We start from the raw sequence: 56,630 nt of genomic DNA, 5'->3' as shown, positions 1-56,630 counted from the left end.
GCACTGGTGTTTTGTGTGCATTTTGTATTATTTATTTTTATTATTGTTGTTTTATGTTTCAACAGTTTTATACTATAAAAAATAAATATATATGTCATGTCATGCACTTTTGTTTGTTTAAAAACTTTATTTGTTTAAAAAAATTATTTAAAAAAATCATTTGCGTCACGTGACTCACGTCAGCTAATAGCGTTTCAGCTCGGGGCTGGGGCTTAGAAGGGGCATGTAATTGGTTGGATCTACTCTGCTGAATGAGTCTGAACGAGAGAGAGATCTCCCGTCCGTGAACGAATTGAACGAAATGGTTGCTATACCCAGTTCGTGTACCAGGTCGGCCATTCTGTCAATCTAGTTCATCAATCAGCAGAAAGTGAATGCAAAGCGCAGGTATCCGTACTGTGCACGTGCAATTCATAACTTACAGAACATAACTCTTCGTTTAACTCGTTCTGACCAAACAAATAAAATGTTAACTAGCCTGCCTAGTATGCAAACAAATTAAAAAACACTTGTGATTTGGTCATCCGAAAAGAGTGTAATTTAAAAGATAAAAAGACTTTGATCGCTTATTTAGACTTATTTTTCCCATTTAATGAGTAGGGCACCATTTTTAATAAAGTCAAATCAGCTTTTATTTTGTAACAAGTAAATACGTTGTTAACACATTTTGCCGTACCTGCTGCTGATGTATATGGAAAAAAAACCTGAACGAATAAGTGAACGAATCATTTTGGTGAACAAACTATAAATGAACGAGTCTCTGGAAAGAATCAAAATTTTCACCACTACCAGCTATCCACTCCCTCTATTGAGAATTATGACCCCACCCCTGCTATCCAGCTCAGGTATCAGGCTAGCATCCGGCCTAGAAGGCCAGAGTTCATGGAGGGAAAGAAGAATGCTCAGGAAAGCACCTCTGAAACTTCAGAGTCTGATTCTGATGAGCAGGAGTAAATTGGAGTGGGGAGGATGGGTGGAAGAATGTTAGGTTTTTGTTTAATCTGCCCTACTCATTCAATGAAATTTAAATCAGTTCATGGTTTGTGTGTCTATAAGAGAGAGAAAATGAGAGAAAATGTCAGTATTTTATTGAGATTTGAGATTAAATAAACTACTTAAGTAACGTATCTCTTGTAGTATTAATTTTCACATGCAGTTACACATTGTCGGTTAAAAACAAGAAAGTGGCTGGTAAAAACATTGAGTGGCTGGTAGATTTTGAAATCCACCAGCCACAGTGGCACTCAAGGTCCATATTCCCTGCTGAACCAGTCAGTGCCTATCCTCAGGCTGTACCTGGATAGGAGATGTGACACGAGGCCAGAATTTCGTCTTAACAGGCAAACACTGATCTACATCATCAACACACTCCATGAGGATCGTGATCATGGTTGGGCTCAGGATATAGAAATTCTAGTCTTCCTATTCTGGCTCGCAAGTGCAACATCTTACCGGGCATTTGATATGCCCCGTTCAACAGTTCACATGATTGTACACAAAGTCTCAAAACTGCTCCTCAAAATCAAATGCAAAACAATTCACTTCCCATCTTTAGAGCAGCGGTTCCCAACCTTTTTCCTTTGGGAACAAGACTAATCATAATGTCAGCATAAACACATAATGCTAATGTCCACCTTGGGCTTGCATGCCTTTGACTAGTGATGGAATGTCAGGTGTAATGCCAGTGATAGCCAGTCTAAAATCGCTGTGAACGTCCAGTCTGTTGCGTGACTTTGTTTTTATAGTCACAAGGGCACTGAAGGCTGTCTCAGAGAGGTAGGTGGTACTAAAAGGAAGAATGATCTTTGTACTGGCATAGTTTGCAAGTTTAGGTGCGACAACAGGTCCCCTGGCTATCCAAAGCCTTTTGTATCCGTTCTCCTGGAAGTACTTTTTTGACAGTGAATCAGTTTGTAGTTCAGCGAGCTCATCTTCACAGCCAAGATATTACACATCTTCAAGCCTGGATGTGAACGAATCCATAACCCACGACTCCTTGGATAATGTGTCAACATCCGCAAAGCGGGACTTTAATTCCTCCCATAGTGAAGTCATGTGACGGCAAAACTCGGCGCGCAAAGACGCACTCACGGTACCCCCAGAATGTTGAAGCAGCAGTGGAAAGTGTTGTAAATGCCCCTGTGACAGTTTTCCAGCCCTGTACTCCAGCTTGCGCATAAAAACATAGATTGCTTCTTTGCACTCCAGGATGTTTGACTCAGAGCCCTGCAGTCTCTTGTTGGTCTCATTATAAAGAGTGAATATGTCGGCAAGGTATGCAGTTTTGATCCAGAACACATCAGTCAGCTTTGATTTGGCAGAAATTCCAAGATTTTGTCCTGCAGTTCTAGAAATCGCACAAGCACTTTGCCACGTGAAAGCCAGCGCACCTCCGTGTGTAGCAGTAGAGTTTGGTGCGCTTCATCCTCACACAGTTGTGCAAATAATCTCTGGTTGGTAGGGCGAGCTTTAATGAAGTTTACGACTTTTACAACTGTTGCCAGTGTGTCACCAAGGTCTTTGGACAGTTTTTACTGGCGAGTGCCTGGCGATGTATCATACAGTGGAAAATTACACAGCATGGAGCCTTTTCCATCAAACGGCTGTTAAATCCCTTATTTCTACCCATCATCGCGGCAGCTCCATCCATGCAGCAAGCGACGATATTTGTGTAGGGCAGATTGTACGATGTCAGGTATGAATCAACAGCCGTAAAATTATCCTGACCTGTAGTTGTTGTGGGTAAATTAGTAGACATAAGTATGTCCCGTTTCAACTCATCTCCGTCCACATACTGTACATACACGATAAGCGCAGACTCTCCCGTTACTGTGGTCGTTTCATCCAACTGTATTGGAAATTGGACTTCTCTAAGCTTTTGTGCAACTGCATTTTAACAATTCTGTCTTTAACTGTGTTGTTAGAAAGTCGGACAGATTTATCCTTTTCAGCTGCTTGCGGGCCACATAGTCCCTCCACTATTTTAATGCAGGCGGGTTTGATTAACTCCTCTCCAATATTATGCGGCTTTTTTGCCTTGGCAATCAACAGTGAACACTCAAAGGAAACTGTAGTGGCCTTCTGTAAATCACTACCTGCTCTTTCGAATACTTTTCTGATGTCTGTCGATCTTTTTGACAGAGCCATCTCTTTTTTCTCTCTCTAAGAATTCCTTATCTTTGCCGATTTCTCTGGATGCTTCGTTTCCTGGTGTCTTTTCATCTTGCTTGGTGGTTTCATGCTGTCGTTTGCCAGTTTTCCACCACAAAAGATACATTCTGGTCGAGACTTGTCTTGGCCTGCAATAAAACCAAAATTTATGTAGGTTTTGTCATAGTGTCTTAACTTTTTCTTCGCTTCTGATGAAGAATCGCCGCATTTACGTTTCTCTGCCATTTTCTTTTGATTTTGCCGTTACTACGACAACAAGCACATTGGGCAAGTGACGGTGAGCGCGCAAAATTTAAATAATTATTTTATATAAGAGATCATTTTTGACTGCCTTATCTTGGCATTGTAAGCATAAATATTTTTTTAACTTTAAAAAAAAAAAATGTATATAAAATTATTAGTGAAACATTTTATGCATCTCTGTACACTCTGGCACGCCCCTGAGGAGGGTGCGGGCCCCAGGTTGGGAACCAATGCTTTAGAGGAGCTAGAGGAAATCGGCACAGGCTTTGCAAATCTGGCTGGCAGCGCTGTCTTTAGTACAGTTGCTGGTAGCATTGATGGTTGTCACATAAGAATTAAACCTCCATCTGCTGATTCTATGTGCTACTTGAACAGAAAATTATTTTATTCAATACAGTTACAAACACTCTGTGATCACCAAGGTAAGTACCTGGACATTTTTGTGGGTTATCCCGGATCAGACCATGATTCCCGAGTGCTCAGAAACAGCACTATCTATTCAAGGGCACTGTACCCACCAGAGGGATACCACATTTTAGGAGATGGGGGTTACCGCTGTCTTAGCCACCCAATCTCTCTCATCACTCCATATAGAGAGCCACTACAAAATCAAAGTCAGCGTCGCTTCAACTTGCACCATGCAAAAGCTCAATCCATCATTGAGAGATCCTTTGGCATTTTGAAAACACGATGGCGGTCACTTTTCTTCAAGGCCCTTAAAGTCAAGCCAGAATTTGCTCCGGAGGTCATCACTTGTTGTACTATTCTGCACAACATCTGCATCACAAATGGTGATATCATAGAGCCAGAGGAAGGACAACTGAATGGCGATGATCCTGATGACCTGCAAGTGAGAGAGCCACAGAGTGGAGAACACACCAGAGACCGCTTGGCTGCAGCCGTTTCTGCTCCAGATGATGATGATGATGATCTGCCTCCAGCACTAAGACATCATGATTAGTTATAAAACATGTTACAACCACATTTATATAATAGTTAGATATGTTTAGTTAGCATGCAATTAAATAAAAAACTAAACAAGTGTAATTATTTGAGGTTAGTTATGTATTAGTAATTTTTTTCCAATTTACATTTCAGCTAATTTAAAACATGTATTGCAGTTCATTGTTATAAGTACTTGCCTTTACTTTAAAATCTTAATGTGTTCAGATGTACAATACATGATATTGTTAATTTTCTCTAACAGTTTATATTATTAGTAGTATTAAAACAAATTTAAACAATAAAAACAACAACATTCAAACTCAAAATTATTTATTTAAAAGAAAGGTTACATTTTATTTGACATATTTAAAAGAAAGGTAAGGTTTCGTTTTATTTGACATATTTAAAAGAAAGGTTACATTTTATTTCTTCTGTTCTTTCAGCTTCCCTCTTCAAAAACTCCAGTACTGGATCTTTTCTCTGCCTCTTTGATGGCCCTGCCTCGACACTCTCTCTCCTATCCTGCTGCTCTGGCTTCTTAAGGACTGAACCAACAGAACTCACTGCAGGAAGAATGGAGTCTTCCTCTGATGAGGCAATGAGGATGGGGGGCTGGATGGATGTCCTCCCATCTTTTGCCTCATCCATGAGGTCAAACCACTTCCATGTTCCTGCAGTGGACTCTCCTGATTCAGTCTCAATACCGGTTGTTGGCTTTCTTAGCTCCTAAAAATGATTTATAACCCAACAGATGAGTAAGAGTTTTGTTATAATACTAGGCAAAAAAAAAAAATCTATCTGCTTCAGTCATACACATTTTTATGATCATCTGCCATATTTGTGACCATCAGCGGGGCAAAGTAATGACAGTCAGTACAAACATGTGAACAGAGATGCTTTACATTACATCTTTACAGATCTCAAGCTAGCACAGACCTGACCAAATATAACATTCATAAACAATTATGTATATTTAATCCACAATACATCTCTGTATGGTTGAGCTCTCCATAAATTGGCACTATACATTAAAGGGTAACTAAACACCAAAACAACTTTTTTTAGTTAATGATCTGTAAGAATGGAGCTTCATAAATGCTGTTCATTGATTCGAGTACATTTTTTGACAATTGAGTATAAAGTGTTTTGATTTTCAAATATATGGTGTAAAAACGTCTGAGTGCTGCCCTCTTCAGGTTAAACGGAAAGCTCCTGCAGTAGGGGTACTTGCTGACGTAGCGAACTCTCAGACGCACTCTGTCACACCCTTGGTGCGAGCTCACCACGCCCTTGGCAGCCCCTGGTATAAAAGCATCTGGTTCCGTCAAAACTACTGTAGCGAGTCAGGAGTTGGATTTATGAGTATTGAAAACGATCAGGATAGCATATAATAGCATCTAGTTAGTTAATCCTCTGGGGTCGACAAACGAGCCGGTGCATTTTGCTGGATTTTTTCATATAGCGGCATAATATCAATATGAATATATGCCAGCGTGCGCTATTGAGATCAACTCGACGACATAACTCATCAGATGCCGGTCGCGATGCGGGAGTTAAGACCGCAGTTTGAGCCAGCAGCTCGAATGGATTTGGCCCTGTGTCTACATACAATTCACCCTCATCCACTTCAGGTGAAGGTGAAGGTGAGGGAGAAAAGTCCTCGACTTCAAATGGCCGCTCTGTTGCAAAGGCAGCTACTTGAGTCACTCCAGTCTCGCTCTATTTTAGAGTCTGACAGCAGCTGTCACTCACAGCGGGTCTCAGGTGCACGCCCCCTAGCCCCGCTGGGGTCTGCCCATTTTTTCAGCATTTTTCAAATATTGCTAGTGGGTGGAGTCAGGCTCTGACCAGGGGTTTAGTTACCCTTTAATTGGTGTGAAACGTCTGTAAAAGTTACATTTGGTCTCTAGCTTGAGATCTAGCTAGTTTTTTTTTCAGATACCACAAAGGGAGTAAAGTTACAAGCAAATATGTAAATAAATATTATCTTACCTTGTATTTGATTATCAGGCTGTTCTTTTAAAAATGATAAGTCTTATGTCCTCATCTGTCCCTAAAGCAGTTCTTAATTTTCTAAGACCTAACTTTAGGTGAATATTGTACGTACAGTTTACTAACGTTGTTGTTGTTGACTCACTCCGGTGTTGCCATCCGCCATCTTTTTTTCTTTTTCTTGCTCTATCGCCTTATCGTGTTGGACTTGGGAAATGGCGCTCCAACGAGTACATCGGATGTACACTCAAAATCAGAGAGGATTGTGGGTATAAGTAGTGAACGAATGACGTTCACGCAGAATTTGAAAACCATTACAAAATGGCCGACACCCTAGTGCACTATATAGTGGATAGGGAGCGATTTCAGACACAGCTCTTGTCTTTGCAGACAACGGTGTTGGGCATGAAGTGGAGTGGAGAAGATTACAAATTGAGATTTAAAAAAATAATAATTATCTTGTTTTATAACAGTTTACATTATAGTTTTTTTCAATAATAATAATAATAATAACAATAATAATGTTATGTTTTTTTTTAAGTATTAAATGTAAATACTGTTCCTGAATAAAAATTCTGATTGGCTAACAGCGTTTTTGTTAATGTTTAAGTTATTAAAAAATTAATCTAAAAATATGGATTGCGTGCTGATTTATTATACAATATGGATGATTTATTTAATGATGCCTGAAAGTGTGAATGTGTAAAAAATAAATGATGAAAGGGACGTTAGGGGAACCTTAAAAAGACGATCTATTTCCATAACGAAAACTTTCATGGTTAATCAAAAACTTACACGTTACAACGTAGGCTGGTCTGGGAACCAAAATGTGTTAGCTGTGTAGAACAAGGTTTTGATCCATTGAAATATTAATCCAGTATTCATTAAATTATTAATCACCGTTGTCCGTTATTTTAAATTATGACTCAAAACTGTCCGATGCGCAGCGGTGCGGTGCTATTGATAACCCCAAACAAACAGCTGAATAGGATTTATTAGTATTACTTGAGGTTAATACGTCACTTTTGTTTTATTATTTATGTGTATCATCTATTAAAAACTATTAAAAAAGCGATTACAGCGCTTGCGCGAGCCGGTCAGAGCCTCCGCCTAATCTGACAGGATGGATGAACAGTCGTACTATGACAACCGCTTCGCTTGTGAATTATTAATTAGGTAACTTCATCCTCGATCAATAGGCCTTTCTGATTGGCTGAAAGGCGGGCGTTGATAGGCGGGCGCTGGGCAGCTGACGAATAAACGAAGCTTAAAACTAACTTATGAATTTTAATTAGATAACGTACCCAAGAAACGTCAGCGCGACCTAATTAATATTCACGAAGAAACCGTCGCAATAGTAGGAATGGTATATTCCTCACAGAACGGCAGCACAATCATGAAGCGGGATGGTGGCAGCCGGTGGCTCTGTTCTGTCTTTGTCTGGCCCTGGTTACTGTCTTTCACCGAGGACTAGTTTATCACGAGAAAGACATGCGTTATGAGAGGAAAAGCGCGAACTGTGTGATCGTGCAAGCGTTCATGTATTAATATTAATTATATCCGTGTATTTTCTTGAAGGAGGAGCGGGATACATGACAGACACACAATCCCTTCAGGACATGTGAGTGTACTTACATTAGACAGCCATCTTGCGCTTTTAACATCTATTCTTGCTTTTATTTATTGCATCTACGCCAAATCCAACGTATCATGTCATTGTGTGTTAATGAGGCTTTGATGCAGTATTCATAAGGAATTTATATCTTGACACGGTGTTGAGGATCACACTTGCAGTGCTCGAATTACAATGTCTTACTCCTCAGGGTTTGTTGAAAGCATTAAATATCATAACATTACCTCTCCTTGCACACGCTAAAGATAGCAGGTGTGGGTAATATTGAGTTGTTTCTGCATCCGGCACTTCTGGTCCATCTCGCTCTGAAAGCTTAATATAACCTTAATGACAGTGTGTATGCAGCATACTTGCCTCTATAGGGTACTAGCAGTGTCTGCTGTGGAGCTCCTGAGGGAATTAGTTCAGCCCCTCTCCTCGTCCTGTCTTAAAACAATGGGCCTTATGTAGTAAACAGTATGTGGGGGTTGAATGGCTTCAGGTCAGGCGGAGCTGGATACCTGATCCATGTGCTGTTGACAGTGGAGTCATTGTGCACCTACCATATCCAGTATTAATAGTGTCATCTACTCTATCTCAGAAGACTAGTACAGTTGAAGACAAAATTATTAGCCCCCTATGAAATATTTTATTTTTATTCAAATGATTCCCAAATGCTTATTAACAGAGCAAAGGTTTTTTTTTTCACAGCATTTTTAAAGATAATAGTTCTTTTAGGAGTGTTTATAATACAAATAGAAACAAAATTATAACCAGAAATAAAAAAGTCTACAGGTCAAAATTATTAGCTGTCTTATGTGACCCGGACAGCACTATAGAGTTGGTCCACATCTGGTACAAGTGGATTCCATACGGCCCAGATGTGGGCCAGATCTGGGTCGAAACTATTTTGCTGTCTAGGATAATAGCCAATAGTGTGCTTTTACTTGATAACTGCCTTTAGTCGTTCGTGTCAGTCCTGAGGAGTCGCAGCCCGTTCCTCCTTGGCAAATCTCTCAAGTTCCTCCAGATTTGTTTGTCTCCTAGCATAGACTCTGGTCTTCAGGGTGTCCCACAGATTTGGTTCCTCCGGTCTGCATTTTCACCAGACATATGTTCTTCTCCCACACAAAACCAAATTCCACGAAATTCTGTGTTAACAATAGATTCGGCGTTAATTTGCCAATTCCGCAATTCTGTCTGCGATTTCGTGATTGCGGAAATCAAATCATCGCGGAATAACCCTAATTACGTAATACTTGAAGTCGTGGACCTCCAAGACGAGCATTTGTGCTTAAAAAGTATATAAATGTTTTTTTTTAGGAAATAACAGATTGTTTGGCTAGATAAGACCCTTATTTCTTGGCTGGGATCGTGTAAAGCCCTTTGAAGCTGCATTGAAACTGCAATTTGAACCTTGCAATCTGTTGATGTAGGCCTAACAGACCGAATCGGAATGCAGGTTTTAGTGCCACTTAAATGCCTGAGCTGTTGAGGTGGCGGCAAAGGACTGTCTTTGAGTGAGCCATTAAACTGTTCATTCAACTAACTGCGTTCAAAAACTCAGATCCATTCAAAGATAGTAATGAAATTAGGGCTGAAGTCAACCAAAGAAATCCTTAGTCGACCAAAGTCTTGTCCTGCACGATGTTTTGATTGAATATGTTTTAAACAATTGTCATAGATCATTTATAAAACAACAACGAAACAACATCAGTAATAAAACTATAATAATAATACAATTCTTTGAAAATTAAGTGATTTTTTTTTAACTGCAAAATGAGGAGCTCTGTCCTAGGTCTATAGTGACAGTCACAATCGCGCACCTGACCACACGCTACAAAAAATATAACTGCTAAAACTGCCATAAAATTTAAAATCCTAACAAAAGCTCTCGTTTACAGGCTGTATATATTCTTCTTTACTTTCAAAGATATGGGTTAACTTTTGTCCAGCCGATTTAGGCGTTTTAAAACAAACGCACAAAAACCCAAAATAGCCTAAAAAACAATCCTAATAATAATAGGCCATATAGTAGGAAGGCTATTAGGTTTATTTTCATTTTGTTACATTATTTAGGGTATTTTCAAATGCGTCTAGTGTAAATAAAAACAAAAACATAAGAAAACAATCTATTGAGTCAGCATAATAAAGCCGTTAAAGGGCCTGCTCACATATTGCGCTTTTGCGCGCTCAAGTTCGTTATTTCAAATTTAGGTGCGCTCATAATGGAGGCAATGCGGTCGTGGTGCGATGCGCTCTTTTTTTTCCAAGTACAGTCTTGTCTTCTTTTTTTGTAAAATTTAGCCAGACAAAATATTTAGATTTCTTGGACATTTTGTCGACTAAAGCCAAAATAAGTAGCGTTCTAACTGAATGAATACAGCTAAACTACCTATTATCCCTTACTGAACGCAAAGCAGCAGCTCAGCCAGCGGTTCCCGAGTGTTCTATGTGGTGCGCTAAACTGTGGCACTGTTACAAAATAGCCTAAATTAAAGCATTTAAAGTTGGGGAGAAAACATAGCTAATTATATTTAGAATACAGTATTAGGGGTGTCACGATTCTCCAAATCCTCGATTCGATTACATTTTCGATTTTAAGGTCACGATTCGATTCTTGATTTTTATCAATCGGCCAATCAGGATGCCAATCTTGCCAGTCAACCAATCCCGTCCACACTACTGCGTTTTCGTTTAAAAACTGAGACATTTTGCTACGTTTGCACCTCCAGTCCACACTAAAACGGGAAAAACGAAGACCTAAAACGGAGAAGTTTAGAAACGCTGCAGCTGCGTTTTGCGTTTTGAATCTCCTGAGGGCGTTTTAGTGTGGACGAGACAAAACCATACAAAACGGAGAACTTCAGAAACGCTGACGCAGAGGCTGATGCTTTGCTCTTTGATTGGGTGTTATCAGTCATGACGTATCCTTCCCTGATTCGTCATTCACTGTTTACAGCGGCACGATCATGCTCAGTGTTGGTGAATGGTCACGTGATCCGTGTTTTCAGTCGTTTTAATGTGGACGGAGATCGTTTCTAATACGCAGATAAAACGCTGGTGTGGACGGAGATCGTATTAGTTTTAATTCTCCGTTTTTAAACGATAACGCAGTAGTGTGGACGGGGCCAAACATTTATCTGATGGCTGGGCTGGATTCATTGAAATCTTACAAAATTAAAATTAAAATTTCCAATTCAGGCCAACTCTAAAGGGCATTTCACACTGCCCCGACAGACATGACCAATGCTGACAGTGACCAGATTATAGTATGTCATTTCTCAAACATCCCAAGTGTCTGTGTAATGTGAATTGGCTTTTAAGTTCTCAAATACTTTATTGAATAATTGTTGCTCCTATCAATCTAAAGTCATCCCAGTATGTGTCACGGCACGGGTGCAGGCTGAAGAAACACGGAATCCGGGGTATCGGTAAAGATGAGTTTAATATATATATCAAACAGGCAGGAAGACAGGAACAAAGGCGCCACACAGGCTAACACCAAACATCGACCGACAATGACTGAGTAAAACTGAGGAAACTAAATACACAGAAGAATCAAACATAATGGGGTGAAAACAGGTGAAACAGATGATCAAGACGAGGAATAGGTGGCTGATGAGGGAGTGAACACGGGATAGGGTGACGAGAGGATCCTGTGAAGTGCTGAAGACGCAGACAGGATGGTGCAGACGCAGACTGTGACAGAACTCCCCCCTCCCGGGAGGCGTGACCTCACGCCGCAGAACAGAGGAATGAGGGGGGGCGAACTGGGGGCTGAGCGGGCATGGCCAGGGCGGAGCAGGCTGAGGGCGTGGCCAGGGCGGAGCAGGCTGAGGGCGAGACCAGGGCGGAGCAGGCAGAGGGTGAGACCAGGGCGGAGCAGGCTGAGGGCGAGACCAGGGCGGAGCAGGCTGAGGGCGTGACCAGGGCGGAGCAGGCTGAGGGCGAGACCAGGGCGGAGCAGGCTGAGGGCGAGACCAGGGCGGAGCAGGCTGAGGGCGAGACCAGGGCGGAGCCGGTGGAGGGAGGACCCCTGGTGGAGCCGATGGAAATGGGGCAAGTGAGGATGACGAAGGAGCGAAGAGAATCCGGAGGGACGAGGGAGCCTGGCCGAGCTGGTGGACTAAGGGGGGCCATGGAGGAGCTGAGGGAGGTACGAGCCACGGGGGAGCCAATGGGACCGGGGGCCGAGGAAGTGTCCATGTGGAGGAGGTGGGAGGCGAAAACCGGGGATCCCACGACCAGGCTGGGTCAGGGGAGCTGGCAGATGGAAGGGCAGACGGATGCATGACGGGAGGAGGTGGGAGAGGGAGGCTGGGTGGGATCCTGGTCTCGGGCTCTGGCTGGACGGTCTCTGGCGCTGGCTGGACGGTCTCGGGCTCTGGCTGGACGGTCTCGGCTCTGGCTCTGGCTGGACGGTCTCTGGCTCTGGCTGGACGGTCTCGGGCTCTGGCTCTGGCTGGACGGTCTCGGGCTCTGGCTCTGGCTGGACGGTCTCGGGCGCTGGCTGGACGGTCTCTCGCGCTGGCTGGACGGTCTCTCGCGCTGGCTGGACGGTCTCTCGCGCTGGCTGGACGGTCTCTGGCGTTGGAGTGGGGCTGGTGCCATCGTCCACGGTGAAAGAAGATCCACATGACACCAGCACCCACTCCACATAGGCCACGAAGTCCCCTCGAGGCCCGTCTCCGGGCAGGCGCGCCTGGGTTTCAGCATTTAGGCCTGCCCGGAAGAACACACAGAGGCCGGTTATCATAGTGAACATGAGGTACCAAGTCCAAATACCCTCTCCTCGAGGGATTGATCCTCCTGCTCCAGGAGGAGAAGTTGCACTGCTGCAAAATCCATGATTAGGTGGTCGGTCGATCTGTCACGGCGCGGGTGCAGGCTGAAGAAACACGGAATCCGGGGTATCGGTAAAGATGAGTTTAATATATATATCAAACAGGCAGGAAGACAGGAACAAAGGCGCCACACGGGGTAACACCAAACATCGACCGACAATGACTGAGTAAAACTGAGGAAACTAAATACACAGAAGAATCAAACATAATGGGGTGAAAACAGGTGAAACAGATGATCAAGACGAGGAACAGGTGGCTGATGAGGGAGTGAACACGGGATAGGGTGACGAGAGGATCCTGGGAAGTGTAGTGCTGAAGACGCAGACAGGATGGTGCAGACGCAGACTGTGACAGTATGACAATGTGTAGTGACATTGTCCAGGGAGTTTCCTGGATGTTTTAAGGGCACCATACTAGGAAACATGTTTCGGTCAAAGTTCGAATGCAATAGAGTGGCGCAGGTGATGTCAGAACCCAGAAGTCAAATTCACCGCTGGTTCCTTCCAGATTTTCAAAGTGAGTCATTTATGAGTAAAATAAAGCCTGTGGTAAACCTAACTTGATGATACTTTGATGTGTTGCACAACAAGCTGTCTTATCTAGTTATTTAAAATGGATGCTTTGTAAAAAATTAACATAACCTTTTGAAAATTCACGTTTTCGCTATAAGTGTGTTATTTACGTTGTAGAAAAAAAAAGTATAGTCAAGTTATGTTTACCACAGGCTTTATTTTACTCATAAATTAAAAAAACCATCATAGGAAATGGAACCGCCATCTGACTGGATGGAACAGTTCTGACGTCATAACTGCATCAAATTAATTTAGTATTTGCATTGCATTGTCATTCCCAGAAGCAATCACTGTCTGCTTATTAGCCAGTCCATGCAGGTATGAAAGTATGAATGCAAATGTAAGCAATGCACTGCCCTTGTTGTTTGCAGTAGCTTGTGTTTAACCGTACTTCTGCTGTATTGGACTGACCGTATTGTGTCACCAGGACTTCGACTCCTGCCAGGTTTACATACAAGTGTTTTAAAAGGGAAAGAAAAGTTCCAATATGAGCAATTTTTGAGAAAAGCCACAGCAAATTCAGTCATTTTGGTCTGCAAAATCAGAAAAAAGTCCCACTACTAAATCCTTATCGGACTAATCGGTGTATTACCTTAGAGTGCTTCTTGTGTTTGTGTATATGAGGCTGTTTTAATTTCAAGAACTTTTCTCATCCCATTCTTCTAACCAATCAGGGACCAATACAAAAATGCCACTGTTCCCAATCACAACATTAAAACGAAGCCCTAGTTTGGCACATTCGCGGTACATTGGCACAGTTGATTGGTGTGAAGCAATTTGAAATGGTAAAAAGTCACATTCATAATGTTTGTGTTTGTATGATCGGTTGCTGCTTTCACATCTAAAGGTGCGTTCCATTCGACCGTAAGTGGACTGCGAAGTGGACTTCACAGGGTATTTCGCCATCTTAAGTGAGATTCCAATTCAAAGGGAACGAATATGTTCAGTTCGAAGGGCACTGCAAACGGCATAGGGAATAAGGGAACATCGATACATCACTTCACAGGAAGTCAGTGAAGTCCACTTCAACTGATATACCATGTTCAGGGAGTAGGGAGTAGTGAACACTGCATAGGGACCCTGTCGAATGGAACGCACCTTAAGTACTCATGGACATACTTGTACATGGAGCGAAAAATGATCCACTCGTAAGGTTATAAACACTCGTGCTCCAGATAGCTAGTGATTTTTTTTTTTCACTGGTGAAAGTAAGAGCTAGTGTAGATAAGCTGGAGCACTTCCAGCAGCAGTAGGACTCAATATTTAATGAAGAGCAGCTCTAGCCTATCACATATCTGTTCAGTTTATTACAGGGTCAAAGACGAAAAGGGGGTTTCAAGCATTAAAAAAAATAAAAGTGTAAAAGAGCTTTAACCCTCTGGGGTACAAGGTGTATTTGGGGTGCTTAAGATGTTCTGACATGAGAGTCTGACATGCCCTGACATTCGTGCTTTTCTCAGTTGCTTATAAACATTAATGGCACTGGTGATATTACACTATATTAGCACAAACAGGGCTACCATAATATGTGAGCAACATGTATGTAAATGTTTGTATTTTTGAGAGAATATTGTTTATCTGTGGTTATTGAGAAAACTAAAAATGAAAGTAGGCTACATTGTCAATTTTCCTTCATGAATTAATTTCAGACATAATGAGAATAACGTTACACTGGGTATTTTAACGTGACATGTTATAATAAGAATATCTATGGCAAGAGCTCTTTCAGTCGCTGCTTTCTTTTTTGATGATTTTTATTTTTTCCTTTGCAATCCGCTGTAAAAGTATGAAAAAGGACAACATATACGGCACATTTGTGGTCTGTTCTCTCAAATTTAAGTGACGATATTCCATTAATAATTCACAGGAATGCATGAAGAATCTAGTTTTTCCCTTTCCAGGTTTGTTTTCACAGGTAAATGCAATTGATCATCTGTCAAAATTTTTGCAGATCCGTGTGAATGGGGATCGTTTTGACAATGGCATCGTCTGTACGTGGAAAACTTAAAGGAAAAACTTCTCCGTTTTAAGCGTATTGTCATGTGTGTGACGTACAATAACAGAAGCTTATGCTATTAAACTAGTAACCTGACTCGCGCAGAGGGAGAAATAAACGAAGAGTTGAAATAAAGTCGTTATTTTTGTTGTTTTTTTGCGCACAAAAGTGTTCTCGTCGTTTGATAAACTTAAGATTGAGCCCCTGTAGTCACTTGGACTATTTTAAGAATGTCTTTAATGACTTTTCGAGGACAGCAAGTCATTCCCTCAAGAAGCCTATGGACTGTATGCAGGAGTGATCTTAATATCTTAAATATCTTAATTTGTGTTCCGAAGATGAACGAAGGTCTTACGGGGTTGGAACAACATGAGGGTGAGTAAATACTGACATTTTTGGGTGAACTAACCCTTTAAATGGATAGTTGACCGACCCCAAAATAAAAGTTCTGTCATTATTTATTCACTGTAATGTTGTTCCAAACCTGTATTAATTTATACAGTGAAGACTATATTTGACTTTGATTGAACATTTACTCTCGCTTTGCGGAAAAGATGGGATATATATATCGATCGGATGGGGTTGGGGTGCTCCGTATATTTTCCTGCTTTTTTGTCCTTAGCCAATCACATACCTGAATTTGACTTTTACTAACTTTTTTTTGTATAATAAATAACCACATCATCATATTCTCTTGTACTATCAAACATTAAATTAGTAACACGTCTGTGTTGAGTCTGAGTAGAGGTCTTCTTGGGTCCTAAAAACTGTACCCGACCCGAATCGACCCAAATCACTACTTACCCGAACCCGACGTGCATAAATTTTATTTTTAAGAAAAACCCGACCCGATAAAATTAGACCCGAGTCCGACCCAACCTGACGCCATCCTTTAGAACCCGACCGGACCCGAACGTAAACGGCATTTACAGTGTGCCACAGCCTGCAGCCCTGCGTTTCTCAGAAATGCACTTAACATAGACGCGCAAGTGTAAGCGTGCTGAGTGCTAAAATGTCAATGTAACCCATTCCGTTTTACAAAATTTGCCATCATGTTATTTACCGGACCATACGATGATTAGAACCACCACAGGGTAAAATTTACCGATGGCTGTTTTTCAAATGTAGCCTATAACAGATTTTCAATCAAATTCTCCCAGTCATTGACTTTTACTAAAATTGTGTTATTTAGCCTACAATCCCGTTGTTACAAAGTTGTTTTTATAAATTTAGATTAAAAACAGGGCATTAGAACTGCAATAGCAGGTCAAATTGGACGTTCTGAATCAAATCTTAATATGGTAACGGTATTGCAGTCAACGCATTTAACTGCACCAGTCTTTTTTCCTTCCTTATCAACAATGATCACCAAAAGTTGCCCACACTGATGACGACCCTGGATGTTTCTGTTCTACATATTCGTTTTCCCTCACCTTTTTCACAATATCTGTTATTGTAAACATTGTGTTCTTGTTTTTGTGTGTCTGTAGGTGAAAATAAATCGGGAATCAGCCGTGGTTTATGAGGAGAAAACTTTGCTCTGCTCTTCCTGGTGACTTATACTCTAAAGCTTTAAATATTATTTCATCACAATGGTACGTTCACTTTTCCCTACTATCAAAATATTGCGTCCTTACAGTTTATTATCTCTTAACAGTTTGTTCTGGTTCTCGATTCTGATTGGCTGAGAGCCTTTTCCAGCCATGCAATATTATGTATCACCACAGGAACCGTTTCACTGTTTGTATCACTCCGCTTGCAGCATTTCTGTCCCATGGTGGACAAGCAAAATGATTTTGTTTAAGTATCATAATATCATCTTGATGCAGGTAATGCACTTGCCTAACCCAGACAGCAAACTGACATTGAATCAACGTGGAAACGACGTCTCTCATGACATTGAAACAACGTTGATTTTGCTCATCGAATTAACGTTGAACCAACGTCAGACGCGGCATTCTTCAAAGCTAAATGAAAATCGAAAATTGGTTCGCTTTCATAACGTTGAAACAACGCGTTGATTTCAAGTTGATTTTCCGTTAGTTTTGAAAGAATGACACGTCTGACGTTGGTTCAACGTTAATTCGATGAGCAAAACGATGTCAGATCAACGTTGTTTCGATGTCATATTTCCACGTTGATTCAATGTCAGTTTGCTATCTGGGAATTGATCTCTCTCTCATAATACTCTTCTCTACAGAACACAATAAGTAAGCAATAAGGTACTCGAGGCTAGCTAAGGTACGATACAGCACTAGCCTCGAGTACCTTATTGCTTTTATAAAACTGTTACCACACAGTATAAATATTAAAGCCAGAAAATGTGTTTCAATGCAACTTTCATGAATAAAACCACTAAATGCCTTCCTTCCGCTGGACAAAATAGTCCCTGACCGTGAACAGCAATGTTACTAGGCGTAATATGCGTCTCATAGAGTTTAATAAAAACAGACTAGGAAGCGTTCTCAAACGCTGTGCCATTATTGTTTTTTTACAACACAATAAATGATTTTCCTCACACAAATAAAGCTCATCTCTCTGGATGAGGAAACATTAGTTTTCCGTTTATTACGTTATTTTAAATAAACCTTATTGTAATGTGGTTTGGTTGTAAATAGTTTATTTCTAAAATGGAAGAAACAAGAGATACCCATAGAGAGCCTAGCAAGAGATACATTTTTTATTGTTGTATATCTATGAGATTAAACACAAATTATGATTTATGTGTCTCTGCATGATCTACGTACCAAACACATTTTGGGGTGAAGGTAAAAAGCAGGGGGGTTTGATGGCAGAAGAGTCAAGTACTTCTCTAGAGAGGCAATGGGACAAAGCGGGCTCCTGGTTTGCTGGAAGATGAAGCCATGTCTGCTCTCGTTATTTCTCTCATGTGTGGGTCCTTGTGGTTGTTTGTGTCTGCGTTAAAGCTCATTGTGACATACTTGAGACCATTTTCGTTGGTTAAAGGGTAACTAAACCCCTGGTCAGAGCCTGACTCCACCCACTGGCAATATTTGAAAAATGCTGAAAAATTGGGCTGACCCCAGCGGAGATAGAGGGGACGAAATAGATGCTAAAACACTCTATGCTGATCGTTTTCAATACTCGCAATTCCAACTCCTGACTCGCTACAGTGGTTTTGACGAAACAAGCTGGTTTTTATACTGCCAAGGGCGTAGCTCGTACCAAGAGCGTGGTGAGCTGAAACGTGCGTACGTCACGAAGAGCCGCTAAAATCCAGTAGGAAAATTTAACTGCAGTAGCCACCGTTCAACCTGAAGAGGGCAGCACTAAGACGTATTTACACTATATATTGTAGAAATAAAACACTTTATACACAAATGTCAAAAAAGTTACTCGAATCAATGACTGGTATTAATAAAGATCCATTCTCACAGATCATTAACTAAAAAAGTTGGTTTAGGGTTTAGTTACACTTTAAAATGAGTTCTCGGGTTCCCCTCTTTTCAGTGTAACTGCACGTCAAACTAGACTTCGTTTACGAGCCAAACTGCTGATGCCATATTTTTCACTTTTGGAGCTTCTGACGGTTCCGAGGAAGCCAGGGAGAAGTGTGTTGAGTTCCGTCTTGGTGATTTGTTATGAAATCAATGCTGAAACCCTTTTCACTACACCAGTTGCCTAAGCATTTCACCACACAGTATTTTTTTCGTTACATTTCATTGAAGCGACTCAACGTTTCTTCGTTGCTAGCTCTAAAGTTTTCGAATTAGGCTAGTAACTGAGGCTTGGGCTCAACTGTTAAACTGTCAACTTGAGATTTGAATCTGTGGCGGAATGAAGCAGGTCTGCACAAAAGAGGGGTTTTAAAGACACTCTTTCGTTGTTTCTTATTTATTTACACTCTTGTTGTGTATTTATTTTATTTATTTATTACTCTGTGTAATCAGCACGCTACTCGTGTGATATTCCTTATGTAAATTATGCTAATGTTCATGTCATACTGTAATGCTTTGGCCAGTGTGTATATTGAACACCATTTTATTGCGAATCCTAATGAGATGGTTTTGGTTATAGACATTGGATTTTGTTTTTATGTGGTCTAGGAATTGAACTACCTGTCCTCTTCTTATGTTTTGACAGAGTGTTGTATGAAGATATTTGTGGCTATGGCCAGTGAACCGCTCGAAGGTTTCCATGAGGTGAACCTGGCATCACCCACCACCCCAGATCTTCATGGCGTTATCGACCCGAGTCCACCAAAGCACAACGCTCCCCCGAACACGCTGTACCGCACACACTCGCTGTCCTCCGGCCAGAAGGCACACAACGCTCTCCGAGCCGACCAGCTGCCCACCCAGCCCGTGTACTCGGCCCCCCGACACCTGGGCTCAGAGGACGCCCTCAATGGCAGGTAAGACTTGAACATGAACACAATTAATTTGTATACAGTTTGTTTGCCTAGCCTTTAGGGGTTTAATGATACACAAAACTGACGGTTCGGTTTTCCCACGGTTTGACGTCTCGGTTCGGTTTGGTTCAGTTTAGAGATCTAAAATTGCTTTTTTGTTGTTGTTTTTTTTAAACAGTGGTTTTGTCTTTGTCTTTAAATTAATTCAATTAAACGTTTCACAAGGATTAAAAAAAATATATAGGGAGCCGGACATTACTATAACATTAAAGGTTGTAGCCTAGACTTTTAACCTAAATTCAGATGCTATTTTTTTATTTTTTAGATATAATAATCAACACACAACACATTGTATGAAAACATGTAAACTGAACATAAGGCAGTTTTTGCATTAACTTGTGTTTTTACTCTAATTTGTTATTGAAATATAATAATTTACACAGTTGTCATTTTCATGAACGATATTTTGAACATAAATTAAATAATCAAGATATCATTAACAGGTTAAAGTCCCGGTAAAGTCAAAATTAAGTATGTGTTCTGAGTTTAATCACTGTATTATCGTTAAATCACTGAGCAAACTAGGAGCACTTGACTCCTCGCGTGACATCCCGAATGTTCTATAGCCTAACCGTTATATCGCACTTTGTAAAGAAACTGGGCTGGCGGATATCGCGACATTTGTGAAAAAATACATTTTGTAGTAGGCTTAAAATGTACTTTTTAAAATCTTATTAATGGCAGCAATTCACACATAGATTAGGGTACATCTGAACAGTGATTCCAATAATAAAATCCAAATGTCAAAAAATTTAACGCGTTTATCGCGTTTTGCAACCAAACTCTTCATATATTCTTTTATGTTGCACAAAAGATTGAATGTCATTCACATTTGTAACGGCTTGAGGGGGACGACATGATGACAATAGTTTTATTTTGGGGCAAACTATCTTTTTAACTCTTTAACTTTTATAAAATACAAAATGCTAAATATATAAACTGAAATTACATAGAATCTACTGAACAAAAGCTATAACTTTAAAATGGCAATAATAATTAAATTAAAAAAGACAAATTATAATAACATATTGGTGCTTGTATCCGCAGAAGTTATTGTCGTTTTGAAATACAGTAATGCAGATTTGAATCCTGCCACCCCTGTTTCCCAGTTCTGTTTCATGTCCCACTATATTTATCAAAAGCCATATATAGTATAAAAAAGAAGTATTTTGTATTACTTTGAATAGATGCCATCAAAAGCGTATAATCACAAGCTGAAGTATGTGAATATGTTGTATGTGCCTGAATGTTTTACACATGCATACATGACCACAATTGAGAATTCTTTTTTTTATGGAATATAAATATTTATTATAAATAAATTATCGGTGCACACCCTTTTTAAAAAAAAAAAAAAATCATGTGCCCTTGTAATCTTTAATTGAAATAACCTCCCTCTTGCAGTGACATCTCTGATGATGCGTTTGCTGAGGTGAGGGCGGGACAACCTGTCACTTTCATGACATCACAGCAATAACAAACCACAAACCATCCAATGAATCCCCCATGGACAAAATCAAGTCCTGCCCCACATTTTTTTTTTGTTTGAGAAGCTATTTCAGGCCCCGTCCACACTACTGCGTTTTCGTTTAAAAACGGAGACCTTTTGCTACGTTTGCACTTCCCGTCCACACTAAAACGGGAAAAACGAAGACCTAAAACGGAGAAGTTTAGAAACGCTGCAGCTCCGTTTTGCGTTTTGAATCTCCGGAGGGCGTTTTAGTGTGGACGAGACAAAACGGAGGAGTTTACAAACGATGACGCAGAGGCTCACGCTCGGCTCTATGATTGGGTGTCATCAGTCATGACGTATCTTTCCCTGATTCGCCAACCACTGTTTACACCGGCGCGCGCATGCCCAGTGTTGGTGAATGGTCACGTGATCCACGTTTTAGTGTGGACGGAGATAAATTCTAATACGCAGGTAAAACGCTAGTGTGGACGGAGATCGTTTTCGTTTTAATTCTCAGTTTTTAAACGAAAACGCAGTAGTGTGGACGGGGCCTCACTATACATCACAATAGGGAAGAAAATATCACTCGTTAAATCTGAAGTACACATATGTTTCTCTCGGTTGTTTAGTTTCCTTAACTTTATATCGTAGCGCTGTGCTGGGATGTAGGCTGTACTATATAGGCTACAGGCAAGCAGATGGACTCAGAATATGAACGTAACATGCGAAGTTTCACGCTAATTGTTTCACAGTGATATACTAGCATATAGTTGGCTTGATATTTGCAAATTTAGGGACCATCTCTAAAGTTACATACGTATACACATTTCTTCAATAGCATTTGAAGATAATTACTTGCAGTCCTAAAAATGTAAATGTTATGCGTTGAGGAAAACGTGTCAACGGCATTAAACGGTACACGCATTTGTCAAAGCTCGACAGGGCAAGACGCAGTGAACACTTATGCCTTTTTTGAAGTGCTTATAAGCATAAAGCATGCTCATGTTTTGGTCAGCTTGGATCATGTACCTGCAACTCGCTATTTTCCGCATGCAAAGTTTTGAAACCAAATTGATGTTTGTCTCCACAGTGGAAATGATCCTGCAGCCACTGTGGATGTGGTGGATGGCAACGTCCTGTTGGCTGATGGAGAGGAGCTTCTGGGCCTGAGCACAGACAGTCTGTCCCGTCTCAGAAGTCCGTCAGTTATGGAGGTCAGAGAGAAAGGCTACGAGAAGCTAAAGGAGGAGCTGACCAAAGCACAACGGGTGAGACACTTAACCCTCTTGGATCTAAGGTGTTTTGGGGTCCTTGAAATGTTTGGACTTGCCCTGACATTTGTGCTTTTTTCAGTTGCTAATGAACATATTAAAGGATTAGTTCTCTTTTAAAAAAACTTTTGCTGATAATTTACTCACCCCCATGTCATCCAAGATGTCCATGTCTTTCTTTCCTCAGTCGAAAAGAAATTAAGGTTTTTGATGAAAACATTCCAGGATTTTTCTCCATATAATGGACTTCATTGGGAACCAAACGGTTCAAGGTCCAAATGAGTTTCAGTGCAGCTTCAAAGGGCTTTAAACGACACCAGACGATGAATAAGGGTCTTATATAGCGAAATGATCGCTCATTTAATAAATAAATAAATAAAAAAGTTTAAGTTTTATAAGCTCAAATGCTCGTTCTGTGATGCACGTTCATGACTCTCCTGTTCGAACTCGTTCATCAAAATAAACGTATCTTTTTTCGAGTCAATTGGTTCATTCAACGAACGAAATGACTTGAAAAAATATTTGTTCGATTTGATGAACGAGTTCGAACAGGAGAGTCACGAACGCCAAGATAGAACAGCTTTGTGATGTATTAGAGCGGAGACTATGAGCCAGGCCTTCTCGTCCAACATCAGTGCCTGACCTCACAAACGCGCTTCTAGAAGAATGGTCAAAAATTCCCATAAACACTCCTAAACCTTGTGGAAAGCCTTCCCAGAAGAGTTTTGAAGCTGTCAGAGCTGCAAATGGTGGACCAACTGCATATTAAACCCTACGGATTAAGAATGTCTTTAAAGTTCATGTGCACGTAAAGGCAGAAGAGTCACAAGACTTTCGGCAATATAGTGTACCTTGTGTCACGTGTTGTGTTCGGTTAAAGGGTTAGTTCACCCAAAAATGAAAATTAAGTCATTAATTACTCAACCTCATGCTGTTCCAACCCCGTAAGAACACAAATAAAGATATTTTTGATTGAATCTGAGAGCTGGATCAGTCCTATATAGACTGCCTAAGGGACTGGCTCTTGACGGCCCATAAAGTCATTAAAGAAAAGGTTTAAATATTCCATGTGCCTACAGCGGCTCAATTATAAGTTTATCAAGCGACGAGACTACTTTTTGTGCGGAAAAAAACATAAATAACGACTTTATTGTACTATTCTATTACTTCCTTATGGGCGCATGTGCGAGAACTGAGACGAGGACGTTTGGTTTCATGTTGTCAGCATGTCGAGAAGATGCTGTCTCCTGTGCGGCGAAAGCAAAACTACTTTGCATGTGCTTCCAAACAATGAGGACCAATGGCATTGTAACTGTTCTTATCACTGTGAATTCAAGTGCCGAGAAAGCCTCCGGTAGGGCTGAAATGATTAGTTGACAACGTTGACAATAAAAAATTGTCGACAAATATCTTTGTTGTCGAGTAGTCGTTTGATCTCACGTGACCTTATGTAAAGGCGCGCAATAACGCGATATGCAAAATCTGAAAACTGTTGAGAATGACCTGTTTAGTTGGCTCAAAGTTCATTAAAACAGCTATTTCAAAAGCTGAACTGATTTTCTTATTTTTTTATATTAAACTAAGAATATGTATTACTCAATGTTTTATCTAATTGAAAAAAGCTGAATAATCGTTCCAAACGTACTGATTAGCCGGCAAAATAATCGATGATTAGTCGATTAATCGGTTATCAAAATATTCGTTTTTTTTTTTGCAGCGCTAGCTTCCGGAGCTGAAATTCAGATATAATAATGGACATTTCATTTAAGTTAGTTTCATTTAATGAGTTTTTGTTCAGCGTGAGTTCTGCTTGTTCACAAATCCTTTCATTATAACCAACATAGTATAAAAACAACGTCAATAAGAGCTTCGTTACAAAGTGTAGACGGCTTCATTGATTAAAGTGTGATTTTTTGCAAGAGTGCAGCTTTGTGTACCTCTATATAGAGTGTTTTGAAAACGTTATTCATATAAAACCATCATTTACAAAAAAAAATCATTATGAAATATTTAACTTGCAGTTGCTGTCAGATTCAATACGGTTGGCTGCTTCCTCTTTCAACAACAGTTTTTTGCGAACTTTCCATTACACTGTGCCTCGTTTACAAAACGAAATACTCCGAACAAAAATGTAATCGTCCGAGATGATATTAAAATAAACCATTCACTTGTTTCCAACGCTGGGATCTTTCTGAAGTCTGTACAGAGTAGCTCTTATTTTTATATTTTCGGTTTATTTATTTTAACTTTGTTTATATTGTTATCATTTTTGTTAAGCGCTTTTGTCTTTTTTTTATATTTCTATATCACTTCAGCTTAATTTATTTCAGTTAGTTTCCAAGGCAATTTTCATATATATTAGGGCTGTCAAACGATTAATCGCGATTAGACATGTGCCGTTATTCGGTAATGCGATAAATCGCGGTAATGAATATGCACGATATTGTTATTGCGGGCGCTTCAAAATACCGTGAAAAATAATAGATTCGAATTTAGACTTTTAGAGCGCGCATTAGCTGCTTATTTTCCATCAACCGCTCAAACACTGCGTGCTGCGCAAAACGCGCGCACTCTGATGTAAACAATCCCCACATGTATATAAGCACTGTGTGCATGCGGCAGTGCGCACTAGTCTAATGTAAACAAATCCTCACATGGAGTAAAAGCATGGCGGAACGCTTCCGACGATTTATCCCCGCAGGGCTGCCAACTCTCACACATTCAGCTTGAGACTCAAGCTTGAGACTTTCAGACAGGACGCGGAATATGCGCGCAACGCGCAGGGATGTTTTGTTGATAGTTCAACTTTTTATTTGTAAAATGGCAAATTTCGCATTCCCCATCCTTTCTGAAAGGCGATTAACGCATTTGACACTTTTCACACGCTCTCCCACAGAGAAAAATCACAGAGCAAAGAGGACACTGACACCGACAGACTAGACAGACCAGGTTACTTTTGATATGAAAGTTGTTATTGATAAATTGATAAAGGTATTGATAAATCAGCTCTTAGGTTCTGATCACAGATCGTTGCTCCTCAGTTCAAGTAAACCGATCATGTTACTTTAGTTTTTATTTAAAGATACAGTACAACTTACCGAAAGGTATATTTACTTGTACATAATCCACAAGTTTCCGAGGGGCGCTCCTGTAAAAAATAAAGTGGGTGAAACTTCCGGTGAGGCGGCGGAAGTAGCATTCCAATGGTGTTTTGTGTGTTAGTTAGCGAAGAGGCTAGCTGTTTTTCGGAGAATTATTTTACTATTTAAAAACGCAAATCTTTATGAGAGATGGCGTTACGGAGCTCAGGGACAACATGTGCTGTTCGCTGTTGTATGTATAACCGGACTAAACTAATTCAGTGGCTTAAACGTGATTGTTTTGAACATAAGCTGAAAACGAAATCGGAGTGATCCCGCCAGAGCCCGTCTCTGATCCTGCCAACGACTGTAGTTTCCATCACCTCCCAAAAGGCGACGAATCTTCCTGTATACAATCGTTTAAATTCTTAATATTCTATAAACTCTATCAGCATGTGATTGGCTGTTTGCTACTGATGTTACACCTAAACTCAGGATCAAAGCCTGTGTTGACAGAATACCAAATGTGCCAGTTAATGTATTCAAGTAGCACATTCATTTATAATTTTGAATAAACTCCAAAGTACAATGACTAGGGTTGGGTATCGTTTGAATTTGAACGATTCTGATTCCGATTCCGATTCTTTGTTTCGATTCCGGTTCCTAACGATTCTCGATTCCGATTCTTTTTTTTTTTTCACTCTTATTTTTATTTTTATTTTTTTAAAGTCAACACAAAACATGGTTATCACAGTTTCGAGTATGGTTACAAAAGGCAAAAAAAAATAAAATAAAATAAAAATGAACAATAAAACAAAAGACAGCAACCAGATGTTATGATAGAACAAAAAGACAAATAAAAATAAAACCTTCAGATTATACAGTTTCTAATGCTATTTTATATGCTATCCATTTGTGCCATTTTTCTTTAAATTCTGCTTCTTTCAGTCTAAGGATAAAAGTCGGTCTTTCCATGGTAAATATATCCTGCACAATGTCCATCCACTGAGTATGGCTAGGTGGCTCAGGTTTGAGCCAGCTTCTTGTTATCGCTTTCCTCCCTGCCGACAATAATATCTTAGATTCCGATTCTTTTAAGAGGCAGGGTCAAAAAAGTTTAGCTAACCTTGCTAACCAACGGTCTTTCTGAAGGAAATAATCCTTCTGTCACAAATACTTGTCACAAATTTAGCATTTTGCAGAGATTTCGTTAATTTTTAGAAAAGTGAAGCCACACTTTGGACCGCCGACGTAAGCTACTCATGTTCGACTCGCGCGGTTATGCAAACACTTCCGGTAGACGCTTCTTCGTTGGTGTTGTTCAGCGGTTTCTTCTTTCGCTCGGCGGACTGTGAATATCGAAACTAGGAATTGAAATTTTAACTTTTGAACGATTCCGGGAAAAACGAAAAGTTAGTCCCGGTTCCAATCGATACTCGATTCTCGATACCCAACCCTAACAATGACTAAGTGTGTATTTTTTATTTTAATTGTTTGTCAGCTCACACAACTGTCTGTCACCATGCCTTGATATTGATTATTAATAATGTTATTATAATACTCCCAATCAACTACTGCGGAGGGTAAAGGTACTGTTATTTCACCCTTTTTAATTTCGTTGAGGTTGTGTTCCCACATCGTTAGCTAGTTTGGATCGCTATAACTTGAATGACTGTCAACTGTTGAATGAACGAGTGTCAAGCATGTCAAGTCACGCTTTGTTTACTTCCAACCGGAAGTCGCGCCCACTTTTGACGCAAGGCCTCATGGGGCGTAGGAAAATTGTGGATAACGATCAATCGGTGTTTTCAAACACGGAAAGAGGTCAGTAACACTGCAGGAGAACAGTTGTGTCACAAAACGTTACATTTACCTCAGGAAAGCCATTTAATGACCAGCAGCACATTAGTTGAATAGAAAAAAATAGCAAGGAGTATTTTGCTAAATATTATATTTAATTTCTATATAATATTTAATATTTAATTGACCAAAGAGGCAAACGCTCCAATTCAGTTCTTTTACTTAAACTCAAACAGGTACAGGCAAACGGGCAGGAGTTCTCACAAACACAAAGTAACATCAAACAACGACCAACAAAGACTGAATCAAACAAAGGGAATACAAAGAGGAATCAAACATAATGATGTGAAAACAGGTGATACAGATGATGAGGACGATGAACAGGTGGTTGATGAGGGAGTGAGTTCAGGTGTGGCGACAAGAGGATCCTGGGAAGTGTAGTGAAGAAGACGCAGACAGAAAGGTGCAGACGGAGACTGTGACACACATGCTACAAGCATTTTAAGATTTTTTTAAATGTATATACTGTATATAGATTTATATATAATTTATATATGTAAATATAAATATTTTATATATAAATATATATACACAACATAATTATACACAGTGCACCCACATATAAACACAAACTTTTATTTTGGATGAGATTAATCGTGATTAATCGTTTGACAGCCCTAATATATATATATATATATATATATTGAGTGAATTGAAATAAAGCTGAATAATATTATATATTATTCAGCTTTATTTCAATTCACTCAATATATTATATAAATAGTTTTAATACTTTCAGTTACATGTGCTACTGTCAGTAAATATTTAGCTCCAATATATATATATTTTTTTTGTTGTTTTGTAAAGAATACTGTAGTGTGTGTGTGCTGAATCATCCACCCTTTTACATTGATGCCATGGGCTAAATGAGAGAATGAGCCATACATTCCCTGTTTTTCTGTTCTGTTTATCATTTGTGTGTTTTGTTCATGTCATTGCATGTGTCTGAAGGATCTTAAGTTAAAAGACGAGGAGTGTGAGAGGCTTTCTAAAGTGAGAGACCAGCTGGGGCAGGAGCTGGAGGAACTCACTGCTAGCCTTTTTGAGGTTTGTTTGCCAAATGACGGAGCAGTTCTGTGTGTGTCTGTGAGCACTTGATCGTCTGGAGTTACTCTGAACATTCAGCACTATTATGGGTCAACTCTAATGATTCAAGACAGACCTAAAACACTTATTGCTTACAGCACATCTGTGTATCAGACTCTGTCCACACCAGTGTTTCCCCTACCATTCCCATACAAATGCTGACGAAATCCAGTCATAAAAAAGGATTTTACTGTATATTTTCGAGGAATAAATAGAAAGCGGTTCAGTACACTTGAAATAAAAATCGCAATATAGACTAGTGTGTGTGAATATTAAACCACAAATACTATTTAAATACGAATCCTGTTCGTATGAATCGTATGTTCCGTGTGAATGAATAGTGCAATATTAATATTGCCGGTAAATATGAATATGTTTTTCAACGGCTCTGGTGCAGCCGACGCGCAGTTTTATTTACCACACACACACATACACTGAGGATACACGTGTGACGCTTGTGCTGTTTTTTTTTCCTATATGAAGACAAAAATGATTGAACTTCCTCTCCAGGCACTAGATCCACTCTGAAAGTCACTTTGTGATCATTTAACCGCTTCATTTGTGAAACTATTGCTGCGTTCAAGTCATCTCGTATAGATCGTAATTGAACGCACTTGAACGCCACCACAATGTCGTAAATACCAGTGGGGAGCTCGCGATTTTCTTTAAGCCCCGATCTGTACGAGTTGGGGGCGTGTCAGTAGGGTTGGGTATCGTTTGAATTTGAACGATTCTGATTCCGATTCCTTGTTTCGATTCCGGTTCCTAACGATTCTCGATTCCGATTCTTTTAAGAGGCAGGGTCAAAAAAGTTTAGCTAACCTTGCTAACCAACGGTCTTTCTGAAGGAAATACTCCTTCTGTCACAAATACTTGTCACAAATTTAGCATTTTGCTGAGATTTCGTTATTTTTAGAAAAGTGAAGCCACACTTTGGACCGCCGACGTAAGCTACTCATGTTCGACTCGCGCGGTTATGCCAACACTTCCGGTAGACGCTTCTTCGTTGGTGTTGTTCAGCGGTTTCTTCTTTCGCTCGGCGGACTGTGAATATCGAAAGTAGGAATTGAAATTTTAACTTTTGAACGATTCCGGGAAAAACGAAAAGTTAGTCCCGGTTCCAATCGATACTCGATTCTTGATACCCAACCCTACGTGTCAGTGAGAAACGTTCATTCAATGTCTGTTGACGGTAAATTTTAATTGAATTTCAATGTTTACTCGTTGACATTGTAAGGCCTTTTCATTTATAAAGCAAGCTCTCTGCACAAAATATGATTTCTTTGTAATATAAAAATTATACCTAATGATAGAGTTTACATTGGTTTCATAAGCTAAAAAGAAAAACACACCTGATGCGCATTCTACGGAGGCGTATTGCATTCACTTGAAGAAAAAAAAAATCTCTGTTTTTCTGAATTAACGAGTTAATTTTTCATGAGAAAAAAAATTGCTTTGTTTTTCTGAATTAATGAGTTAATTTTTCATGAGAAAAAAAGTTTTTGCTCTGTTTTTCTGAATTAACGAGTTAATTTTTCATGAGAAAAAAATTTGCTCTGTTTTTCTGAATTAATGAGTTAGTTTTTCTTGAGAAAAAGTTTTTGCTCTGTTTTTCTGAATTAATGAGTTAATTTTTCATGAGAAAAACATTTGCTCTGTTTTTCTGTATTAATGAGTTAATTTTTCTTGAGAAAAAAAGTTTTTGCTCTGTTTTTCTGAATTAATGAGTTAATTTTTCATGAGAAAATGTATTTTTGCTGTTTTTCTGAATTAACTCATTAATTCAGAAAAACAGAGCAAAAAAAAATTCCATTAAAAATTAACTCATTAATTCAGAAAAAGAGAGCAAAAAATTTTTTCTCATGAAAAATTAACTCGTTAATTCAGAAAAACAGAGTACATTTTTTTTCTTCAAGTGAATGCAATACGCCTCCGTAGCATTCTTTGTTCTTCATTTTTTTTATTAGCAGAGTTAACAAACCTTGCTGTATTTTCGTGTAAGTCATTAAAAGAAGGTACAACGCCATTTTGCTCCGACGAAACTGACTTGACGTACGACCTGTTTTGCGTACGAACTTCCCAGGAGGACTTGAACGCAGCATATCATCATGACGATCACGACAAACACACAGAAACTCCAAAGGGCTTCACGGCAACCCGTCAAAATAAAAGTTCGGTTTAACTTGACAGAAATATATTACTGTTGTACAGTAGAAATAGGAAATGTCCAGATGTAATAATACATTAACACTTAAACGAATAAATTATGTATATTTTAAACAAAACTGAATTTAAGGAATAATCCATGTTTTAATTTTAACAGTAAAGCTCATTGTGCAGCACATTATTTGACAAAAAGTTTCTGATAAAATTTGTGTTTTATGGCTTAATTTTATTATCAGCAAAAACACAGAATTAGTGTGAATTTTTTAAATATATCTATGTTTTTTTTTTAATTAATAATACATGATTTGAATTATTATACATTCTTTTTGATGTCTAATAAAAAAAAAAAATGACATGCCCGCTCCGCTACGCTAGCAGGTAGTGTGTAGTGTACTTTTATTTTTTAGGATAAAAAAATCCTAGGGGAAACACTGCACACTATATATACTATATGTATTGCACCATTTGTAAAGTGGGTATATTCGACATATTTAATGTATGAAGTGAAACATTAAGAATAAAATATTTTTTCTAATTATAAATAAACACATATAATAGGTAGGTATAAAAGACACCTATTCAACAATTCATAGTTTTAATCAGTTATACTGTATATCCCGAAATATACACTACCGTTCAAAAGTTTCTGTTAATAGATGATCCTCAAAAAACCCTTTTTTGCTGCTCAAAAAACCTGCTTAAAAACAGCATTCATTTGAAATAGAAATCTTTTAGAAATAATTGTCTTTACTGTCACTTTTGATCGATTTATTTTAATTATTATTATTTATTTAAATTAAAATTATTTTATTTTTAATTTAATGCATCTTTGCTGACTAAAATTAGTTATTTCTTTCAAACTGATCTTACTGACCCCAGACTGGTAAAGTATATTTATTAAAAGTCACATGATAATCACATGAAGACTTTTGTGAACATTTTTGAGTGTTCGTTAGAGTTTTAAACTCTGTATATATATATATAAAGATATAAATAATATCATTATATAATTCAATATATCGCACGTGTTTTAAGTGTCAAGTCAATTCACTTCAATTTATATAACGCTTTATAAAATACAGATTGTTTCAAAGCAACTTAGTAAAATGATTCAATGAAACAAACAGAGTTGAGTTCTACTGTAAAGCAGCTCTAAAAAGACAATCAGTTCAGTGTTGAGTTCAATACAGCTAAAAAGCAGCTTTTTAAAAGACTAGTATAGCAAGCGCCCCATAAATGACATCATCCATAAAAACACACCGGTTGAATACACCTCCGTGACGTGTGTGTGTGCTATCAGGGTTGTAAAGCAGTTCACATCAAATCTTTCAAATCAAATTCAGCTCTTGACAAGCTTTCGTACCAAACCCAGAAATTGACATTTAGATTGTTATCTGGCTGAAACTATTGCAACATGTTTTATTGCATCATTTGCTTTTAGGGTGGCATTAAAACTGGAGTGTGGCAGATGTTAGACGACTACTTCACATTGCTTTAGCTGTTTATAAAATAAACTAAACTAAAGTTCAACCGAACAAACCGTTGCGTCATTCAGAGTTACATGAGCTGCAGAATAAAGCACAGTTGAGGTTCCAATCCAGTCAATAAACAAACTCAAATATAAACATGTTTTTTTTTGTGGAATACAGTCAGATGACGAAGATACAGATACAGACAGCCACAGGGGAGCGACACTCCAATCCAGAAGGGGGCGCGCATGGTAATGCAACACTGTTTGCTAACCACCACAACGGGAAAAAGTGGTCCGCTCATGGACAAAGGAGTATACTTTGATAAACTGTCCTTTGCACTACTCATCTAAACCTAGCATTGTGGATTTGTTGCTGATAACTCTTTAATTTAGGGTCAAATTCTCACTATTAACTAGTAGATCCAGACCGATAAAGGATTTTGAAGGCCGATACCGATACAAATATTTGTTGGCTTTAAAATCCGATATTCCGATATATCGGCCGATATTATTTTTATTTCAGAAACGCGCAACAAAATATTAACAGATTTCCCTAACATTAGTTATTTATTTATGAGTTTTAACTAAAATAACATGATAATGCATTTTAAAAAGAAACTTGTTTCTATTGTCCCAACAGAACAAAGGAACATCAAAATATGTTAAAGTTCTGATAAATAAAATAATAATTAGTCCCTACATTGCTTTATAGTTATAAGCTACCTTATTATTACAATGTCAGCTTGTTCATCCCTTTACCTGCACTTTTTGACAACACACGACATGGTTGATGCGTGATTCGTCCATTTTTATTTTATTTTTTAAATATTCATTTATCGGCCATTATAACTGCCGATACCGATATTTTAGAAAATGCCTAATATCGGCCGATAATATCGGTCTACCGATATATCGGTCTGGCTCTATTAACTACTGTAGTTGCTTAGAACATATCAATGCCTTATGCTGCATGACCATATTCTACATCCCTTAATCCTACCCAATACCTAAATCTTACTAACTAATAAGCAGTAATTAGAGGTTTATTGAGGCAAAAGTCACAGTTTGTAGGTAGTTAATAGTATGAATTTGACCCCTAAACTAAAGTATGACCAGTTTTCCTTTCCCAAAACCGAGGTACGTACCGAACCGTGACATCTGTGTACCGTTACACCTCTATATATTTCCAAATGAATTGGTATTGAATCGAGATCAGATTGAATTGAACACTTGTGAATCGGAATCAAACACGCTGTAAATTGTGATACCCAGCCTTATTTCTAAAGTTATTTGAGAATCTTACCGATTTGAACAAATATCCAATTCCGAAGTTCATCTAATTATGTGGACAGGGTCAACATATGACCATATATTATACCATATGAATACAGATGTGCTGAGTGATTAGGTAACCCGCTCTGAAGTCTCACTTCCTCTCCTCTGTTTTGCATTTCATAAGTTTCTCATACTTTTCCTTTTTCATGTCTTTCTGTTTTCCTTTGTTTGTTTCTGCTAATCAAAGTCCTTGCGTGTCCTCGTCCTTTAGCTCTGCGAGGTGCCTCTGGTCTGGTCTGTTGTGTTAGAGGTTTTTTTTTTACAGACAAGTTTGAGTTCGATCTGATCTGTGTCATTCTCAACAGGAGGCTCATAAGATGGTGCACGAGGCTAACCTGAAGCAGGCCACTGCGGAGAAACAGCTGAAGGAGGCGCTGGGAAAGGTGAGTTATGCCGACGTGTCTTTTTTGTTACGGCTAAATGTCAAGACAGCACAGTGAGCCAAAAGAGAGAATACGGTGAGCTCTGAGAAGGAACGAAGCTTAACATCTCACTAAACTTGTCGAATTGGTCAGAAGAAATTAACTTTGGGTGCGTTTACATGACAACAATACGCTTAAAACTGAGAGGTTTTTCACGTACAGACGACACCATTGTCAAAACGATCCCCATTCAGGCGAATCCACGAAAATGACTAAAAACGCTGTCAGGCCATTAGATGGCGATGAACTACTATAGAGTGAACATGTAATACGCATGTGAGACTTGCACCTTGAAACTGTTTTCAGGCCCCCAAAATGGCGCTGTCGTGTAAACGGACGGCCAAAACGCATAAAAAGTTGAACATTTTTGTTTGAGAACGGTGTACACAGCCCTATAAACTCCAGTTATTGATCTATAATGTTCTCTAGCATTAAAGGGTTAGTTCGCCCATTTAAGACATGAAGTTGTATGCAATCCTTACCAGCACTATAGTGCATACACACTGACCCACTCTGTTGTGACCCCCCTGGTCAGAGTTCTGACCGCTGGAAGTTTTTCAATGAAGTACTCCCGGCTATTTTCCGGGGTCACAAAACTGTGCGTTTTTACGTGAAAAAATGATTTGCGTTTCAAAGCTTGATTAATTTACCACACAAAAAACACGCCGGGCAAAATTCATACCTCAGTTTTAATGCGGCACTATTATCAATCCGCGCCGCCGCAACGTCAACAGTGCGCACGTTACGATCAGCTGTTCCATAGTTTGACAATCGATTGACTACTAGGTAAAAAGTGTTAAATTAACAATGGTGCGAACTTGTAAATTCCCAGGCTGTGACCACAAGGATGTTCGAGGATCAAAGTTCAGATTCCATCGTTTTCATGTTTCTTATGAGACAGCTTTGGCTGGTTGCCATGGGAGCTAAAATATCCCGAATAAAGGATTTTCGTGTGTGTGCTCACTTCAGCGAAGACGATTACATCCCCAACCAAGGAAGAAAAGGAAAAAAATATATTTTAAAGAGTTTTGCTGTTTGCTACCAGTACCACGGGTAATCTAACTTTATGATCCCATGTCTAAACTGTACGGTAAACAAGCTGAAGGGGACATTTGGTGTCAAGACAGTAATAAAATTATTGATTTATTAATAATTGTATTACTGTCCACTTAGTATAATAATAATAATAATAAAGCAGTCAGATAGACTAGGCCTATTATATAGCCAACTGGTCAAGACAACGTTAAATTCTTAAATAAAAAACTACAAAGCAACGTGAGCGATCACACACTTACTCAGTCGACATCTGAACGTCAGTCCAGCTGGTTTGGGTCGCTTTTTCCAATTGAGTTTAGGTACGTAGAAGAACGTCTCCAGGTTTAGCATTGCAGGGAAAATGTCATTGGATGCAGCTAATGCAGACAGCTGACCTCCTCGTCAATCGATAGGTTAGTTCGGTATACTCCGGTTCATTTATCACTTCAGGTATCCCTTTGTCGTTCTGCTAAAATTACTTTCATCATCTGATCCGTCTGACATTGTGCTAAAATTCGTTTCATCATCATAAGTTTCGCAGTCAGACATGTTGTCAGCGAGTCGCGCGCTATCAACAGCTGATCGTAACGTGCTCACTGTTGACGTTGCGGCGGCGCAGATTGATAGAAATGGATAGAAAATAGTGCCGCATTAAAACTGAGGTATGAATTTTGCCCGGCGTGTTTTTTGTGTTGTAAATTAATCAAGCTTTGAAACGCAAATCATTTTTTCACGTAAAAACGCACAGTTTTGTGGCCCCGGAAAATAGCCGGGAGTACTTCATTGAAAAACTTCCAGCGGTCAGAACTCTGACCAGGGGGGTCACAACAGAGTGGGTCAGTGTGTATGCACTATAGTGCTGGTAAGGACTGCATACAACTTCATGTCTTAAATGGGCGAACTAACCCTTTAAAGGTGGGCCTTATAACCAAAATGTAATGTCACTCTGATTTTACTAGTCATCATTTTAACAGTAACCGTATATTGTGAAATGTAGTTATTAAGTCTTGCATATTACATTGGTCATATAGCTTATATCTATTTTTTTCCAAAAATTAAAATCTATCACAAGTGCGAAATCAGTTTCACGTTTGGAAACAGTTATAAACGTTGTAAATATGACTAGATGGGCGATGGGTAAAACCCATACACATCTGCACTGTGTGACACTCTTAGCAGGGTTAAATTAATGCTTGCCATGTACCAAATGAGAGGAAAGGATGCTTTGGTGGGTAAATGAAGCTGAAATGGTACCTTTTTTTTAATATGCCAAAAATGACATGAGTGAATCAAATAAGATAGAAACAATCCACTTGGAAAAACTTGGTATAATAATAATAAAAAAAAAACATTTGAGTTCACTCTTTTTTTGCATCTTGTTAAGCATCTTGCTCGTGACCCTGTCCTAAAAAACACGGCACTTGAGTTCAAAGAAAATGCTTTTTTCATTCCACCACCCTGCATCTCACATTTTTGACTGCAAAACATGGCCTTTTTGTGAGATGTGATATTTTGTAAATACCTGAACTTAAACCGCTCTTAGGTTTGTAATCTGACAAGTCCTTCTCTTCCTCCTGGGTTCAGATCGACGTTCTGCAGGCTGAGGTGGCCGCTCTGAAGACTCTGGTCCTGTCAACCTCTCCCACATCCCCATGTAGGGAAATGCCCCCCGGACCCAAAGCGCCCTTTAAAAAAGGCCACGGTCGCAACAAAAGCACGAGCAGCGCCATTATGGGCAGCCAGCAGGAGGTTGCGGTAACGCAGCCCATTGTACGTGAGTGTAAAGAGGTTTGTATCTGCTTGTGTACGTTTGTGTGAGCATCCAGAGACATTTCCCATGTACCCCCCGATGTCATAATAATCACAACACGTATTTTTATCTTTCGAGTTGATATGTACTGTAGATGTATCTCATGAGAATATTTCCAATGTCCTTTCTGACTGCACACTAAACCAATAGATAAAATGAACTTTTATTAAATGCAGAAACCTATTTTTTTTTAATTGAAATATTCTGCTCTTATTAAATGTCATACTGAACTGACCGACAGCTTCAGTGATTAGAAAAGGAGAGCTTTTTACTTGGTTTCTGTATAATTCAGTTATAATTTGAAGAAAAAGTTTTTGTTTTCCACACAGTTAGGGAGTGAAAATGTCTAATAAGCCTATAAGTGCTCCTCTGCAACCATCTACTGGTTAAAGTGGTAATTTCATGTCTTCTCTGGTAAAAAAATGTTAATTTTAGACTTCAAATTCATGACCGGTATTTTGTTTTGCTCTATCCTCATGCGTCGGGTCATAGTTCACTCGTGGGCTGGAACTCCGGAAGCCAGTGATTACGGTTTAAGTTGTAAATATGGATAGTTTTCTTACAAAAGTGCATTGCTTCGCTTCAGAAGGCCTTTATTAACCCCCTGGAGCGGAATGGACTTTACTTTTACCGTATGGATTACTTTTATGATGGATGGATGTGCTTTTTTGGGTTTCAAACATCTAAGTTACCATTCACTCCTATTATAAAGTTCGAAAGTTCATATTAGGGGGAACTTTGGGTGAACTTCAAAGGAAGATATAGCTATGTGTCGTCAACATTACAGTGATAATCAATCATGTTTTTTGACTAACAGAAACTATAGGAAAAACAAGATGGGACTTAGAATGGAGCCTTGAGGAACTCCACAAACATTGAGAGCAGCAGAAGAAGAGTCATTTCCCATTTCTACAGAAAATCTTTCTACCAAATCTAATTCCATGCTCTGTAGTGTCAAATAGGGCTGGGAATCGATTCACATTTCAATTTCGATTCGATTTCGATTCACAAGCTCTCAGTTCGATTCGATTTCGATTCTCGATTCAATTTTCGATTTCGATTCCTGATTTGATTCTCGATTCGACTATAATGAAGATGTAATACAAATCCTATATTTATAAAAAAGAACAGTGGACATAAGTTTACTAGTGGTTAATTAATACAAGGAAATTAAGAGCCATAAACCTGTATATAAAACTCTTTTTATTTTAGGTACACTAAATGCATACAGAGAATAAACAGGATTTTGATGCAATATACAAAAAAAGTCAGAACAGTCGCACAGCTTGATCAAACAGTATCATGTTATTTTGTGTTTAAGATAGATATAGATAAATAAAATACATAAATATTTAGACTTTTTTTGTTACATTGATCTTACCTAAATGGTAATGTAATTTTTTTTTTGTTTTTAGTTTTAAGAGTTTATGTATGGAAGCTTGATTTCAATCTTTGAATTAAATTGAAAAAAGTAGCACAAATAAATACAATAGAATAAAGACACAAATTAAGAGACATTTTGGGGTAGTTTTTTTGGGTATGTCAGAAATACTACAGAAACTGAATAAAGTAATCCAATGTAAAATAACACTGGATAGTCTTTTTAGTCCAGACTGAATGAAATACAAAGGCTATTAATTCTGATTGCTTACAATTAATACTATATTCTGTTGTTATGACAACAGAATTAATGACTGACACAAATGGCTGCGTTCACTTTAAGAACTAGTGCGCAAATCCATTACTGTTTCATTAACTTTCTGTCACACACGTTTAATGCTAATTTAAGATATTACCGACTGTCTTTACGAGGTTACTCACCAAGACCAGAGTTTTGACATAATGTCGCGTGTTTTAACTGTTAAAGTGATATAATCCAGAAATAAAACTTTTGTTTCTGGCGAGCTGTTTGTGAGGCAGATTTAGGCTGTAACGTTACTGTGCACGCAGTGAAAGACATCTCTAAGAGTGCGCGAGCACGGGATGGTTAGCATTGCTTGTAAAACTCAAAAAGACGTGAAAATGATAAACGTTAGTTACGATCATAGGTTACGATGCAATGCTGGCCCGATTGTTAAGTGAATATTCCGGCATGTCCCGACTCCTAAACGCGTGTGTGTATCGACAGCTGCAGCGCTTGGCGCTTGCCTAGTGCAGAGAGACGAGAAGATGCAGCACCGCGTCCGCGAGCCCTTTATATTGAAAAAAAAATCGATTCCGGCCGTTGAGAATCGATTTTGAATCGAACACATTTTAAAAAACGATTAATCGAAAAATCGATTTTTTTGCCCAGCCCTAGTGTCAAATGTTGTGGGAAGATCAAGGAAAACTAGACGGCACAATTCCCTGGATCAACAAAGAGTATCAGGTCATTAGATAGATTACGGAGGGCAAAGACTCTGTTTTATGTTGAGAACACAGGTTGAGAACTGCAATGTTGTTTGTGAATGTTCCAAATCGGTTACAGAACTTGCGTTCATTGCTGACTAACAGTGCTTTGGGAAACGTACCTCTCTATAGCCATGTTTCCATCGACACGTTTTTATCCGAATTAAGTGATATCGAATGAAAAAAGCCTTATGGAAACAGTAAAATTCGATGAAATTTCATGAAAATCGATTTAAATGAAATACGTTCGGTCTCATCGAATTTTCTCTTGATCGATATGCGGCTAATGCGATAAAAGCTGATGGAAACGTTATTTGCCGAATAAATAATGAATTGCGATTAAGTTTTATGCCCTTTTATGGTTGCAACACGTCAGAAGACGAGTTCATTTCCGGCCAGTCTGTTTGCGCACACATGGCGGATGTCAACAAAGACAGATGTAAGTGGACAAAGCAAAAAGATGCTTCAACCAAAGGCTTTCCGTAAACCACGATCTCCCAGAACTGATGGAGCGCTGTCGTTCCCACACCACAGTCACCTCCGCTGTCGTCGGGCATACGTGCATTGTCATCATCATAGCAATGTTTATAGCGTCGCTGTTTTCTTAGGTTAGTTTTGCTTGTTTTTACGTGGCTTGGTTGAATTGTAATGTAGAATGTGGTCTGTTATTTCTAGTTAACAGACTGCGGCGCTTCTAGTATAACACACCGTTGCCATGGACGCAGTTCAGAGACGGAACAGACTATTTTCTTTAGCAGAAGCAATACTCGTTTTTAAATCAATAAACTCGTTTTTAAGTCAATATTATGTGTCAAATTATTGATTTATTTGGTTGATTTATATGTAATAAGCAGGATAATATATAACGAGGCGGTTGTTATAGCGTATACAACCAACAACCGCCTCGCATACATTATCCCATTCATATGTCGCTATCAGCTGGCACATAAGCATTATTAGCCTTCAACGTGTGAAATATTGATCATTTTTTGGTAGATGGCGCGATCCGTTTTGTCTAACAAAACTTTGTTCGCAAAAGTTTGCTCGAATGTTGTTCGATTCAGTGCGAAAATAAATGGAAACACCTTAAAATGTCTCAAATCAATTCGATATACAAATTTGATCGCAAAACAGCATGTGACTTCATTACGTACAGGTTTTTATTCGCTTTAAAGCCGTTGGATGGAAACACACTTTCACCAGCTTTATCCGCGTGAGTTTTTTTTAACCGAATTTCAGATAATTCGATTGACAAGTGGATGGAAACATGGCTTATGTCTTACTTTGTTCTGTGCAAGGTATTTAAATATTACATACCGGCATCGTTTTCCATATAATGAATTTTAAGCGTGATCTTAACCTCACACAGCTATAGTATGTTGTGTAGCTTCAGTCTGAAACTTACTTCAAAGTTTACTGATGTGATGTGTTCTGAAATGGACTATAAAAGTTATATAATGGTGGATATGAAATAGTAAATGTGTGTTTTTGGCATTTGTTAGGTGGATTCACTGCTCTTCACAGAGTTCAAAGCATGGAAAGAGGAGCCGACCCTAGAAAGAAGCTGCTCCTTCCTCGAGCGCATTTACAGAGAAGACATCTACCCATGCTTGACGTTTTCTAAAAGCGAGGTATGCTTCTGCTGTCTGTAAGACTTATGAGCTCCTCCTTCGACTGTTAATATTTTATGAACGTTAGATTCTGTAAATGATTAGCTGTAATGAACTAAACAAACGTGGCAGCTCAGCTCATGGTTGAGAATCTGGCCTAACAACTGAGATATTCAGCTGCTCTCTGGTGGTTGAACCTGCTTATAAAATAATATAATACAATTCAATTATCATATGATATAGTGATATAGTATATATGCAATAAATCATGGTAAATGTTGGCGACTTGTGGATCGAAAGGCCTCCTAACTGTATTGTTGTGGCTCAATGGTTCTCCTGTTTTCCACGTGAGTGTTGGCCTGACCTGGCTTTAAACTAGTTAAAACCACAGAGACAAATGTGAAGCATTGAAGATGTGTGGTTTGTGACCCCCAGCTTGGATCGGCGATCTTGGAGGCGGTGGAGCAGAACACACTGAGTGTGGAGCCGGTGGGATTCCAGCCGCTGCCGGTGGTCAAAGCGTCTGCCGTCGAGTGTGGAGGACCCAAGTGAGTGTCGCCCACATCACCCGGCGTTTTACAAATCCATATCTCTCCTAATATGAGCATGGATCCTGCAAATAAACAATGAATGTGACAATGCCAGCACATGCATTTAAGAATCAGATGAATGATTGCCTTTAGTTGTGAACTAATTTATCACGCAACACTTTGTTTAAAGGCAATTGCAGTAAATTTTGGTAACACTTTATTTTACAGCGTCCTTGTTACATATGTTACATGTACTGACTATAGTAAACAGTAAATTATGCATAATTACATGCAATTAACCCTCAACCAAACCCTAATCCTAGCCTAACCATATAGTTACTCATGTAAAATATACACTTTCAGTTATACATTAATTTACATTAAAAAATCCCCTAAAACGCATCGTGCAGCCCAAACCGTAAGGGCTGGAGCTGTGAAACTTTGTCAGATGGTAGGGCCTCGAATTGTGGAGAAGCTATCAGAGTATGACCCCGATTGGCCCATAGGTGGCGCTGCAGCAACCAAAAGTACTAAATTGCTCATAACTCCTAGACCGTTTGACTTAGCTTCAATGTTTTTACACCACTGTAATCAAGACGGACAAGATGTATATCTCGGATTTCCATTTGGAGCAAAAATAAATTTGTTATTTCGGTTTTTGTTCAAAACCCACTTTTGCGAACTAGTCCCTGGTTTTTTGCCCAATACTATTCTCTGGACTCTCTAGATAAATAATTATCGAAAAAAAAGTAGAACTTTTGCTTTTGATTGGCTATAACAGGGTCGTTTACAAAAGGGATGGGACAAAATGCACCCAAAATCATATAAATCCTAAAGGAAAACTCAAAATTTTCACAAAAATTGATGAGCATATGTCTCATAACATGCCGAAGAAGCGTGCACAGTTTCATGGAGATCGGACCATAGGTGGCACTATAACTGTTAAAAAGCTTTAAAACCATGCATTTCCAATGTTAAATTGCCTGTATTGATTGTAAATGGTGTTTTACATCTATTATGTCCGTGGATAAATACATGTTAAATAAAATTGAATGCCTTTCGATGCTTTTGTGCTTAAAGGCCTGAACTGCTTGAACACCGATAAATGCTGCTTGCAGCTTTAATTTTTTCTGTATTTGTGTTCTTTTGTTGGTTTTGTTCTTATTCTGATGGGCTCTTCCTGTGGCAGGATGGCACAGACTCTTGTGTAAGTGAATCGTGATTAGACCCTCGGTCCCCCTGACCTGGCCCTGTGTCTGTGCTTCATTTAGTTATTCGCCCAGGCGTTATAGTCGTAAATCCCTCCTCAGATGTCCATCAAGTTTGTGGTGTAATGTATTTCTAATTGCTTTCAATCTCTTTCCCGCCGTGTAGGAAATGTGCCCTGTGTGGTCAAACCAAAACCTGCAAGCACAGAATCAAGTTTGGCGATTCCAGCAGCTATTATTACGTGTCTCCGTTCTGCCGCTATCGGGTGAGTTTCGCATTTTTGGCCTGTTATTCGATACACATTCTATTTACAAAGGTGGCAACATGGTCTCCCAGATAGCAGACTGACATTGAATCAACGTGGAAATATGACATCGAAACAACGTTGATCTGACATTGTTTTGCTCATCGAATTAACGTTGAACCAACGTCAGACGCGTCATTCTTTCAAAACTAACGGAAAATCAACTTGAAATCAACGCGTTGTTTCAACGTTATGAAAGCAAATCAATTTTCGATTTTCATTTAGCTTTTGAAGAATGCCGCGTCTGACGTTGGTTCAACGTTAATTCGATGAGCAAAATCAACGTTGTTTCAATGTCATGAGAGACGTCGTTTCCACGTTGATTCAATGTCAGTTTGCTGTCTGGGCTGTGTAACATTAGCAACACACTATTAGCTGACTGCAAAAGGCTAATCATTTTAATTACTGTTATGTGTCCGACGTTGTAAAGTGCAATACCATTGTTCACCACAGTAAAGTTGACTCGACCGAGTAGATCTCTGAGTTGAGTGGAGGCCGGGCATAATTTGCATATTTCATAATTGTTTGGAAAATGTTAATGTAAATTTTACAAGTTCGCCTTCCCATCCAGTCTTGATAAATATTGTAAATTAAAGGATTAGTTCACTTTTGAAAAAACTTTTGCTGGTAATTTCCTCACCCCCATGTCATCCAAGATGTCCATGTCTTTCTTTCCTCAGTCGAAAAGAAATTTAGGTTTTTGATGAAAACATTCCAGGATTTTTCTCCATATAATGGACTTCAATGGGAACCAAACGGTTCAAGGTCCAAAAGACAGTTAATAACAGTTTCAGATGCAGCTTCAAATGTCTTTAAACGACACCAGACGATGAATAAGGGTCTTATCATGCGAAACGATCGGATATTTCAAAACTTGTTCCAAAAATGTAACTTTTCTAAGGACAAATGCTAGCCTTGCTATATTGAACCATCCGGTTCCCATTGAAGTCCATTATATGGAGAAAAATCCTGGAATGTTTTCATCAAAAACCTAAATTTCTTTTCGACTGAGGAAAGAAAGACATGGACATCTTGGATGACATGGGGGTGAGTAAATTATCAGCAAAAGTTTTTTTCAAAAGTGAACTAATCCTTTAATTTGGCTTGCTATATGCTTGTGATCATCAGGAGTGAATGATTAGGTTCAATGAACATATACGTTATTAGTCAAATCCTTCTAGTGTTGATTATGTTGGTACTGTCATAAGCTCTTTCCAGACGAAGTTAAGAATTTAACTTGGAAAAGATTGGAAATATTGCATAACAGTTGCGAATAAAGCACTGTTTCCATCCAGTGAGTCGAAGAGAACAAAATGGTCACTTCCTGGTGAACTGGCGTAAATATCAAGAAAAATGGAAGTTGATCTAGGAGTCAAGTCATCCTCATTTATATAGCTCTTTTAACAATGTAGATTGTTTCAAAGCAGCTTTACAGACATAAACTTAATATAATTTAAAGTAACCGAGATTGGTTTGGTTTTATAGCGGTTCTTGAATAATGTTATTTTCCTGCTAAAAGTTCCCAGATAGCAAACTGACATTGAATCAACGTGGAAATATGACATCGAAACAACGTTGATCAGACATTGTTTTGCTCATCGAATTAACGTTGAACCAACGTCAGACGCGTCATTCTTTCAAAACTAACGGAAAATCAACTTGAAATCAACGCGTTGTTTCAACGTTATGAAAGCAAACCAATTTTCGATTTTCATTTAGCTTTGAAGAATGCCGCGTCTGACGTTGGTTCAACGTTAATTCGATGAGCAAAATCAACGTTGTTTCAATGTCATGAGAGACGTCGTTTCCACGTTGATTCAATGTCAGTTTGCTGTCTGGGTTGGTTGATTCACTTCTGTTGAAATGATCATTTGTTATTAAATTAGGATACTCTAAACAGACTTTAAACACGAACCTGTGATAAATGCTGATGGTGTTCACATGCACATTAAGAATTGATTCTATAGTTATGTGCGTTTGAATACGGGTCCTTCTCAAAAAAATTGCATATTGCGATAAAGTTCATTATTTTTCCTAATGTAATGATAAAAATTAAACTTTCATACATTTTAGATTGATTGCACACCAACTGAAATATTTCAGGTCTTTTATTGTTTTAATACTGATGATTTTGGCATACAGCTCATGAAAACCCCAAATTCCTGTCTCAAAAAATTAGCATATCATGAAAAGGTTCTCTAAACGAGCTATTAACCTAATCATCTGAATCAACTCTAAACACCAGCAACACCAGGCTTTTAAACACTCCCAGCCTGTTTCATTACTCAAAACCGCAATCATGGGTAAGACTGCCGACCTGACAGCTGTCCAGAAGGCCATCATTGACGCCCTCAAGCAAGAGGATAAGACACAGAAAGAAATTTCTGAACAAATAGGCTGTTCCCAGAGTGCTGTATCAAGGCACCTCAGTGGGAAGGAAAAAGTGTGGCAAAAAATGCTGCACAACGAGAAGAGGTGACCGGACTCTGCGGAAGATTGTGGAGAAGGACCGATTCCAGACCTTGGGAGACCAGAAACAGCAACAGAAGGTCCTTCGTCAGATCTGGATACGACCTGGATCCGGAAAACTTCGGGCTAAACAAAGACACTAAGATTAGCGTAGATGCCATTCTACTTTTGATGTAACCAGTACATCAGGATTTAACCCTTTGGAGTCTTGGGCTATTTTGGCCCTTTTTGAGTACTTTTTTATTTTTTTTTTAATTTTGCGACATAAACAAATTTTTACCATACCAATTTTTGGTATCATTTTTTTCAGCACAACATCACCTATACTTTGATGTACTGATGTGACCCAAAATCACACAAAAAACACAAAATCCGAATAGAAATATTATAGCTTCCCAGACAGCAAACTGACATTGAATCAACGTGGAAACGGCATCTCTCATGACATCGAAACAACGTTGATTTTGCTCATCGAATTAACGTTGAACCAACGTCAGACGCGGCATTCTTCAGAGCTAAATGAAATTCGAAAATTGGTTTGCTTTCATAACGTTGAAACAACGCGTTGATTTCAAGTTGATTTTCCGTTAGTTTTGAAAGAATGACGCGTCTGACGTTGGTTCAACGTTAATTCGATGAGCAAAACAATGTCAGATCAACGTTGTTTCGATGTCATGTTTCCACGTTGATTCAATGTCAGTTTGCTATCTGGGTTTTCTACTACAAAAAACACAAACATGCTCAATGAAGCATTTTAAAAGGTTTAAAATGTAAACACAAGTTGTAAATGTCAAAATATACAGGTAAAATTCAGATATAATCAAGCTATATTCAAAAAAAAATATGATTTACAAAAAAAGCAAGTGTAGTCATAAGCTTTTTTTTTTTTTCATTTTAGCTTTGCCACTTTTTAAAAAAAATTGTGCACACAAATATACAGAGAGCTATATTTAAGGCCTTGCATTCCCAGAGTATGAGGGTTTCCTAATAGTGCAAATACAACATAAAAAAGGTCAAATTGAGATAAAATGAAACTATATAGAGCAAAAAGCAGGTGTGGCAATAGGCGTTTTTTTCTTTTCTTTTTTGCTTAGAAACTACAAAACACTTCATGTACAATTACACAGCTAGCTACATTACACGGCTTTCATTCCTTGAGTAAGAGGGGTTCCTCAATAGTGCAAATATACCACACAAAAGTTAAAATGAACACAAAATCAAACCATACATTCAACTATTTACAACAAATATCAGGTGTGTTTATTTGTTGTTGTTTTTATCTGTGCCACTCCTCAAAACAGTTTATCTAATCTACTCCTAAACTACCCAAACTACTCCTAAACTATCTACACCACTCCTAAACTACTCTCAAAATCTACTCAAACTAGCAAAAATTTCTCTCTCTCTCGTATAACGTATATATGTCTCTCTTTGTCTACTTAGTTGGCTCCTCCTTCATTCCGTAAAATGTGCAGCCTGAAGAGAAGAATCAGCAGATTCACACATTTTTCTCCGTTTTGTTTTATGACAAAAACCAAAAAAGTTATTAGTATAAATGCAACGTCTGTCACATCCCATCTTGCGTTCTTTTACGAACGCGTCAATATACGCGTACATTTTTTTTATATAAAGTTTAAATGATCATATCTCCATTTTTACTTGGTCTATCAACACAAAACAAAAAGTAAAATAGAATTTCAAGTCAGCACTTTCGACAGAAGTGGACGGCAGCGCTCAACGTGACTGTTTTTATGCTTCGACGTCTTAAACTGGACATGTGACTTGATCACGCCGGCGTGATCGGCGACCCCGAAGGGTTAAGGAGAAGTCACTGAGGCAATATAATAATTTATATCATTATATATACCTACTCCTCTCAAACTCGCAAAGTCACGTCTTTTTTATATGCGCATCAATGAATTTATTCTGCAAATTTGTTTCCATCGTAGTTTATGTTGTCTTATCTGATACAAAATGTATCTGACAGTTTGAGCGCATACGTATGTTTTATGTGCATTTTTAGAATGAATGCACATCTTGGCATTTCCATCCAGCTTTTTTTATGTAATATCCCAAAATGCGAATAAAAATAGGTGACTGGAAAAATAGCTATAGTAAAGATATTTCACACTCATATCAAAAGAATATCTTTTCTAAATCTGAAAAATAATAGATATCTATGAAGTAAATTAAGCCTGTTCAGGGCTCTACAAGCGACCATTTTGCTTGCATATGCCCCTAAAAATTGATAAGTGCGAAGAGGAAACATGATTTACGAGCACAATGTGCGAGTAACTACAACCTAATCGAAAATGAGACGATAACTAAATAAAGCTAGTTTTAAATGACAAAAACTATGATGAAAATCTATTGACATTTTCGTCAACAAATAAAAACTAGACAAAAATGTTAGATACTAACGATTTGGGAAGCGATCCAGTCAGAACTTGTGTACTACGTTTATGGCTCATAGTTGAACACAAAGAGAAGGAGCACACACGTTTTTATATATATGAAGAGTTTGGTTCCAAAACGCGATAAACGCCATTTTTAAAAAAAATTAGTTACTGCAAAAATCTGACTTTTCAATACCGACCAGATGCAAAACAATGTTTAATTTTACGTAAAATGGGATATCCGCCGTGTTATTATGTAATGTTTTCTCCCTTTCTTTCCAAACCGCGACAAACGCCAGTCTCCCTTTTCTGCAAAATGCCACATATCCGCTAAACCAATCACAACGCACCATTCCAGTAACGGCAGCGCTTTAACTAACCCGGCTTCCTAGGTTTTCTCTATTTTGTCCTTTCGATCAACAAACAAACAAAAAAATGAATAATTTTGACAGCATTGGTGAATCTGCGGAGGGTAAGGCATCCTGCATGGGTAAACGTGACATCGAAATCGAATCATTTACGTGAGGAAGAAGATGGACTCGGGAGGAGGAAATGCCGGCTGTTGCTTGTTCTCACACGACAGCATCAAACTTCTGTCACGCTGACACACTGACCCCCAGAGGATCTTTTGGAAAACTTTCAGTTGTTTTATTCAAAGTCAACGAAAACCGAGCAGGACCAAGCCAGTTTACAGCTGATCGCCGTCAAAAAAGTTCAGCGGCGACGTCCCAAGGTTGACAACAGCGATGTCGTTAGATCATGCTTAATAAATCATAATTCATGATGATGTGCTCGTCTTAGTTAATGTTTTAATTAAGGTTTTGTTCATCCATGAAGTCATGAATGAAAAACGTTGAACTGTTAAAAAAAAAACGTTGTTAGTTCCTGATGATATTAATATGAATTAATGCATAATTCATTTATCCATGAATTCATGATAATTCATGACATGAACCCTTAAAATGTTACTGAATATTGTTATATTAAAGCAATGGATTTATAGTATGCACAAGAAATTCAATGTGTATACAATTTTATTTTGATTAATTGCATTTTGAAAAAAAATAAATTATTGGGTTTATTGCATTTTGGGGGAAAAAACGATCTGTTTTTATAATAAATCTTTGGAAATCAAAACCTGGATTTCATTTTTTATTGTTATTATAACCTACAAATGCTATGTGAAAATTTGAAACCGAAAATAGTGGTTTTCATCTTCCCATTTTCTTGCTAAAGAAAACACAGTTTTACTCAAAATCATCAAAATGGATTTATAGCGTTTTGGAACCAAACTCTTCATATATATATATATATATATATATATACTATATAGTTTGTTAAACTCTGTTACTTGAACATTTTTTCACTGCGCTCCAAAATTTCTGTGTGCTCCTACATTTTTTTTATTTAGTAGCACATGTGCTCCTTGGGAAAAACCTTAGCGTAGAACCCTGCTGTTGTACCATAATAAAACTTGTTATTAAACAGAATTCCATAAATCTAATATACCATCATGCTCTTTAGTGCAGATTTTAGATTTAGTTTAGATGTTTGGGTGAAATATGACTGGCCACAGCAGCATTTTAGTATTCAGTTTCGATACGTTGAATGTTATCATTGCATTGTTTGCTGTAGTACTGAGGTTTAAATGTGAACGACACACTTCTCTTCTCTACCTCAGATTACGTCCGTCTGCAACTTCTTCACCTACATCCGTTACATCCTCCAAGGACTAGTCAAACAACAAGATGGTAAGCTAATAACTTATAATGATATTTCATATATAATCATTAATCTTATAGACTTAGATGGTTCAAAGCTACATATCAGCATTCAAGCTCGGTGCATGGATTTAATATGGTTCATAAACTGTAAGCATCTGTTTTAGTTGAATTATAAAATGATTTATGGTATTACTGTATGAAATTATCATCTTCATTTATCTGAACATGAATGTGCACAAGTTCTTTAGCAAAATATTTTTTGATAAAAGCTTTATTCAAAATTCAAGTATATTAAAAGATTCGATTTTTAATTTGACAAATATGTAATATTGTGGAATTGAGGTCAACCGTGTAAGTATGTTCTATATATGTGTCGCCATGTTGTCATTATCATGTTTGTATTGTAAAGTGTCCATCGTATGCACACTTCAGAGTGTCGGCAGAAGTAGTTGTAGGTCGGTTCAGTTTGGTTCCTTTTATTTGTACCCGTGGGTAGATTTGTTTTGCAGTGACAGAGTTATATACACAGATTTGTAATACAAACACAGACAATCAACAAGACAATAAAAATATATATAAATAGATAATAGCTTGTTCATCTGATTGATGGCTGCTGGGACAAAGCTATTTTTATAGCCCTTTGTTCTGCACTTTGGGACTATGTACCTTCATCTAGAAGGAAGAAGCTGAAATTCACTGTGTAGAGGTTGGGCATCATCTTTTAAAATTGAGGCAGTTATCTGCTGTAACTGTCAGGTATACAGGGACACTGGGCTAATCTGTGACACACCAATCAGCTTACTAGACCATTTTTTGATTTATGGAGTTTTTATTCTTTAAAGATCGATTCCCAAACCATGACATCAAAGAGAAAGATAAAATTGATTCAATAAAAGCACGATTGAATAAGACCATCATGGTTTTGTCAATGTTAAGATAGGACAGTTTCCTTAAGCAAAACAAGCGCTGGTGTCCCTTTTTGCATACAGCTTCACAATTTGCTTCGAAGTTTATCTTTGTGTCGATAATTGTCCCAAGATATTTGTAGGATTGGGAACATTCCACTATTCGCGTTAGTTGAGCTATATGCGCTAGGGGTAGTGTTCTCAAAAAACTCGGTACTTCGGTACCAAGTCGGTACTAAAAAAAAAAAAAATGTTACGGTACCAGCTTTTCTAGGTACCGAATACCAGGTTAATCCAGTTCTAGACGCGCTGTCTGAAAGGTGCACAGTTGCGTCCTCTTCATAACGCTGATATGCTCTCTCTCTGAATCCACTTGTTGACACGAAAGAAGGAAAGAGCCACATATGGAAATATTTTGGATTAGGCTAATGTCACGTTGCCATAAGAGGCCGATTACATGCAAATTCGCAATTTCAAATATAGGCGCGCTCATACGACAGACGCCGCGTGAGAGCAAGCGCTTTGGAAAGAATAAGCACGCACAAAAATATAATAATAAAAAAAAAAACGTGTGCGATATGTGAACGGCCTCTCAAGTGCTTTCGGGGTAGTTTTACGAGTACATGAGCACAGTAGTATCCACCCGACACCAGAGTACTGCTGGTATTAGTTTTGATGCATCCCTATTTATGTCATTTAATGTCAGTGCCAGTTCTAGGCGTATTCTTGCCTTTATAACTCAGCAGTTTTAAAAAGCCTTTTCAAAATTAAATATGAATGCAGTTTTAGATTAAATAAAAGTACAGTCAAATCAAATAAAACATGTTTTTTCTCCTGTAGCCTATAGTTTGCTAATACTACAATAAGATACCATTTATCAACATTAGCTACTTCACATCAACACATTGAGTGAACAATATATTTTTGCAACATTAATTATTGTTTGTAAATGTTATTTAATAGAAACACCTGATTGTTCATGTTTGTTCACTTCATTCATTGTGCATTAAATAAATGTTAATGGATTAGAACTTTACAAACAACTTTAAAAATGTGTTAGTGCATACTATTGTTTATTTTAGGTTCTAAAGTGTTTATAATACAAATGTACAGTTTCCATACTTGTAACCGTGATAAACACTTAAATATATGTAAATTTAAACTAAGCTTTGGTACCGAAATTGGTACCGAGAACCGTGAATTTTTACTGGTATTGGTACCGAATACTGAAATTTTGGTACCGTGACAACACTGCTAGGGGGGGGGGGGGTGCCATGTTAGTTTGTGAGAGCGCTCAGAGACAACGTGTCAGTTTCTCCACTTCTCACAAAATAACTTGCATTGAATTACCAATGAAGATTTACTTTCCCATTGATTTGCGATAGATTGCGGCGCGCTGGCTTGATAGGCGCTCGGCTGCTCATCTGAGGTGATGCGTGTCGCAGTAGCGTCGTCATATCTGACTATAACATGACAAATAGCTTATAGCACGCTCTCACATGTTTGTTTTTAGCATTTTTGGGAGGAGTAAAATGTACAATTGTGGTTTCAACAACCAGATCCATTTACACTTGAAAAGGTTTAAACCACCATAATCTAAATTAAATTTAAACCGGATTTGGCCAATTCATTTCGGTTGACATGGTCACATGTGACTTTTTTTATTCCGACTGTGCTGCTAGTCCAATCATAATGAGATTATTAGGGTCTATGAAAACACAGCGAGTGGTAAAATAAAAATTCCTTTGAAGGTTTCCCCTCTAAAAATGACATAATACTGTGTTTTTCCAAGCAGAGCAGATGTTCTGGGAGGTCTTGCTGCTACGGAAGGAGATGTCCAACGCCAAGTTGGGCTACTACAAAGACGAACTGTGAACAGAGTCATAACAGTCTTGGGAACGTCATTGTCTTAATCTGGCTACTCCTTGACATGGAGTTTACTGTCTGAGTGGCTTCACAGGGACCACCACACCTCATCATATTTATTGAAGCAGAAGGACGAGAAGACACTAAAGCATGAACTGTAGCTGGAGGTTGTGTTCTCTCTGAAGAATCTTTACAATGAAGGATGAAACACATTCAAATAAACGTGTCTCAACCTTTCTTAGATTGAAATGTTCAGTGCTATAGCTTGCTGTGTGCTGTTGTGTTTGTGTATCTGGAATGTTCCGTTTGTATCCTCTCAGACCACCGTGTGTATTTCCTCATGAGTCTCATCTAGCCTCCATTTTGATTTTAGTGCCTTTCTGGAAGCCTGAATAAAGTTCTGCACCTCCAGAGGAGTATAAACGCTGGTTTTTGTCCTCATAAAGTGAAAATAGTCTTATCAAAAGAAAAAAACAGACCCTCTGCTCCTATTTTATTTGAGCTTAATGGATTATTTTTTTTCAATTAAAAGCTTTTTGCTCAAAATGTTGCATTAAAGTGAGAAAATCGCGTAAAAGGGATCGTATTCAGAGGGATGATCAAAACAGATGGAGTAGATCAAGTCCATCAGCACCTCCAAAGCTTGGACAGTCAGCTTGGAACATTTCATTCTGTAACATTTGGCAATTTTGATTTATTGATGATCACGATATTTTACATATGCATATTCTTACATATGCTATCACTTGGTTCTGCTTCTTCTTTTCCTGTGTGCCAATGATTTCCAGCCCAAAAGCTCACCAAAACCCATCCAGTTCAAGAAAAACCCACCCAAAACTTCCAAAATCATGTGATATAATTTTATTGTCAATCAATAATTGTCAATCAATGTTGATAATGATAAGCACCATTTCAAAAAATACAAATAAAATAAATATGACAAAATAAAATTAAAATACATAAATTTCCCAGGAAAACAGAAAATACCTTAAAGAGAATTAGCAAATATGACTAAAACGTCCAGGAAACAATGTCAAAACAGCAATCAAAAAATTAACCAATTGCTTTGACCCTCGTAAAACACATGCATCAATTTCTATGTCAACAGTAATAAAAAGCCAATTTAAGTGCAAAAAATGCACAATATAATTGATCTTTGCTCTCAGAGTTAGTTATATTTCCTTCGAGTCTTCTCCCACCACAGGTGTAATACATGTTTGGAGAGTTGGGTCACTTGAGTATACAGCTACAAGTAGTAGGCCTTAACTCCGTAGTGGGCCTGTGTGTTTAGTAACGCCATGATGACTGATTTTATGGAGTACATGCACACTTGAATTTTCTTTATTAACCAATTCGACTACAAAATTTAGATGTTTGAAAACTGCCGAACTGACCCAAAAACCAGCCCAAGTTGTCCACCGGCAACTACCATGTGGTTGGTTGATTAGATAGTTGCATTAATGAGAAATTGAATAGGTGTTCCTAATAATCCTTTAGGTGAGTGTACTGAACTAGGGTCCACCAGGCGTCATCAAATGCTAGATGGCAGCAAGCCAAGAACTCCACGTAATTTTCAATGGACCGGTTGCCCTGAAAAATAGAGTAATGTAAAACATGTATTTTATTTCCTGATGTCTTTTTGTTGACCAACAGACACTTCAGACTCTTAGAGATCTTGGAAACCCCTTACCACAAACCTAACCCTTAGCCACAGGTCAGCTCAAATTCTATGGCTTTTTTAATAGCATGATAGCTTTCAAATGAATTAGGCCTAAGTGTTATTTGTTTTTATAAAACGGATAGTTCTGGTCCTTCACTCTGATTAGTTGAGCTGCGTTCAAAGCTGTTGTAAATTACTCAACAAACATACACTTGACTTTATGCAACAGCTGATAGCCTCCTTCAGGGTAGGTGCGTGCGCGCCTCTCAGAAAATTTCAGAGGCTTCTCATGGCCGCTGCATCGCCAGTACTGCGACTAGGGCATATGCACTGGCGAAAGCTGTCAGTCCGCCTGCATATTATGGTGAACCATCATTGTGTGAGAGCTCTGGTCACTTAAAAAGCCCAGAACTGGTACCAGTTGGGTGTAATTATGGGTGTGGCCTCCAGGAGGAAAGTAATTTTCACAGACGCCGGGGCAGAGGTCAACCTCTTTGCCTCAAGGAACAACGCTCACTGCACAGTGTTCTGGGCCCACCCAGCAGTCCGTTCTCATCCCAAGACGTCATCTAACTGACACTTTAGACCATACGTCAACATCCGACGTTTTAGGGCACCCTTTAACGTCAGTTAGAGGACGCTATCTAACCCTAACCCTACACCAGACCTGAACCTATTCGCGTCATCTAACTGACGCTAAAGGTAAAGTGTCAGTTAGATGACACCCTAGCATAGCGTCATCTAACTAACGTTAAAGGGTGCCCTAAAATGTCGGATGTTGATATATGGTCAAAAGCGTCAGTTAGATGACGTCCTGGGATGAGAATGAGTTGGGCCCAGACGTCCACTGTATGTGCTCCCGCCAGTCTCTATGATCCCTCAGGTCATCGGACAGATCAAGGAGAATGGATGATCAGTCCTCCTAGTAGCCCCCCTCTGGAAAACCCAAGCATGGTTTCCAGAGCTGGCACGTACTAATGGACACTGTGCCCTGACAAGTGCCAATGAGGAAAGACCTCCTCACACAGGTGAACGGGACAATTTGGCACCCTCGTCCTGACTTATGTATGGCCCCTGAACGGGTTTCTGGGGACCTCCCAGAAAAAAGTCTTAAATACCATCACTGAGGCTAGTGCACATTCTACAAGATGCCTCTATGCTCTGAAGTGGTCAGTATTCACTGGCTGGTGCTCAGCCAGACACTTTGTGCTCCCCTCATGCAAAGTATCAATAGTGCTCTCCTTCTTACAAGAGCTTTTGGATGCGGGTCGCTGCCCATCCACGCTCAAAGTGTATGTGGCAGCCATGGCAGCTCACTATGCTCCTGTGGCTAGCCAGTCGCTTGGGAGAAACGACCTTATCGTTCATTTAGTCAAGGAGCCAGGAGGTTGAACTGATTAGAGCTCAGGCTATTACATTATTAGCACTCCACAGGCCACTCCCACTACTCTGCCCATTAATGTGGATTAGAGTTGAGCTCCACTCTACGCTACCAATTGACTTTATGCACAGCTGCACTACTTCCTGAACTTAAGCCAGCTCCTTGTTTCCTGTATGCCATTATTGGCCAAACTTGATTAATTCAGGTGTGACTGACCTCAGTAGTCACGGCAACAATAATCAGACACACCTGAATTAATCAAGTTTGGCCAATAGTGGCATACAGGAAACAAGGAGCTGGCTTGAGTTCAGGAAGTAGTGCAGCTGTGCATAAAGTCAATTGGAAATTATTTGGCACAATTTGTGAAGAGTTATTTTGCGACCCAATTATATAATTAACACTCGTTTTTGTGACAAAATGGTGTGCACCTGCATAGTATCAGCATGTTGTTCAAGAACAAGGAAAATACATGGAGTAAGTATTCAAAGATTTCCGAAAGATGAGAACTTGTGCACAAAGTGGCTACGGGCTATCAATAACCCAAAGTTCGGTGAGGACACACCACTTGAAGCGCTAAAAAATCTGGCGGTGTACAGTTTACATTTCAAGCCCAAAGATTTCGAGCCTAACCCATTAGGATTGAAGAGACCCGCACTTTTGAAAAACCTTCAGTATTTTCCTTGCCAGATGATGATGACGACGAAAAGCCAGGAACGTTGGGAACTAACGATACCAGTAATAGCAGCACTAAACACATTTGCCTGGAGGTAATGTTCTTTCTGACTTGACTCGATTAGCAGCTAGTGGCTACTGAGAACACACACTGTAAAGAAACACATCTCCTATGATTTGTCTGTTGCAAACTAAATGTTTTTCGCTCACTTGTTGTTCTAATGTGTCTGCCTCACTAACTACCCAGATAGCAAACTGACATTGAATCAACGTGGAAATATGACATCGAAACAACGTTGATCTGCATTGTTTTGCTCATCGAATTAACGTTGAACCAACGTCAGACGCGTCATTCTTTCAAAACTAACGGAAAATCAACTTGAAATCAACGCGTTGTTTCAACGTTATGAAAGCAAACGATTTTCGATTTTCATTTAGCTTTGAAGAATGCCGCGTCTGACGTTGGTTCGACGTTAATTCGATGAGCAAAATCAACGTTGTTTCAATGTCATGAGAGACGTTGTTTCCACGTTGATTCAATGTCAGTTTGCTGTCTGGGTACACTTCTCAGCAATGAGTAAGCAAAGTTAATATGTAACGTAATAATGTAACGTTAGACACTTAGCTATAAGTTATATATAACTTTGCTATTAGTGATGTAATTCAAGCATGTTTTACTGTGTTAGTTTTACGTTATTCATGTTTTTTTACATTCCT

The 56,630-nt window shown here is 38.7% G+C and overlaps 1 protein-coding gene across 5 annotated transcripts; it reads left to right on the top strand.

Annotated features, from left to right (window-relative positions):
• The first annotated feature begins 7,717 nt into the window (after positions 1-7,717).
• rab3ip (RAB3A interacting protein (rabin3)) lies at positions 7,718-52,611 on the top strand. 5 transcript variants are annotated; one of them, XM_039655924.2, is made up of 12 exons: positions 7,718-7,972; positions 16,869-16,973; positions 19,483-19,753; positions 22,354-22,531; positions 28,426-28,521; positions 33,838-33,915; positions 36,574-36,759; positions 40,690-40,818; positions 41,233-41,345; positions 42,702-42,801; positions 49,387-49,456; positions 52,127-52,611. In XM_039655924.2, exons 3-12 carry the CDS (start codon positions 19,491-19,493, stop codon positions 52,207-52,209), a joined length of 1,296 nt encoding a protein of 431 aa, XP_039511858.1. In that variant the 5' UTR covers positions 7,718-7,972; positions 16,869-16,973; positions 19,483-19,490; the 3' UTR covers positions 52,210-52,611. The 5 variants fall into 5 exon arrangements, with proteins under 5 accessions (XP_039511858.1, XP_039511855.1, XP_039511856.1 ...); XM_039655921.2 differs by having other exon boundaries at positions 36,574-36,777; XM_039655923.2 differs by having other exon boundaries at positions 7,719-7,972; positions 36,574-36,777; positions 52,130-52,611.
• Positions 52,612-56,630: the final 4,019 nt, after the last annotated feature.

This window comes from Pimephales promelas, chromosome 24 (genome assembly GCF_988280905.1).
Source record: "Pimephales promelas chromosome 24, fPimPro1.hap1.1, whole genome shotgun sequence".
Classification (NCBI taxonomy): domain Eukaryota; kingdom Metazoa; phylum Chordata; class Actinopteri; order Cypriniformes; family Leuciscidae; genus Pimephales; species Pimephales promelas.
The sequence above is the reverse complement of the archived record's forward strand: the minus strand, read 5'-3'. Positions and strand labels throughout refer to the sequence as shown.

Coding starts and splice junctions, on each gene's coding strand:
- rab3ip (XM_039655922.2), top strand. CDS start 19,491: ATGAAGATATTTGTGGCTATGGCCAGTGAACCGCTCGAAGGTTTCCAT. Junction 22,532..28,425: donor AGCTGACCAAAGCACAACGG/GTGAGACACTTA, acceptor ATGTGTCTGAAG/GATCTTAAGTTAAAAGACGA. Junction 36,778..40,689: donor TTGTACGTGAGTGTAAAGAG/GTTTGTATCTGC, acceptor GGCATTTGTTAG/GTGGATTCACTGCTCTTCAC.